This window comes from Mus musculus, chromosome 6, assembly GCF_000001635.26.
Source record: "Mus musculus strain C57BL/6J chromosome 6, GRCm38.p6 C57BL/6J".
NCBI lineage: Eukaryota > Metazoa > Chordata > Mammalia > Rodentia > Muridae > Mus > Mus musculus.
This window is the reverse complement of record NC_000072.6, coordinates 100,148,942-100,213,810: the sequence shown is the minus strand read 5'-3', so window position 1 is coordinate 100,213,810 and position 64,869 is coordinate 100,148,942. Positions and strand designations below refer to the sequence as shown.

The following is a 64,869-nucleotide window of genomic DNA, read 5'->3' as shown; positions in this document are numbered from 1 at the left end:
GTCTCGTGGTTTAAGCTCCCAAGGAAGAGCCGGACAGGCCTTGGCGCAGGAGAGCGGAGTGGGAAGGGAGAGACAGTGGAGTGGAGAGGAGGAGGGTTTCCCCCTCAGCTCCTCCCCCACAGGTCTCCTGGTGTGTGAAGAGTCCTTGTTGGCTTGGGACTGGTTTGTGTAGCTGACTGACTACCAGGGGAGATGCTCGAGAGGAGCGCTATGGTTGGGGTGGCTTTGTGTGCGGGACTGGACAGTGACTCTTCAAACAAGTGTGGTGTGGCTACAGACTTTGAATGCAGAAGGAAAGTAGCAAAGGCTTCAGGCAGGAATGGTGGCTCTGTCTGTGGTATGAGTTCCAGCACTCAAGGGTGAAGGGCACAACGAGTTCAAAGCTTGGGCTCTATGGAGTGTGACTTTACCTCAACACAACCAGACTTTGAGAGACTGGCTTTCTTCTGAGGAGATGGCAGAGGTAGTAGTGGAAAGGCTCTTGGTTGTGCAGTCTTGTCCCCCATCTCCCCTGCCAGCCATAACTCTTTCTTTCTAGCTTCTGGCCTCACGAGCCACGAGGGAAAACACCTTGCTATATAAACCAGGGACGGAAGGGAAGCCACACCTGAGCCTCCCAGCTGGGCCAGAGGCAGGGGACACAGGCTGCTATTAGGAATGAGGCACATGGGAGGAGCCACCGTGCTGCCTCCTGGCCCCAGCTTGCAGCCCTGTGGGCCTGTCTTTATTTGAAACATTCTTGGCGCCTGGCAGCCAAGGCACTTTCTAAGGGCGGCCGGGTGGGAGTCACAGCCGAGGCCCTTCATTCACAGGCCGGAGGGGGCTTTGTAAAAAGACAGTTGCTCTCCTGCTGAGCACAAACCCACCATTTCCGCTCTTCCAGCTCCTGAAGAGGAGGGCCTGGCCACTGTGTGAAATGTTCTTAGAGATCTCCTGCTGAGGTGACAGGGCTCAGAGCAGAAAGCAGCAGACTCCCCACTGCCCCCAGGATGACATCCAAAGGCCTGGTGCTACATGAAGAGGCCACCCTCAAGTCTTCTCTGCTTCTGTTCAGCCCCAGCTTCAGGCCAGGCCTTGGCCCCTGTGAGCGGGTCCAGTCACCTGTGAGCGGGTCCCCTAGCCTCAACTATGCCTTTCTGTGGTGCACACCCCCCACCACCATCTTTCAGCTGGTGCTTTCTAACCCCAGGATGGCCTTTCTCCAAGAAGCCTTCCCAGAATGCACCAGAATGCCGGGGGGGGGGGGGAGTGGGGGGAGGGGAACATAACCAAGAAGGATTAGAGTCTCCCTTGCCATCTGTGTTTTTGTTGTTGTTGTTTGTTTGTTTTGTTTGAAACAGGTTCTCATTATGTAGTTCTGGCTATCCTGAACTTACTATGTAGACCAGGCTGGCCTCAAACTCACAGAGCTCCACCTGCCTCTGCTTCCAGAGTTCTGGGATTAGATTCAAGGCGTGTGTCATCACACCTGGCTACCTGTGTTTCTATCATCAGGCTTCTAGACGGAACTACTATACCTCACTGTCGCCTCTTTGGCCCTATGCTGCCTCTCAGTTTAGAGGCTGGAAGTAATGTTTCAGCTGAACAACTGGTCTCTTGAGGTTGTGAGAGGGTCTGATGATTTCAGTGGGACCTTGGCTGGGACAAAGGGTGGGGGTGTTCGTCTGTGTTCACTTCTCTTTCCCTCTCTGTACCCTTTTTATAAGGACAGCCAGTGTCATACTGAATATGTGTCCAGCCTACGGACCTTATATTGATTTGATCCCCTCTCCAAAGATGCTTGTTCTGATAAGGTCTTGTGCTGGGGTACTGGGAGCTAAGACCTGGGCATGAACCTCGTGGAGGAACTCAATCCAATCTATGGTACTCACACTCTTGACCTTGTGGTACTTAAAATCACAGAACCTTTTGTTCCTTGTCTGTCATCTGAGGCTTGTGAAAGGGAGAGGGATTGCCAAGAGTTTGATCTGGGCTTGGCTGCCTCCCAGCTCTGTGACCCAGGGCAATCACTTGACCTCTCTGAAGCAGTTAGAGCTAGACTCCTTATTCATCTCTAGAAGGAGGTGGTGGTGAGAGTTAGAACTCTGGGCCCTGATTGGTAAGCCAGGAAAACGGGATTGCATGGCAAAAGTATCCAGACCCCATCTCGCTGTTTTCTAGACACATCTGGAAACTTCTAGAAATGTAATTGTAAATTGCTGGTATCATGCCTGTATGCCGGGAAGACCTAGACTCATAGATTGAGTCCAGGTCCTGATTCTGGCAGTCATAGGAAATCAGGTCATAGAATACAAACATCAGTCCTCTCTCCGTGACCCTAGTTCAGTGATGAAGAAGAGCCTGAGGGTCAGGGAGGTCCCAGTATGAGTCAGGGACAGGCAGCTGGCTTCTGTGACCAGCCCTGTTTCCTCTTAGCTCTTCATTCACTGGGGCTGTTCTGTCATAGAAGAAATAATGACAAGAGTCTCTTGACTGGGGGGCAGGTTCCTTCTTAGCTCTTCACCCTCTGGCAAGCGCTGCTTTGTGGCTTGAGTATAGGTCAAGAGTTAGCAGACTTAATTTCTGTAGTCCTGGCTTGGGATCTTGGCTCCACGAGGACTAACTGTTGTGTCTTCATGCAGAAGGACTTCATCCCCTTGAGGGTGCCGGTCTCTGTCTGGAAGAGGCAGCTGAAGAGGTCAGCAGTGCTGAAGTCGTGCCCATGAAGGCATTCGCCCATGAAGGCATTCGCATAGGACTGGGCCATGGTGAACCCTGCATAGAGGTATCCAGGGATTTTCATATCTACGGCCTTTTGACCCCTGAGACGAAGCTGGTGACTGCAGCTGGGCCCACAGGATTCTAGTCAGCATCTGCTGACTGAGAGACTTCTAGAGATGGAAGCTGAGGCTCATGGGAGCTACTTTTGCTCATCCAATGAGAACCTGGCCTTAGAAGGAAGGAATGGATAACAATGAGGTAGCCTTGATGTGTTAGACCAGGAGTCCTTGGAAGCGCCTGAGGTAAATGTGTGATAACAGTTTATTTGGGAAGAGCTCAGGAAATCTGGAAAGGGTGTGAGGGAGTGGAGGAGGGGCAGCAGGCACAACTCAGTTAAGAAGAGGAAGCAGGCTGGCTATTTAGGTTTTTTTTTTTTTTTTTTTTTTTTTTTTTTTAATGTTTGAATCACTTTGTCAGGAGGAAGAATAAATTTAACCAAATTGAAAAACAAAACAAAACAGATTTTTACAAAGAGGAAAGAATGATTTCTAGTGGTCAAGTCACAAAACAGTGTCCATACCTGTTGGTCACCAGTGACACTAGAGCACACAACACAAACCTGAATACTAAAATCTCCCAAGATGCAGAGGCTTGTTGGTCCCAGGCCAGCCTGGGCTATGAAAGCATCTCAAACAAACAAACAAACAACCCCAAACCCCCAAAATACAAGAAACACACACATGCACAGCAACGGAAGACAGACAGACAGACAGAGAAAGGAAGGAAGGGCAGAAGAAAGGAAGGATGGAAGGAAGGAAGGAAGGAAGGAAGGAAGGAAGGAAGGAAGGAAGGAAGGAAGGAAAGAAGGAAAGAAGGAAGGAAAAAAGGAAGGGAGGCAGGCATAAACAAAAGTCTCATAATGTGGAGAAAAGGCAAGCTCCCCTACAGAGCCCACATCCATGGAAGGGACTGTAGCAACCACTCCCATATCAGATGGAAACCCACAGAAATGTCGCCCTGAGACATGATGTGGGAACATTCATGGGTATCTAAGCTCTGCAAATGTCCAGCTATAGCACACTGGGGAGCTGTGTATACTTGAGGCAGAAATTACTCCCCTGGGACCTGGGAATCTCTAGAGAGTTAAGAACGTCCCTGGGCCTGTTTCCTCCTAATCTGCAATACAACCTTCAGCTTGGTGTCCAGATGTCACTAGGAGAGTCTCTGGAAGCCTTGTAGAGCTGAGGGGAAGTTCTATGGCACCTGTGGTGGCACAGCAATGGGTAAGAGGTTCAGGACATAAGAGTCTCGAAGCCAGGCTGTGGCTACAGCAGGTTGGATGCCCCAGGTTATAGCAGGAGAAGCCGAAGTCTTCTGGGGGCCAAGACCTCAGGTATGGGAGGCAGAGGAGGCTGGCCATGTGTGCCTTCTGCTACACTTAGAGCACCTGGTAGACTCAGGGGAGGGGTGGTGCAGCAGGCCAGGGACCACCAGCTCAGCTGCAGAAACCACTGCCCCAGTCACTAGGCTTACAGTTAGCATCTCCTCTGCATCGTAAGTACCAAGACCACATTTGGTGCTTCTCCAGGTGGTCCTGGCAGCAGGGACCACGTGGGCCTTGCACTCAGCATAGCAGCCTACCCTGAACTGCTTCTCTGGCTCTTGTTGCTGATCCTTGCTACAGTTCTTATCCTGGGGACTCAAAGACACAGGAGATCCTTCGTGCACTGGTTAGTTGTATGTCAACTTGACACAAGCCAGAATTATCGGAAAGGAGGGAACCTCAATTGAGAAAATGTCTCCATAAGATCCCGCTAGAAGGTATTTTCTTAACTAGTGATTGATGGAGGGAGGGCCCAGCCCATTGTGGGTGGTGCCATCCCTGGGCTGGTTGGTTCTGGATTTTATACAGGCTGAGCAAGCCATGGGGAAGCCAGCTAGTAAGCAGCACCCATCCAGGGGCCTCTGCATCAGCTTCTGCCTCAGTATTTCTGGTCTGTTTGATTCCCTGACCTGACTTCCTCCAATGATGAATATGGAAGTGCAAGACAAATGAACCCTTTCCTCCCCAACTTGCTTGTCTGTCATAGAGTTTCACTGCAGTAACAGAAACCCAAACTAAGACAGTGGGCAATCACCAGCTATTTGTATCTTGGCTCATCTGTTTTGTTGTCTGTGGTTATTTAACTATTTAACCTCAGCTCCTACGTGGGAAAGCTAGAGGCTGCTCCTGGGAGCGGTGCCTCTGTAGTCTCCATGTGGCTGCCACAAAACTGCAGAGAGAAGGTTCCAGGCACTTGCCTAGGAAGCCACTGGATACAGAGGAACAGCAAAGGTTCGGCGACAAAGCCGAGGTGCCATGGAACTCACTTGGGTCCCCTGACTCCAGGCTCTTCCAAAGTCGACCATGATTCTCAGGCCCATCAGCTGGGATCCCCGTGCACCCCCTCTGTGGTCCAGGAGACCCCCTGGCACACTGCTAGGCTTCTCTGTGGCAATGGCATGTCTAGGCTGAGCTAGTTCGATTCTGCAGATGAGGAACTGGCTAGGAAGATGTGGGCAGGTCTGGGAGCAGCTGGTTTCCGGGATGCTCTTCCAGTGTTTAGGTTCCAGGTCAGCTGCTTGATCTTCTATGTCTCCCTGCGTCCCCGATGGAGAAGGAAAGGTAAGTCATCCTAGTCTGTGGGACATGGGGACACAGTGCCTGCCCAGCCAACAGAAGGATCTGAGCCGTTTTCTGGTGGTGACTTTGAATACGTCTCCAAGTTCATATAATGTTCCTGATACTAATCCTTGCTGAGGTAATGGATCAGCTATGGATGGGATCGTTCAGTAAAATGTGGGCTCAGAGAGTATTTCCTGTGCCAGCCTATACTCTGGGGGCTTTTCCCTAGTTCTTAGATGATTCTGGCATGCATGCTATCGGCTGAGATGTTGGGGGCCACTCAGCTACCTTGGCATTGGGGTCTTAGTGAGGGGATCTCTCTAGAGATCCCAGGTGGTGATCAGTTGTGGGAAGGATTGTGGAAGAAGGAGAAATCTTGTATGCTCCATGCAATAGGGTGGTAGGGCCCTAGGAGACACCCTCTAGGAACTTAAACAAGGATAAATGATTGGAAATAGGAGATGCTAGGAGATGCTAAGTGGCATTAGCCCTGGGTATGGCCCCCACAACACTGTCATAGGGATTAGGGGTTAAAGGTCATCTTCAGGTGTCTAGTGAATAACAGGACAAAAACCATACTAAAACCAACCAACCAAATATCAACACGCACGCGCACACACACACACACAGAGAGAGAGAGAGAGAGAGAGAGAGAGAGAGAGAGAGAGAGCAACCATATCTGCTGTGTGTGTCGCTTAAAGGAACTAGTAGCACAGGAAGAGGCTCTCTGTAGCAGGAGGGAAAGGACTGATCTCCTAGGCAGACAGCCGGAGATTGAGCCCCGAGTCCCCTTTGAGCTTGCTAACAATAAGCTCAAAACACTTCTTCCTTTTGCGGTGCTGAGTATGGAGCCCTTAACATGCTAAAAAAAAGCACTCTACTGCTCAACTGGATTCTCAGCCCTTTTAGCACATTAAAGAGGTCTTGGCTACTTCCCCAAGCTGGCCTCAAACTCACTACCTGGCCTTGACCCTGGGGACCCCCTGCTTCGTCGCCGTGATTACCTGGGACCACAGCTGTGCACCACTCCACTTGGCATACGGATGTCTTTATTTTCTGTGGGCCTCAGTCTCCTCACCTGTAGGAATGGAGCGATGAGTGTTTTGATGTTCTAGGAGTCTCATGGACAGATGAAGGTGAAGTACCTAGTATTGCTCTGGCTTGCAAGGCCAGCAGTATCGGGTAACAGAGTCCTCAATCCCTACTGACCCTACTCCCAAGGCACAGATCCCAGCGGTGCCGGGTCCCAGCTGTGGCCACCCCTGTGCTGCTCAGCCCGAGCCAGATCTGAGATCCAGAAAGTGGCAGGCTCCAGGCTCCTGCAGTGCCTTCTCCCTGCCCCATCCCCCCCGGCTTTTTAATGAGTTTTGTATTTTCATCAAATCATTCTTCCTACAACACAGGGCTGGGGGGAGGCTAAAAATAGCTCCCCTCATCACGTGACAGCTCCAAATGCGGAGGCTCCCAGCAAAGGTACAAGTGCGACGCCCTGTTTCCTAGGAAATGAGAGTCATCGTGATGCCTGGGCTGCCGCTGCCACCAACGCAGCCAGGGCTGCTCACAGGCACATTGTTTCCTGCGACAGCCCCCACTGTGACAGGCTCGGGGTGGGGGAGGAAGGGCAGGCCACCACCTCAGAGTTGACAGGACCATAGCCTAGTGCCCTGGGGTCCAGGAGCCACTGCTCCCTTTCAGAAGTGAGGGGTCAGGAAGGTGACAGCTGTCTTCTCTGTGAATGGTCTGGCCCTGTCCCTCCTCCCACGACAAGCAGGACAGTGTCCCCCTGAACTCCTTGAAATAAGTTATTATGATTTGTGAATGACTTTAATATGTTGGCAGGCAGGCAGGCTTCCCATTCCTGCCCAAACCTTCACAACCTCCACCTACCTCCCAGACTGGAAGGTGACTCCCTGTCACCTACAGAGCTGGTTCTCACAGGCTGCATCCCAGTCACAGAGTCTCATCTATCAGGGCTGTGGCTGGGTTGAGGAATTTGCATGTCTAGGCTGTTCTCATGTAATTCAGGGCTCCTAGGAAGAGAATGAGACTCTAGATGCTGTCTGCCATCTTTCTCAGGACCTCTATCTTCCCACCCTTTCCTCTCGCCTTTCCTTGCAGCAGCTGTAGTTAACTTTACATCTTGGGCTCTGCAGGAGACTGCCAGCCTCTCTGCCTTGCCCTGGTTCTTGCTGCCTGGACTGCCCTCCCTCCAGTGCCCACTTAGCTCGCTCTTAACTCTGACCAGTCGTTCATCAGAGGCTCTCTGCCTCTCCGCAGTTTTGGATGGTAGGTGCTGTCAATGCCCCAGTTCATAGATGAGGAAACAGACACTTGATGGAAAGTCACAACCCACTGTCACAGGAGTGGATTTAAGGTGGCTTGGATTTCAAGCCCCCTTGTTGACTACCTCGGGATGCATTTTCTAAAGTTTCACTTACCTCCGCACTTCCCAACTCCCAGAACAGTGGCCCGTTAACAGATACATTGTTTCGTTTAGATTCTCTGTGGCTTAAAGACTTTGTCCAAGTCACCACCTGCACCCTAAGTGTTGGAAACCAGGGTCTGCCATTAGTAAGAGCGCAATAAGCATCAGATTTCTGTCTAATTGACCCAACAGTGGCTGCGCCATTACTTGTCGGGAGAACAAAATAAATGGCTGCTACCAGGTCACTGTCAAGTGAACACATTGACACGGGTGGACAAATAAGACCCTACATTCTCTGCACATGTTGGCTGGTTGAGTTAATGAGTTGACAGCTATTATCAGTACATGTTGTCTGCATAAATTAACGCATGTGGGAATGGCCTAAGTAAGTACTCATTCAGCATTGAATAGAATACCTGACTGATAGAGAATAGAGATGGTAGAGAAGGGAGTGCATAGATTTGGGAGCAAGAGAGGTTGGGGTGGTGAGGTGGAGGTGATGTGGGGGGCCGAGAGATGGAGGAATAGGTACAGCTGAGGTGGGGGATGGGTGAATGGATGACTTGATGAGGGCAGGGGAAATAGTTGGTTAGGTTAATAGATCAAGGAATCAATCAGGGCAGTGGAAGGAAGGAAATGCTTAGATCAGTGGTTCTCAACGTTCCTAATGCTGCAGCCCTTTAATACAGTTCTTCATGTTGTGATGACCCCCAAACATAAAATTATTTTCATTGCTGCTTCATATCTGTAACGATGCAACTGTTATGGCTCATGATGGAAACTCTTTTTGGAGATAGAGGTTTGCCAAAGAGGTCACAACCCATAGATTGAAAACTACTGTAGGTTTAGATGGGCAGGCGGGTAGATGGGCATATAGATGGGGGATGAAGGAGAGGTGGATAAATGGATGGATGGTGGATTGATAGATAGGTAGGCGAATGGATAGATGGAGGGATGATACAGAGGAGGTGGAGGAGGAACAGATGGTTACAGGAATGGATTTTGTAGGTAAGTAGAGAGGGATGGAGCCTGGGGAGTTGGGGAGGTCACACTAGGTGGGAGGTAGACCTTGACATTGTCACCATGGGACACTGTGATGTCGTTTCTGCCAGATGGATGATGAGTGTTTTTCTCAGGCCCCTGGGGCAGGCTGTGTCTACAGCTGGCAAGGTAGCCTGGGTGCACTCTAGGCCACCAGCTCTGACTTTCAAAGCCAGGTGGATGATACCGCTGAACATCAGGAGGGGCGTGGAACTGTTTTAAATGTCAAGATGTCACCCAGCTGCAAGGCTGGGGCTCAATGGCTGTCATGTTCCTGGAGCACTTGTTGTAATGATTAATTATTTTCCCTCTCCTGACGCGGTGCCTTGCGAGGAGAGCCAGGGAACTTGGCTGGAAGCCCGAGCCTGGTGAGCCACAATTGAATTCACTAACAAGCCAGAAGTAAATTAACCCTGACCCACCAGGTGTGTGAGGTGTGCACGGAAACCTGCAGACTGGGCTCCTAGCCCCAGCCAGGTGCTGCTTGGTTCAGAGACCCTGCCAGGGCTACAGGGCACCTGCAGAGAGTCCACAAAAGGAAGCCAAGCCCGGGAGGATGCCTGCAGTTGGGGAAGGCCAGGTGGTTGGTTTGAGAGTTTCTTGACATTGATCACTCATTTTTAAAAGTATTCACTGTGTGTGGAACATTCTAGAAAAGCTTCACTTCAATTCTCTCGTGGCATCCTTTCAACAGCCTTTAAATGAAAAAAATTATATATAATATACATATGTATATATAATACACACATATCATATACATGCATATAATACATATGTTATATATAATACATACATATCTTAGTATTAGAGTGTATATGTGGCTATGAACCACAGCAGGCACATGGCGCTCAGAGGACTCATGTCACTGCTCTGCAGCAACCTTCTGAGGCAGGCTGCTCTCCTCACATCCTCATTTGGCAGATGACACTGAGGGACAGAAATCGTTGTAGACATTGTAAACCATGTCTGTGATTAAGTGGTGACATGTGACCCCTGAGACCAGATTAGAATGGAGACAAAGCTTCCACCTGGCTCTGGCTGTCTTTGGGGTATGTCTTTCAGAGTCCTGGCAGGAAAGGGTCAGGCTGTCTCCAGGACATCATGTGTGAAAGTCACAGAGAGAGAGCAAGTGCCCTGGAAGCCAGAACTATCTCAGCGGTCTGCCTCTGCAAGCTGCTTCTGTCCCCAGCCCCTTGCCTGCTGCCTAAGACAGCATGAATGAGGGAGGAAGAATGACCCAGCTGAGGCCAGCCAGGCCTCAGAGTTCCAGTGACAATGATAGATAATGGTCCCTGAGAAGGGATGGGGCTTTGTTTTGCATCTATGTTTGGAACAATGGCACAATCAGCAGCCTTGGATTCAGCAGAGAAAGCGGAACAGACTGGCTGGGAGCCCTGCCCTCACCATCTTGCTGACTGAATCTTCCCACCCAAGGGCCAGCATTGTGTTAGACTCCACCTGTTGGGACACAGTAAGGTCGCTGTCTTCTCTGGTTTGCACATACCCATGCTGTGCAGGGACTAGCGACCTGATTCTCAGTCTGCACTGCTTTTGTGTGACAACACTTTTCCTGGGGAGACACACCACTTCTTGGCTAGAACAAAAGAGTTTTATTGGGGTTACTTACAGGAGCAGAAATGACTCAAGGACCATGCCAGCACGAGTGACAGCTCACAAAGCTAAAAACCTAGACGAGCACACTGCACAGCCTGCAGGCAGCTCAACAGGTAGGAGAGTCCTTCCCTCAGTTGATCTAGACCTCTCCCAGGTGTCTGGGCTGGTTTCTGCTTCCTCCAGGAAGCTGGTCTGGTCTGAAAGCCTGCTTTGCAGCTCAGCTCTTCTGCATCAGAGGGGAACTCTCTCAGCTTTTATTGCTCACTCTGGCGGGAAGGGGGCTAGTGAATCTGGTCAGTTTTAGGGACTTCCTGAAGCTATTTAGAATGATTTACCTTCCTGCTCAAGGAATGTTCTGTAGAATGAAATGTTTTAATCTCAGAAGAAACTGTTACACAACAACTATAGAAACTCTTTCAGAAACACATGGAGATCCTTCCTGGCCTCCTTTGAGAGCCCTTCTATTGTCAAGGGATTCCTGGCTGCCTGTTGCTCTCCTGTGCATGACTTCATCTGATCTATTTCTCTCTTTTTCCCTCTCCTTCTCGTTCTCTCTCCCTCTACTTCCTCCTTACCCTTTCCATTTCTCCTTCTCTCCCTCTCTCCCTCTTTCCCTCTCCTTCTCTCTCCCTCTTCCTCTCTTCCTGTCCCTCTTCTTCTCCCCTCCTCCTCCTGAGACAGGGTTTATTGGTATAACAAAACAAACCCTTGGCTGTCCTGGACAGCTTTGTAGACCAGGCTGGCCTTGAAACTCACAGAGATCTGCCTGCCTCTGCCTCCTGAGTGCTGGAATTAAAGATGTGCACCACTATGCTCGGCCCTGTGCCATCTCTTATGAAATGACATAGGTCAGGGTCCCTTCCTGGAAGTAAACTTTCCATGCTGGACTTTCCAGCTAAGATAGGTGCTTCTGTTCTTTATAAATTTCCCAGCCTCAGACATTCCATCACAACCACAGAACAGAATCCAGACAGCACCTTAGCTAATGCTACTTGATCCCTGCAGCTCAGCTGGAAACCCAGGGCTCCAGTGCTCATGCTAGCTAATGCTAAGGCAGCGTCTTTCTTACAGGCACAAAGCCAGAGGTAGGTGTGTCTTCCTGGCTCTGTGTCCCTTCTCTGGCCTCCACACCCTGGTGGGGGCCAGCCCTGTTCCAAGAGCTCTCCCTGATTCATTCCAGCCCCTTCTGTTTCTTTTAAATACAATAGCCCAAGTTTGCCCAACTAAATGGAACTGGGGCTGTTTCTCCCCACTACCTCTGCTCTTCCAGTGACAGCCTGTTTTATTAGGCCCAGTGGAAACAGAGCCCTTTCCACAGTGGGCAGCAAGGCCCACAAGTGAAACCTTGCAGCCTCACCCGACCCATATGCATCTTGTTCCCTGGCTTCAGTCTGCTCCCGTTTTCTTAGCTCCAGCCTCCAAACTCCTGGAACCTACCAGGCATGTCCCACTTTAGGGCTTCTCCTTCTGCTTTTCGTGTTGCTATCTGCATGCCCTCTGTCGAATGCCCTTCAGGACAGACAGGACAGCCCCCAGCTTGTGATAGTCATCCTGCCTCGGCCTCCCCGAATGCTGAGGTTGCAGGTTTGAGTCACCACACTTGGTTCTCATATTTCACCTCATTTTGCTGTTTGTTTGTTTGGTTGGTTGGTTTTTGGCCACAGTTCATGTGCACCTTGTCACCGAGTCCTGCCCTTCACTACGTATTTAGTACAGCACCTGCCTCCTCTTCTGCTGTCAGACTCCCCTTTCCATTTTTTTCCGTAGCACTTACTGTGTGCAGTCTAACACTGCAATCTCCCTGTCCATCAAAAATAATAGCAAAACACCCATCTATTACTTGTCTATTGTGTTTACTGGAGTAAACACATTTCATTACGTGTTCATTAGAGGATAGCTTTGAGCAGTCTTGGGCAGTCTGTTCTCTCCTTTTAAGTGCGTTCCAGGAATCAAACTCATGCTGTCAGGTTTAACAGCAAGCACCTTTATCCATCTGAGCCATCTAGCTGGTTCCCTTGTAGTTTTATTTTTCTCTTTCTTTTTCTTTTTCTTTTTTCTTTTTTCTTTTTTCTTTTCTTTCTTTCTTTCTTTCTTTCTTTCTTTCTTTCTTTCTTTCTTTCTTTCTTTTTTTTTTTTTGAGACAAGGTCTTGATATGAGCAGGCTGGCCTTAAACTCTGAGTCCACTCACCTCGGCCTTCTGAATGCTAGAATGATCAGCTATGCTACCACGCTCTGCTTCACCTGGTTCCAGCCTGCCCCTTGGAAGCAGAATGTGAACCCCAAAGGATGAAGCTGTTTACTGTTTGCTCACTGTCCTGGGAGAGCACTCTATACATGGCACATACGCAGTAAATATCTTTTGGAATGATGGATGTGATGTTAGGATGCTGTGGCCAGGCTCCCTGTGAGGCAAACTGTCACAGGTGTGAGCAGTATGCCCAGCAGAGAGAGGCATAAACATGCTTAGGGCAACTTGGCCTATGGCCAGAATATGGTGGGGAAAAGGATGCTGGAGTCGGGATTGGAGATGCTTTGAGGAGCTTGTAGCAGGACCAGAAGTCAGATAGAAGGGGATGCTATAGGTGTCAGGCATGGTCCAGAGTGGGGAGCCCTGAAGGAGTAGAAGAGAGAGAAGGAAAGCCAGACTTCCCCTCCCATAATCAGGCTGCTCACATAGGGAGCAGGAGGCCTGCCACCAAACAAGGCGCCTGGGTCCCCAGCAAGAACAGAAGTAGCCTCTCAGAGCTCCTGAATGGATGAGGGCAGCCAGGGGTATGTTGAAGATCTTGGCATTCTGAGACAGTCGACTGCAAGTTTGTGTCAGCTCTGAATTCAGCCTTGGGTACCACCTATGGAAGGAAGCAAAGAGGGAGAGGGAGGAGGTAGATGGCTGTGGGGAGGGGCTGTGCTGGGGAATTCTCAGGAGGGAGGGAGCTGAACAGCTGAGTGTCAGGGGAAGGTATGACTCTGAGACTGGGAACCAGCTCTCTGGGGTCACTCTGCGTTCTAGCAGAGCTTTCAGTCACAGTAAGGGCAGCAGTCGGGCCACTTGTAGCTGGGGGCCATTTTGCCTCTACCTAAAATCCCACCTGCTATGGACTGAAGATTTGGTTGGCTTCTGTGTCTACCTGCGGACATCCTAGGGGCTGGTTTAAAAGATAGAAATTGAAGGTAGTTAGGGTGGAAGCCTTGGGATGGATTAGTGTCTGTCTGTCTCTCTAGCTGAGACAGGGTCTCATGTAGCCCAGGCTAGCCCCAATCTTTATAACCAAGGATGTCCTTGGTGTTTTGATCCTTCTACCTCTACTTCCAGAGTGCTGGAACCACAACTGGTTTAGTTGGTGAAACACTCCCAGCTATGGATTAGCATATTTCTAAAAGAAAGCCTGGATCCTTCCTGTCCCTCCTGTCATGGGAAGACCTGACAGAAAGATACTTTCTATGAACCAAGACTTGGGTCACTAGACTCCAGATTCTTAGGGTTCTGGGTCCTGGGCTCCTCAGTGGCTAGAGCTGTCACCAGCTAGTTCCTGTTGTACAAAGGCTGTCAGGTGCCTTGTGTTTTGTAGCTGCACCCCACACAGACTAAGAGACCCCTTTGCTTAGAGGGGACAGTGGAGGGAGGCACAGAAGGTCTTCAGAACAGGGCTGCCCCAGAAGGCATTGGCTGGAACTGCTGGGCCCTAATTCCTAATCTCCTAATTCTCTGGGAGGGATGTGTGTGTGCATGTGCGTGTGTGTGTGTGTGTGTGTGTGTGTGTGTGTGTGTGTGTGAGTGTGTTGGGGCGGGGTGGGGGGGCTTGGAATTGTGATATCTAGGAACCTCCTGGGAATTTATGAATCACCAAGGCTCTGAAATGGAACATCAGCTATTCAGAACAGTGGGAGTCAGGCTCAGAGCCTCAGGCCCAGGATCTAGGACAAGAGCAGAGATATGAGAGCAGAAGTAACAACTGCTGGTGGGACTTCCCATGTGGATATCCTTGTCTCCATCTGCGTGACCCAGTATACTGAGAGTGAGCTGTGTGTGCGCGCGCGCGCGCGCGCGTGTGTGTGTGAGCATGTGTGTGTGTGTGTGTGTGAGAGAGAGAGAGAGAGAGAGAGAGAGACTGTGTACTAGGCAGTCACTGCTACTGAAGATAGAACAGCAATTCTATTTAAATGGGTGTCTGGTGCTAGCCACTTCTGTGCTGTGCCTTCTGGCATTTAAGCATATTGGGAGTCTTACTGTCTCAGCTAATGGAGGCCTTGTGCCTTTTTAACTGCTGTTCACTATTCCACTGCGTATGTGTGGTATGGACTATCCAATCATTCCAGGGCATGGATATTATTCCTTTCCTCATGGGATTTCAACATGCAAAACACACTTGGAATATTCTTGTATAGACCTCTGCACATGTGCAACACACATAGTACAGAGCATAGACCACACCGTGACCCATTTTCCCTTCCTCTTCTCCTGTAATTTCCGTAGCAGGAGTGTAGCTCCTGTTCCACTGCTGTGGGCTTAGCCACATGAGCTACTGAGAGGATGAGGCTACAGCCAATGGTAGCCAATTCTGAGCTCAGGCTATCAGAGACCTTGAAAGTCTCCAGGTGTCCCCCTGTCTTTCTGCGATCCCAGAAAGACAGTCTTGGGATCTGGACAGGTCTAGCCTGGAGCAGCACATCTGTGGCCACACTGTCAGGAGGCAAGGAAAGAGATATAGACAGTTTTCTCCGTAGAGGCTCTAAGGACTACAGGGTGACCACGCCTGACATGGGAATACACCATAGCGCAGCTCTGGAAGCTATTGTGGCATCATGTGCTCTGAGTTTTTCCAGGAGGAGACTGAAGCACGTGGACCAAAAAGCTATGAACGGTGAGTGACCTTTCTTAGAGCCCTGCTCTTGAGAAAAGGTGAACTGCTTTCAGCAGACACTGTCCATCCACGCAGAGCTCCAGTCAGCTAGTTAGTGTGAGTTAGTGTGACTCGAGTACACCTGCCTGGTTCCTGTGTGGGGAGGTGGTGTGGGCCCCTTAGGAAACAGAGCCTCAACAGGCATACGGTGCATGCATGCACGTGTAGGTAACCACTCACCTTTTTTTTTTTTTTTTTTTTACAAGGGGAGGAGCCTTATGCAAGGCTATTGTGTCCTTGGGGCTCCCCCCTGGGAAGGCCAGATGCAGAGCAAGCAGAATGATGAGCCCTTGTGAGGTCTGATCCCAGGAAAACACTGCCCCTTCCTGTGCTCTGGCTTCCCTCCCTCCACTAGATCTCCTATCTTGTGTGTGCTCCATGATGGGGCTTACCTCAGTGTGATATAATTGACACCCCTGGGGGGGGAGGCCTGACCAGAGCATGTGCTATCCTCTCAGTTCCTAGGAAGCGGGCTGAACAAATTCTTTCCTTTCAATGTTCCTAGCTCCAGAAATGTGTTTACAGCAGCAGGACTAATACAGGGTGTGGGTGGAGGCCTTAGGAGCGCCTGTATCAATGTGGCACCCATTTACCTCAGCCCTTCTCAGTAATGCAGCTTTGGGATTAAATATCCTCATGGCCACACTCAGGCAGGATAACCCCTTGCATCTCTCTGGCCACCAATCATTGATCTCTCTCTCTGTCTATGCCAGTCCCTCAGTGGCCTTTCTAATCTCAGGATGCCACGGGTACTCGGGCCCTAGATGGGATCTCATCAGATGGAAGCCTGTGGAGTGAAGGATTTCCTTTCACATCAAATGTGACTGGTTTCCATTCATCCCTACTTGTGGCAGCCTTCCCACCTTGCCTCCTGCACTGATGGAAAGAGGAGATGCCCTAGGCTGGGTAGAGGGGTGCAGCCTGCCTCTTTCCCCAGCCTCACCCGTGAGTGTAGAGGGAGGAATAAAACTTGCTCCAGCACAAGGCCTGAGAAATTTGTCTTTTGTTGGGGGAAAGCCCAGATGGAATCCGGGCCTTGGAAATAGATCTCCTTGCTGGCTGTCCCTGCTGGCCTCTCAGCTCATCTGTCACTGTTAGCTCAGAGCTCATGATTCTGCTGGGCGGGAGAGCTTGCTGGGTTTGGCAGTGAACTGAGCTGAGAAGGATGTTCCCCCCAGAAGAAACTTACCGTGTCCACAGACATTTGCAATGGATGCTGATGCTGGAGTCAGGCCAGGGATGACTTGTATAGGGGCTGGAGCGGTGTGGGCCATCACGCTGGGCCACAATTGTAGACATCTGTGCATCATTCACAGAGAAGAGCTGAGGCCAAAAATGACTCCAACCCCCCTGACTGTCCTATGAGGAGCTGGTCCAGCCTCTGCTAGGAATCCTTCTATGTCAGTTAGTGAAGGTTAGCCTACTCTTTTTTTTTTTTTTTCTTTTCGATTGCTGCAACTGCACACAAGGCTTCTGTATTGAAGGGTATGGCCATTGATTGATCAGCAGGGATAAGAGATTGGTCATTTGTAGGTTGTTAGAAATGCTGCTTGCAAAACCCTACCAGTGAGTGTGAATGCTCTGGTCCTGCTGCTTTGGGAAGGAAGCAGAAGGCACTTTATCCCTATTTTGAACATGAGGAAGCTAAAGCACAGAGAGGTTAAGGGGCCTACCCTATATCACACAGCTAAGAAGCAGCATAGCTGAATGCAGACCCAGGCTTGTCCAATTCCGAGTCTGCCCTTGTAACCTCTGCCTCCCTTAGGGAATTGCAGAGGTAGAAAGGGCTGCAGAGACCTCCGGGAGTGTGTTAGAGGCAAGCTGTTAATGAGAGAACCAAAGAGCTGAAACTCCAGCACCTCAGACACGGAGGCAGGAGAACAGTGTGTTTGGGGCCATCCTGGGCTATACAGTAAGACACTGACTCAAAACAAAACAAGTAAAAAGACCTTAACTGACCCTCTATCCCTGAGTCTCTTAGAGTTTCAGATTGACACCAATCCTCCGTCCACATGCAGCTTTAAGGAACCACAGAGGGATGGCTTGTGCTGGTGAGGGATAGCTCACCCTCTGGGGCTCATTGCAAAGCCTTTGGCTTTTGGTTCTCTGCTTCCGCCTGACATAAGCAGATAATTATAGCTGCAGCGGGTCCTTCAGCTGGAGCAACAACAGCAAGCTGCCCCCTCCCCCTTCCCTCCCTCCTTCTGGCCCAGGCCTTGGCTCTACTGACCTCCCTCTGGGAAGCTTACTGTCAAGGCCGGTAGCCTGAGCTCGCTCAGGCCTCAGCTCTCAGCTCTCATTCTGCTGTGATGACAGCCCCTGCCTGGGGCCTCAGTGGATGCCGGTACCAATGGTGGTCTCCCCTCTCCCTCGTTTGAGTAGTCAGGCATGTAGGAAGGCCAGGCTAGGGGGCTCCCTCTGCCCTGTGGCTCCTGGCAGCCTGCCTCCAAAGGCTCCAGCCTTGGCTCTCCTGCATGCAGTGCTCTAGGCTGGGCCAACACTAATATTTACATTCAAAGGCAGGCTGTGGCTCAAGGCCACTTCCCGTCTCTGGCCCTGTGGCTCTCCTGTGCCAGGGAATGGATTTGCAGAGCAGGGTGTGGGGAGATGGCTTATATATGGTGAATGGGAGCCCCTAGGATGATAGGAAGTGAGCCCCACAGCCTCAAATAGAAAGACAGACAGACAGACAGACACCTAATGACAATGACAGCAGTGACTTAGAATGTGCTCACCTATGTCAGATGCTGGAGGATCACTCCACTGGGCTCTGAGGTTGGGTGTTTTAGAAAACAGAGGCAAAAAGAAGCAAGGTCATCCAGCCAGGAAGCGGCTGCTTGGGGTCGTAGACGAGCTGTAGGATTTCTAAAGGCAGAGGCCTGGGTGGTCATCTGGGAGCATGCTGAGTTCAAGGCATTAGGGACTGGTGGGGGTTGGATTGTGCTGGCCAGGGTCCCCCACTCCGTCCAAGGTTATTGTCGCCACAATCTGTTGTGAGCCCCTTGGGGCTAGCTTGTCTGGTTTTTGAGAGAAAAAAATCTTATCAAGTTTGTTTCTAGAGTTGGGGGTTAAGGGGGCTGTATGTATTTATACACCTACAGGTTTTTATTCCAAGTGTTCCAAAATTTGAGCGTTGGCAAGGTGTTCCTTTTCTAAAACAACACGGCAGGAGCCAAGTCAAACAGGCACTCTGGTGACAGTTCTGCTGGGACTACTGAGCCCAAGTGTTTGAGTTTACAGGGTTTCCTCCAGCCCGAGGAAGGGAGAGATGTCAGCCCACAGGCCACCAAGAGCAGGTACAGGCCCGGGTGGGTGCCCACTGCCATCCAGAAATGCAGAACCCTTGGCTTTCTCCAGCTAGGGTCCTGTCTGTGAAGTGGAATGCCTGCTGGGTCTGGAGACCCTGGTAATCCCTGTTCCAAAGACCACGAGCCCACTTTGAACCCTGAATGGCTGTTATCTGTTGCTGGGAGAAACTACAGAAGCACTGGGGAGTGGAAGTCCATTCCCTCCTCTTTGCTACCACTCCCTTTCCTTCCTCTCCTCTCTCCCCTCTCCTTCCTTCTCTCTCCCTTCCTCTCTTTCCTTTTCCTTCTCTTCTTTTTTTGGGGCAGGGTCTTACTGTTTGGCCAGAGCTGGCCTTGAACTCTAGAGTCAGGGAAGGGCTCCACTTCTCCCTGGACCTGGAGTCTAGGTCCTGCCTGACATCTGTGGTTGTCTGGTGATGGCTGAAGCCTGGTGAGGGTTGGCAGCTACAGCACCTGCATATGACCCCTCCCCCAATTATCTTATTTTTTTTAAATTTAGCTTTATATATTATTACTGTGTACATATGGCATTTATTTGTGTGGGTGTGAAAGGCAGCTCTAGGGAGTTGGTTCTTTCCTTCCCACTTGGGTTCTGAGAATTGAACTCGGGTCTTCAGGCATGTGCAATAAGTGGTTTTTGCCTGCTGGACCATCTCAAAGGCCCTCAAACCTTTCCCTGTCCTTTCCACCTTGCTTTTAGACAGTCTCCCTTGTAGCCAAGGCAGGCATGGACCTTGTTTTTCTCCTTCTGCAGCCTCCCTAGTGTTGTGTATTCAGTCTGGCTTGGCTGCCCGCAGTCCCTAGCTATAGCTTATCCTTCCTTGAAGCCTAGCATTGGGGTGCTACAAGCAAGCACCCCAAGAGGGAGGCAGAAGGAAGCTGAGCCTTCTGTTGACTTTATCAAGGTGATGATGAAGGTAAGCCAGACTCGGGTACCCAAAACATTGTCTGCCTTTGATGGCAGGTGGAGAGCGAGGAGTCAGTAAGAGCTGGTGGGTGGGGTGGGAGGATTTCTCTGAGCATCTTTGGGAAGTGTCACCCGCAAGGCTTTATTTTCCTTTCCCTGCATCTCTCCCCTCTGAGGCAGAGTTCCTGGAAAGGAGCTGTGACAACAAAGGCTGATTAACAGACCAGAGCAGCAGTGATGTAGAGAGGTTGGAATGTTACAAGTCCTGAGCCAAATTATCTTGGGGCATCTTTAGTCCTCCTAACAGCCGTTTATCATCCTCCTCTGTAGGTGACCTAAAGTCATTATGACCATAAAGTAAATCCTTAGGAATGCTTGAACAGACCTCTGGTTTCCACCGAGCAAAAGGGCTTGGCTGGCATCTGAGTCTACGGCAGTTTCTCCCCTGCTTTGCTATAAGCCGTGTTCCCACCGACGTCTTGGACAAATGTCTTGGTTTATGGCTTGCTTTGCTATGTTTTTATAAAAAGTCTATTAACTGCTGCATCACTGGAATGTAGCATTCAGGGAAGCCTGGATCTGTGTTTTGGGTCCATACCCACTTGTATTTGGCTATTTGGCTCCAGAATAAAACCTTTTTTTTTTTTTTTTTAATTTTGAGTTGAGCTGTTTCTTTCTATCATCTGTAGGTACCACAGATGATAGACCCTTCTTTGGGCAAGACCTAGGGGCTTGTTGGAGGTTGATTGAAAGAGTTGGAACCCAGGCTCCAACCCCATGTGCTGTGTGGAAGGCCTGATGCCCTTGAGACAGGTCAGGGCTCTCTGCTTTGCTTTGAAGCTTCCCCAGTAAGAGCCACTAGGCTACAGAAATGACAGAAATCCCTGTGGGGCTCCCAGGAATGCTGGGAACAAGGACAGCGAGCCTGCTCTGTGGCTACTCTTGTGCTGCTGGACATGTCTTGGCCAAGAGAAGAAGACACATCAGCGTTTGCCACGTCCTGTGAGGGGTCATGGGTGGCCCACCTTACAGGAGCTGAGGTCTGCAGCTGAACGGAGTAGTTCTCACACAAGGCAAGTTGTTGCAAAGTCTGGGCTAGACGGCAGGCCCAGCTGCAAGAGGAGGTCTGAGCTCCACTGAGTGTAAGCATAGCTTACCCAGGGACCCTCAGAGCTGCTGGCTGCAGCCCAGCCAGGAGGTCTAATGCACTCAGTTGCTTTACAGCCCACATACAGGGAGTTTTAAAAGCTCCACGGGGGTGTGCAGCCAAGCCCAAGACTCATGGCTTCAGGGTAAAGTTAGCTAAAGAGGAAGTCTTACTGAGGGGCTGGCTGAAATAAAGCCAATAGGCCTTGAAAGTAGGCAGTTGGCTTGTGTCACTACAGGAGGGAGGTTCCTGGCATCAGTCTGAAAGCTACAGGCTGCAAGTGTCTCCCCAGCTGAGACCAGGCTGTAGGCTAGTCCCTAGGTACGTGTCTTCTTGCCCATGGGGATTGCTGGCTGCCACTGCTCTCTCTAGTGAGGCTGTGGAACCACATTCTAAGTGAGGGGAAAACTGGCCTGGAGCCTTCCTACTTTTGGTAAGATTATTTCTAGATTATTCTTACTCTGAGTTGGCAAATATGGCTCCTTAATGCTGCCATTCAAAGCAGCTCAGACTCAAAGCCGGGCTAAGTTCCTGATGAGGAGCCTCTCAGCCAAGCCAGACCACCACTCTGTCACACTGACAAAGTGACTTGCAATAGCTGCAGAGGTTCACCCTCAGAGGGGAGGAGGAGAGACTCAAGGGTGGGAGGACTCATTTGGTACTAGGCTGGGAGAGGGCTTAGAGCACAAGCTCGACTATTTGAGTTCAAATCCCCAGTAGATTCATAAAGCTAGGTACAGTGGTGTGCACCTATTCAAGCGTCCTCTGGTGAAGTGGTGGGTGCAAACAGGAGAACACCTGGAAGCTATAGGCCAGCTAGCCTCAAGAACACAGTGGCAGACAGCAAAGATGTCTCAAGCAAGATGGAATACAAGAACCAACACCTGAAACCTCAGGTGACATCCACATATGCATTGCCATGAATATATGTATGTACACACACAAATACCACCACCACCACCACCATACCACCACCACCATATGTATGTTACACACATACATACACACCACCACCACCAACATACCACCACTGTAAGACTATGGAGAGCTTTAATTTACCAGAGACACCCCCTCACCCCTGCCCCCACAATGACCCCACGCAGCCCGTTCAGCGAGTTTTTATACTGTTTTCAGAGTAGCAGCCATTAGGCACAATGTCATTGGCAGAACAGTTTGACTTTTAAACTGATTGGTCTTTAGGGAATGAGGTGCAAGGACTTCCCTTGTCTGGAGGTGACCAACTGTTAGTTGCGGAATGTGCTCTGGGCCTCCCCCACCCATAGGTGGCGGATGGTCCGGTCCCAGGTGGTCTGAGGAATGAAATTAGTCTCTGCCCTTTGGAGGGGAGGGGTGCCTATGTGTTCTATGACCTTTCTCTTCCAGGAGGAGAGGGGTATGGTGGAATTTTCCAAAGTTCCCGAGCTGACCTCTTCAGTACCACCACCATCACCATCACTACCACCTAGCTATTACCACCCAGGTAATGCTGGGCTTTGGTCTCTCTCACCATCTCCTTTGGCAGTTTGATGTCTTGGGATATGTGCTAGTCAGTTCTATTTTCCTATAGCAAAAGGCCAGAGGTTATATTAACTCCAAAGGGGGGCGGGGAATGAATACTGTAGTTTGGGAGTTTGGTCAGCTATACTCTGGCCCTGTGGTGCGGCTGTATGCCATTACTGGAGTGTGCATCTAAGGAAGCCACTCATCGTGTGGCAGTCAGGAAATGAAAGCGGAAGAGGAGGGTCAGACTTCCCAATACCCACTTCAAGCTTTCTCTTAAAGGCTCCAGCCGCGCCCAGTGGTACCAAGCTGGCAACTGAGCCTTGACTAATTGGGACTTTGGGAACATTACATCTCAATATTATGGCAGGACATGAGGCGGGGGGGGGGGCACGTCATGCTTACTCCTGATTGCCAGCTTGATCCGATGTAAAACCACCTAGAAGACACTTGCTGGGCACGTCTGTGAGGTTTCCCTGAGAGGGAAGATTCACCCAGGATATGGGTGGGCAGCACCATCCCAAGGGCTGGGGCCCAAGACTGAATAAAGAGGAAGAAGCAGGCTCGGTAGTGCATTCATCTCTCTCTGCTTCTGACTGACTGTGGGAGCAGTGCAGGCAGCTGCCTCAAGCTCCCGCTGCCACGCCTCTCTAATGAGATGGACTGTACACACTTGACCTACGAGCCAAAATGAACCCTTCCTGCCTTCCTTACATTGTAGGCATTTTGTCACAGCATTAAGAACGGTGACACATGCATCTCTTTATATAAAGGTTAAAAGCAGCTGGCACAGATCTGCAGTGTAGAGGTTGAGGTGAGCGTACCCTTTAGTGGGTGAGAGGTTATCCTTTCTACTGAGAGGGAGACACACGAGGCAGAGCCTATGTCTTGCCTGTGGCTATTTCTCCACTAGTGTCTTGTTGCCTGAGAGACTATTCCCACGTGATAACACATCCCCACAGGTGAATTTCAATTTCCCGTGATACTGTCATCCTCACGAGTGCTGATGTAACTCGGAGTGTGGGTGTGGGGTGGGACGGGACGTGACTTTTGAAGTGTGATCAGATGTGTTTGTGCTCCTGGTGTGTGGGGTTTTTTGGCCCTTCCTCCCTTCTGATTCCTGTACACACTGCTGAGCTCATCGCCTGGGGAGGGCATGACTAAGCAGAGACTCTGAGAGCAAGGTGTGTCAGTTCTCAGGTTCGGAAGCCTGACCTGGGACCTGGGGGCTAGGAGAGGGATGTGGGGCGAGGGTGGTATCGGTAGGAGGATGGACAGCTTAAATTATGGGCAAGGGAAGCTGAAGAGGTTAGCTTCAGGTGTGGGTGTGGGAAGGAACTATCTGGATGGAGGAGGCTGAGGGAGGGAGTACAATGACAGAAAGATGTCCTGGTGAGTGTTCAGCAGCCAGTCCCTCCTTGAAGGTACCAGGGGGTCACCAACCAGGGAACTCCTTCACACCTGAAGACTCCACACTGCTACCTGCACGGCAGCAAGACCCTGTGGCTGGCTAGGGAGACCCTTTGGGGGCATGGTTAGCATACTCATCAAAGGATGAACTTTCACCAGTGTCCCATATGGACAATACCCTTTGCAGTATCTGAAGCTCCTCGGATACAAAATGTATGTTGGTTCCCTAGACACCTGTATGTGGTGGTATCGATGGAGAAGGCAGAGCCTCCAATCTAGCTGGAACCTGCCCTGTTGCTCCCTGAGGTGGAGGTTACAGACTGGACCAGACCAGACCATGTATGTGCTCTCTGGAGCTTTTCTGTCTCAGCACCGCCCCCCCCCCCCCATAGCATGCTGGGAAAATGGGCTTCCAGGTCCTGTGAGGCTGGAGACCCAGCTCCGAATTCACCTGTGCCCTCTGTCTTGGGTGAGCCCAGCAGCGTGTGAGCCAATGTCATAAGAGTCCTCCTTCCCCTGCTCTCTCAGCCCTGCCAACCCTCGGGAGAGTTTCCTCCCAGCCAGCTGTCCATAGGGTGGGGTGTCCCAGCTGTCATTGTCCATAGCTCATGCCACAGGAAACAGATGGGACAAACACAAATAAATGGTGAGGATTTCAAAGGGTCGGGAAGCTCAGAATCACGTTGTCAGGCCCATGGCTGAGGGCTTCCTGGGGATAGGTCTGAGAACATGGAAGCCACAGCTGTGTGAGCTCCTGGGATGTGGGGGTGGGGCTGGGCAGGTCTAGGCAGGGAATAAATTGTAGACTCTGTAGGTCTCACGTGGGGATTTCGATGAATTCAGAGAATAGGATGAGACTCAAATGCCCTCAGTGTTGCCTAGGATACAGGGGTATGAAGCAAGTCCCGTCTGGGAGGTTAGATAGGGCACCCAAGAACACACTGCTATCTGGAGACCAGAGACAGACCCAGGCTTCTGAGATAGCCTCCTACACACCACAGCCTGGCCAGAGTCCTTCTCCCACCCCACAACCTCAAAAAAATAGAAAAGGCATAGTAAGGAACAGTGTGTGGCTTTAAGAGCTCTCCAGCTGTCCACATGGCTTGAGATAAGATGGATATTTAAGACTTACCCTAGGAGTCTCAGCCATAGGGACAACTGGTGGAGATCACACAGATATGCTCTGGGCTGAATGAACCCACTCAGGGTTTACAAGATACACTTGAGGCAGTATCTCAAGCATGTTTACTAAAACATGTACATGGATTTGATTCCATTCTTGCTGGAAAGGCACAGGAAGGACTTTGCTCCCTCCCTAACATTTGGCAATATCTGAGAGATATTACTCACTAACTAATAACTGTATGAATCCTGAGTCTACCATGCCTACAACTAAACTACCTAGAACCCATAGCTGGAAGATTGCTAAGGGACATTCTGGGTCTCTCCCAAGCCTTGGCTTTAGAGAGCAGGGAGGAAGTCCTTTAAGAAAGTCCTGTAGTTACATCCTGATCCCTAGAACCATGGATCAGGAGGGGCTTGTGGAAAGCCAAGGGCTTGTATCCCCATTTGGCCACTTCTTCTTCTGTGGATCTACTGTTGTATGGGAACCTCATGGAGAATGGCATCAGTCCTCTGATGATCTTGGAGGCAAGCAATGTCTCAGCCATTTTGTAGAGAGAAGATTGAGGTTTGGGGAGTTGACTTTGTCTTTGCTTTGGGGCCAGGCTAAGAAAGGAAGAGTCCATGAACTTGGTACATATGACTGAAGAGTCGATACCACCAAAGAGCTGACAAACCTAGGAGGCCGCTTCTTTGACAATCTTTGATTTAAAAACTTGTAAAAATTCTAGCCCCAACATCTATGACTCAAGCAGCCCAGGTACACAGGCCCCCGGAGACCCAGTGGTCAGCACCTACTTCTGATTGGGGCAGGGGAGCACACTTCCCCACCAGCTCTCCTGGCTTCTGACTTATGCCCCATTCAGGAGGCCTGAGGAGTAGTTGCTTGCTGGGCTAAGCCAGGATGCGGTGGTGGGCGAGCTCTGCCCGGCAGACAACCTAACCTGTCTGGCTGAGCTCCCAGCTATCCAGCCTGTTCTTATTTACAGCCGCCAACTTATATAGCCTTCCCCCTCCTGCTTAGTTCAACCCTGACTGCTTTCAGGCAAGCCTCCGTGTGAGGTGATGCTTTCTGATAAGCTGAGGCCCAAAGAAGATAGGACTTGTCTTAATCTCATGGCCGGAAGCCCTGGCTTAGCAGGGCTTCTGATCCAGACACCAGAACCAATACTCTGACCCACTCTGCTGCTTGCACACAAGTAAGCTTTAAAAACCATGTAGGCAGGAGCTCCAAATTCCACCCCCACACCCCCGTGGCTCCTGTAGACAAAACCCCAAAGTTCTCCAACTACAAGAACACAGCCTCTCATCTGCTTTTCCTGCCCGCTGGCTCTGCTACAGCCCTGGTGTCTCTTTTCTGTTTCTCCCAGCCTTTATTGAGATATAATTCATTTATCTTAAGCCTTCCTATTTGAAGCCTACAGTGGAGTGATTTTAACATCTGGGTGGACTTGTGCGGTGATTATTACCATCCCATCAGAGATCGTCTTTGTCCTTCAAGAGACCGAGTCACCATTTGCAGTCACCACCAGCCCCCTGCACTAGGCAAGCACTGAGCTACTGCCTGTTTCTATAGACTTGCTGTTCTGGGCATCTGTACACCTGCAAGCTGTGGTCTTCTGTGTGTGACTGCTTCTTTGATATTTCAAGATAATATTTGGTTGTATGGACGTCATGGGTGGGTTTCTTTTGCCTTGATTCTACTTTGGGATTGTCATGGATAATGCTGCTGGAACTGTTAGTGCTTCCTCAGTGGCGGGGGGGGGGGCTTTCTTGTGAGGTTCCTTGACAACACTGAGCATGCTTCTCTCACAGAAGCCTTTGCAGATGGGGGGGGGGCAACCACCCCATCATGGAAGCTTCTTGTTTGCTTACCAAAGTCCGCATCACACCTCCACCTGTGTTGCCCCCTAAGCATCCCTTGCTAGGCATTCTCACCTCTTCTCAGCTTTAGCTCTGAGAGAGGGAGGGGCTGATCTCACGCTGTAGCCTAGGCTAACCTGGAATTTACTACACAGCCCAGACTATTCTGGAACTTGCAGCAATCGACTTCACTGACCTTGTCATTCCTGAGATGATTACGCACTTGCGTGAGCATGCATGTTTTTCCCTTTAATTCATGAGCGGGACATAGCACGGGAGCTGTGCTCTCCTGGGTCTTGCTCTTCCGGACCTTCTGGCTACATACCTAAGGTCCTCAATTAGCACCCAGGGTGCAATCCAGCGACTGAAAGAGAGAACTCGTGACTTGAGTGAAGCTGCTTCCGATGATTCCAGACCTCTTCCTCCCGTGTCACCATACGGCTTCTGGGTTTCACCCCCATTCTTATCCACAGGTGTGTGGGGATCAAGCAACAGCCCCGCAGGGCATCGTGGCATGAAGCAAAGCTTCCTGGCTCCTATGAGTGTGTGCCTGGGCTGGAAAGGTTACTGGAGTGGTTAGGGTCTGAGCTTGAGCCCTGGAGCTCTTAGAAGCTAGGCTGGCTACCTTCTTCAATAGGCCAATTAATAAGAAATAGAGAAAGCAGAAAAAGATTTTTTCTCCCACTGTGGTCATATCAGGAAGAAAAACAAAGAGGTCCAATTATTCAACAGTTCCATCTTCAGGGTTCTGACATGAGGTTTAAATAGAGTGAGGTACGCATGGCTGATCACAGTGGTTGTCCCCCGACTCCCACCCTATCCCCCACTGCAATACACATTGATCCATCCTTGTCTGGGTTCTGGTGTCCCCTGTAAGGTGGTCTGACAAGCTATCGGAAATCACAGGCACCCCCTCTGGCTGGCAGCAGGCCCAGCCTATTCCTTCTTCCAGCATGAGGTGGTGGTGGTGGTGGTGGTGGTGGTGGTGGGAGTTGCAATTCCTTGGAGGCCGTTGTTTCAGTAGTCTGATAGCCAAAGGAAGGGTATGAGCTTGGCATCAAAATGCGCCCCCCCCCCACCAGAACAGTTCTAGGAGCTGTTTTGATCTCCTTCGTGCCCAGTTGTATTCTCTTTGCCTCTGTCTTACTATCTGTGCAGTGGGAGAGTTAGATGGTCCTCCTTCCTGGGAGGTTATGAGCCTCACCAGCATGAGCAGGTGAGGATCACGTCAATGCCAGCTTTAATGTCCTCGCTCTGTGTCCTCCCAGAGCTGACAAGTGAGGGGCCAGAGCTGAGAGCTGGACAGGATGGAGTCCAGAGTCACCATAGCCCCTGAGTGGGCTTGGGGAGGGCATGAGGACACCCCATTTGTCTAGCAACTTCCTCTCAAGAGAGACTCAGATAAGAGGTCCAGCCTGCTTCCTTCCTGTCTTCTGGGATCCCAGCTTGTTTCTGTAGCCTCCTCCTCTGTCCTCCTCCTCTTCTCAGGCTTAATTGGGCAGCTGTGGAGGCTCCACAGGCACTTAACCTTCTCTGAGGCCTCTGGGGAGAGAATTAGCGCTAATCCTGTGCTGCCTCCCTGCCTGGCTCAGGAAGTGTCAGAGGGCAGAGCCAGGCCACTGCCTCCCAAGGAGACAGAATCCATGCTCCTATGTCCTGTAGCAATAGGGGACAAAACCCAGCCAGTCACCTTCCTCCTGCCTCCTTCACCCTCTGAGCCCAGCCCTGTCTGAAGAAAAATGCAGTGGGTACCAGAACAGAATTGTTTTTCTAGTGAAGACATCAGAAAAAAGCTAGGGATATGGCTGGGTGGTAAAGTGCTTGCCATGTAAGCATGAAGACCTGAGTTCAGATCTTAGCACCCAGAGGATGAGTTAGACACAAATCTGTGATCTCATCACTAGGGAGGCAGAGACAAGGGAATCCCTAGAGCTTACTGACCAGCGAGCCTAGCCCTACCCATGAGCTCCAGGTTCAGAGAGAGAGAGAGAGAGAGAGAGAGAGACCCTTTCTCCCAAACCTAAGTTGAAGAATGACTGAGGAAGACAGGACCTCAGACTCCGGCCTTTGCACACGCGCTCACCCCCACATGCACTGCTGCATTCACAAAGGTAGAGGGTATGCTACAGACCCACTCCCGTAGCCCTCAAACGGGCAAGCTTTTAATAACATGCTGTTTAACCCAGCATATCTCAATATGATCTTTCGATATATTATTAATATGCATAGGTACGTGTGCGTGCGCGTGCGTGTGCGTGTGCGTGTGTGTGTGTGTGTGTGTGTGTGTGTGTGTGTGTATGTGTACCATGTGGAGACAGAGGAGGACAATGAGAATCACATCCTGTCTTTTTTCTTTGAGGCAGAGACTGTCACTGAACCTGAGGTTCTCCAGTGACCCACGAGCTCCTGGAATCTGCCCATCTCAGTCATCCAGATTCTGGGGCTACAGAAAAACCCATCTATGCCAGCTCTTTATGTGGATGCTGGGGATTTGAACTCAGGTTCTTGTTATTGCATAGCAAGTGTCCTTACCGAGCCATCTCACCAGCCGAGTTTTCAGCAAGATAACCTTAACATTCTTCATTGTATACCAAACTTCTAAATTTGACTTATGTCCTGTAGGTTGACTGAAAAATCTCTGCTTGTACACTCTTGGATCTGTGCTTATCTCTCATAAAGTTGAAATAATTTTTTAAAAAGTATCCGTCATCCCAGAGTGACAAGTTTTCCATAGTGGTACCAAGCATCAGTGTTTCGGGTTAATTTTAAATTAATTACAGTGAGATATTCTGAGTGTCTCAGCTCATCAGTTATACTCATTAAGGTTTAGGAGGCCTCATGGAGCTAGTTGGTACTGTATGCGACAAGGCAGTGCAGGCCATAGTCTAGAGTTCCAATAGCTGTTCCTCAGCTGGTCTCCCCAGAAAAGTGTGAGGTAGGAACTCAGCCTCCAGTCTGCTGTGTGACTGTAACTGTCTTGGTATCTCTGAACCTTTTCTTTCCCAGCTGTGAAATCCTTTCATTCAAATGCAGTAAGTTCTTCCCACTGCCCCTGGTTTGACCTAGGTTCTTGGAGTTCATTGTGCAGGATCCACTGTGTCCCTTACATGGTCCCATTCTGAGTTGAGACAACAGCATGACAATGACAATCATGGCACTAATGTTTGTGGAACCCTGATTACGTGGCAGGTATTGCTGGGAGTCCTGATACCAGCTAACACCTTTGGATACCAGATACTTTCAGGGGTGGCACCGGGCTCTCCCGTGGGAAAATCTGACTGCACAGAGAACCTGAATCCTTTGCCTGAGGTTACTCAGCTTGGTGGCAGATGGATTTGAACTTGGGCTTCCCTGATGTCATACAGAGTCTTGCATCACCCCTTGATCCTGTGAGGACTGGAATCTATGGGGTGGGAGGGTGGGAAGAGAAAGGAACAAATGCAGAGGGGCTTCATGGTAGAGAAGGACCTTCCTTCCAGTATCTCCCACGGCTGTGTTAGGGGCTATCTCTGCTCCAGATTTGGGGTGGAGGGAGGCCTGCAGTAAGGTATAATGGACAATGTGGCCCAGCTCAGATCTGCCCCGCAGTGTGGACAAGTCTGGTCACAGTTGCTGGCACAGCTAAGCCTGTTCAGCCAGTGTGTCACGTGGGCTGGGAACAGCAGCTGAGCTGAGACCCAGGACCTGGGCCAGGGACCACAGCCAGCAAGGCATCAGGCTTCAGCTTTGAGTCATGATTCCACCTCTATTTATGTGCTTTCCCAGTTGGGGCCATGTCTTACCCTTCCTCTGACCCCTTTGTTCTGTCTCCTATTCTGTCTTCTTCCCTTCTTCCACACCACCCACCTACCCACTTGGTATTTGCTAACCTTGACAAGTTCTGAGGATACCAAAAGATGCTCCAGTAATTAGAAAATATTATGGTTTTGTTGTTGTTGTTTTGTTCTTGTTTTTTGTTTGTTTGTTAGTTTTTGAGCCAGTTTCATGTAGCCCAGGCTGGCCACAAACTTGCTATATAGCCAAGGACGACCTTGAACTCCTGATCCTCATACCCCCACCTTATAAGAGCTGGGGTTAAAGATGTGAGCCACTGTGCTCCCTGTATGCAGTCCTGGGGATTGAACCCAGAGCTGTGTTCATGCTGGGCAAGAACGATGTCCACTGAGCTACACTCCCATTATGGTCTGTTTAGATGGACCCATGAATAAACCTGCAGTTTCAGACTACAGAGGAGACATGAACTCTTTAAGAGTAGTACTAGGTTTGGACCATATTAGATGTGTGCCATAGATGGAACCTCTAGAGACCAAGTTTGTAGACAAACAGTATGGTGGACAGATGTTCACGCCTCTGGTATACACAGGGATCCAGGTCCATGGATAAAGTATGTAGTTCTGGGACTCGTCCAGCTTTCGATCTGGCTCAGTTAGAGTAATGCTTGCTCAGAGTCTTTCTCACTGCTCGGTCCATCCTCTGCTCTATAGAAAACAAGCAACCATGGGAGTGGCTCAGGTGCTGTGGCTTACAAGTGCCATGTCCTCCACAGGCTGAGCCATGTGCTCCTCTGCTAGTGGTACCATTTCCAAAGGTTGTGGAACTCGTAGGAAGCAGAGCTGGTTGTGGCAGTTGGTCATAGGGTGCCAGCCTGGGGTGTTATATCCTATTTTCAACCCAAGCTCTCCCTGAATCCTGGTTAGCTGAGATTTGAGGAGTCCCACCTCAAACTTCCACAGTACCACACCTTCCCCTCCATCATGGACTATACACACACACTCAAACCACGAGTCCAAATAAACCTTCTCTCTCTCTCTCTCTTTTTTAAACCTTCTCTCTCTTAAGTCACTTCTGTTAGGTGTTTTGTCACAGTGACAGGAGACCAACTACCTGCTGCAGTGATAATGACATAGGTCAAGGATGAACAGGGGTAGTCTTCCCACCTGCCTCCCACCCCATCTCCCCTCCATCCCATCACCCCTTTACTTCCTTCTCAGCTGTTTACTGACAATCTGGTATGTCCCTCAGGGCTCTTGAGTGCAGTGTAGGTGACCTCGTTCACTGAAGCAAAGACGCTTTGTGGTAAGGAGTAGGAAGGGTAGGCAGGGTGCTGAGAGCCCAGAGGAGGGTCCTGCCATGCAGACTGCTGGGGCTAGGAATGGACAGGGTGGGAAAGGAGTGCAGCGTTGGGGGAAGCCATCTGGATGAAGAAGGGAGGAAAAATGGTCCAGGAAGAGGTAACTTATTGTACAAAGGCACAGAGACAGAAGGGCTGAGATTCCTGCACACTTACCTACACTGTGGACCCATAGCCGTTCCTTCTTGTAGGAGTCTGCCTGGGGAATCCCAAAGAGCTGAGTGGGAAGGACAAGTAGATCAGATGACCGAAGGGTCTGACAAGTTATTCGGGGAGGTTGGATGTCACTGGGGAATCCCTGGGAAGCCTTTGAGCAGTTAAGAGCCCCAGAGTTTGAGCGTTGGCTTAAGCTTTAGAATGATCATGTTGCCTTCATCGTTAGTAATGGAGTGAGGGAAAGAAGACTGGGAGGCGATGGGAAGGAAGGACAGTGGGAAGGCAAGGGCAAGCTGGCTGTGGCCTGCCAGGAGGAACTGGTAAGTGAAATGGGGACATGGATAGAAGTCAAAGCCATCAAGGCTAATGACTGGGGAGAAAGAAAAGCCAGCTTTGCAGTGAGCAACTGCACAGGTTGGTAGGAGCGGGGAGAAGAAAGATGGGATGTCTGGGTTTGATGAAGTGCCCGGGATCTGAGTGGAATCTCACAACGGTAGTTTGGTAGTGTGACAAGCTGAAGCTGCAGGTCTAGAAAGGGAGCTACTGGAGAGCTGCCTATGAAGTGAGGGAATACGAGGGCCGAAGAGCCATTCAGTTCTGAACAGAGTCCTTGTCTCTTGCACTTGTCTGTGGTGGTGAGAATTTCAGACATTCCAGTCCCCACTGGGATGCCATTTTCCTGTCCGTAAAGGATTGAGCTTCCTTCTCTGATTCAGAGTTCTCAATTAGACTTTCAGCATGGGCTGGGTGGGGCAGTGACAGACAGTTGCACCTCTTCAAGCACAGTAGTCCCGCTGTGATCTGTTTTGTCCTTTGTCCTTCCCATATGCTTCGAGTTAAAGCAAGGGACCTATGACTCAAAAGTGTGCTGAGGGGTGACTTCTGACCTTCTTGCTCCCTGCTCTGGCAGGAGGAAGGGACACGCCCTGTTGAGAAATTCCCAATGCCAGGAGCAACTTTCCAGCAGTTAGAGGAAATCAATGCAGACCCAGTAGCTAGGAAATCTTCTCAGCCACTGTACTCAGGAGGTCCTGAATGTTATCACCTTCTCTAATCCCCTGAGGGAGGACAAAGGACATTCACCTCTAACTGCACTTGGACTTGGTGAGAAGCTTGCTTGGGGTTGCATGGAAGACTTTTCTGGGTCTTGGTGAGGATCAAGGGCTGTGGTTGATTGGCAATGTCTCCTGTGGGCTGCAGAGAGGTGATAGCTGTGCACACTTCAAATTTTCTAGATTTAATCCAGTCTTTGGGGGAGGAGTTGTTTTGTTTCTCCATTTGTTTGTGACTATCTCTGACTGACTCTGTGTAGGCCTGGCTGTTCTGGAACTTGCTCTGTAGATCACACTGGCCTTGAACTCACAGAAATCTAACCACCTCTTTCCTCACCACTGCCTGGCTCAATCTTTTTCTTAAGAACAACACAAACTCATCTCTTCTTCCCGGTCCCCATAGGCTCTAGTGTGCTTTGTCTTCTCTTCCTTTTGTTGCTGAGAACTTCAAAGGTCCCTCCTGGCCTACTTCCCAGTAGGCTGGTCACTTTAGGAAATGAATAGGCTGTACTCTGAAAGAAGCCAGATCGCTCAGTAAGTTCTAATCTTCCAGAATTAGAAGGTTAGTCATGGCGATCAGAACCAGGGAAGTGGTAGGTTTTTGCTGAGACCCCAGAACGGGGACCTTGCTTCTCTGGGTCTCCAAGACTATATACCAAACAGGCAGTGATTGGGAGTTCTGAACCCACCTGCTGCATTGTGGGTTGTAGAGCCCAGTGGTACCAAGGAGATTGAAGGGAGACAAAGAACGGCAAGCCACTTCTTCCTAGGGAAGGAACTCCTCTGATGTCATCTCCACACAAAGATGCCCATCACAGGACAAAAGCTGGTGTCCCATGGAACAGTGGAAAAAGAAAAACTCAGAAACAGAGTATAGGTATAGGCTTTAGTCATAGGCATCTGTCCTACAGAGTGGACCAGGGGTGATGGTGAGGGATGAGGGGATGCCAACCAGGTGGCCTGGATCATGGGCAGCTCCAAGGTTTCTTCTACAGTGGATCCAGGCCAGGGAATGGCCTGCGTGTGGGCTCAGGTAGCTGTTTTCACTAACCTAACTGGGAAGGGCTGAGTTTTCAGCAACCCAAGCTAGGACTACATGGTGATTGTTAGTAGGGGCCACTCACTCCTTTGACAGATGGGTGATGGGAGACCTGGCACAGGAGCGCTGCAGGGTCCAGATGGCACTCCTTTACCTTTGGAGCTCTGTTTCTTTTGGGGGCTGGGCTGGACACACCCTAACACCTGCTCCTTTGTCTTTGCTTATGAGTGTGCAAGAGCCACAACACCTAGATGTGGAGCTGTGTCTAGATCTGGAGATGTGACAGATGCCACCTGGACCAGGTGGCAGGATGCTTGGGAGCTGACTAGTTGAGCCTATCCCAGGGAGTTAGTGAGGATTAAACTAACATATGATATGATATTAATGATAGATAACTGTTACTTATAATTATTGGCTTGTCTACATGTGTGTATGGATTTTTTTTTTTTAATGCAGTATTAAGAACAGGGACCCAGAAGTTCTTGCAATTTTGGAAGTGTGGGGTCTGGAGATATTATATTTTTTCTGAGGTTCTTAAATTTGAGGTTGCATTAGCATTACTTAAAAAAGGCTTGTTAAAACATGGATTTGGGGTCTTCTCCCCAGAAATCTGAGTTTTCAGCAGGGCTGAGTACCTCTCACAAGCTTTCAGATCAGCAGCTCCAAGTGGCAGTAGCTTTGAACTTTGTCCTGTGCACACACTTGACCTCAACTATGAGACCTATTTCACTCTGGTCCACCGAGGCAAGAGCTGGCCTCATCTGTTGTAATCAGACCATAGCACTTGACAAGGAGGAACGGTGACCCTGCTCATGAGGATACTGATAACCGTCCTGCAGCCAGGGCTGGGAAAATATCTGTTGAAGTGAGGGCAGAAGCAGGCTTTTAGAGCATCTCTGTCAGGAGACTTCTGGCAGCAGCCTCAAGCCAGGAACCCTCTCTTCCAGCTGCTCAGAGTTCTGAGCAGGTGGTCCCTCTCCTTACCACAGCATCTGCCCTACAGCCCAGGGCTCCTCTGGCCTCTGGCCTTGCCTCAACAGTGCTCTTGGTGTGCATTTTTCTGTGTTGATAAATATTCTTACACAACACTGCTCGCTGGGCTGCATAGTTCTCCCTTGTATGGCTATAAGTGAGAGGACAATGTAAGCCAGGAGGACAGGAAGGGGGATTTAGTCCAAGGGGACAGAGTGCCTTGGTAACTGTAATGAGGGATGCAGGATGCTGAGACCATTCTGGAAAGATCTTTCCTATAATTTCTGCTCCGACATGCCTGGGAAAGATGTGTTCTTCCTTGGGCTGGATTATTTCTGTTATGTATAAGAAAAAGGGTTCTGTTTTGTTTTAAATTGTTTGTCAGGATCTTATGTCCACAAACTCAATATGTAGCCAAGGGTCACCTTGATCTTCTGATTCTCCTGCCTCTACCTCCGGAGCTCTGGCATCAAGGCATGTGCCACTACACCTGATTCATGTAGCCATGGAGATAGAACTCTGTGAGCATGCAAGGCAGGCACTGAGCTGAGTCCCCATCCTGTCCCTTGGGGTTTTGCGTTCTCTCCGTTCACATGGCTTACAATGCTCTCTCCGGTCTCTAGGCACAGATTTTGCCATGTTGCAGGCCTGGCTTCTTGGTCTCTAGTGGCCTGGGTTAATTGCCTTTCTTATTGCTGCCACAGACTATCCAAGGGAAGCCAAGTCCATGATGATGGGGAAGAAATGGCAGCCAGGTTGGTGAAGAGGATTGGGTTGTGGTAATGATCTTGGCAGATTAGACCAGGAATTGTATGTCAACTTCAAGGCCCACCATCAGAGTTCCATTCCATCTAACCAGACCACAGTCTCAAAGGTTCTGCAACCTCCCCAAACAGCACCATCCTAGAGTGTTCAAGTATAGAAACCTGTGGAAGACGCTTTACATGCAAACCATAACAAAGTCCCCTACAGGGACTCTGATTGGCCTCTCTAAGACTATGTGTTATGTCTGTACAACAAAAGAGAAGGACTTCACTCCAATTTGGCTGCCAGACACTAGGGTAGTGAGAAGCTGCTGTCAAAGTAGGCCTTGGTAACTCCCAGTGATCTTATCCTACATGCCTTCCATTTGTCCCTACATCTCTCCACTTAAATCTGATTTCACTTTCAAGCTCGTGAATCTATTTGGTTTCCTCGGACTTTTCTGGCCTCAGACCAGGGATTTGACCGACTTAACCCCATCTCTCATCCATTAGGGATAATAGCCCACGGCCCCATCACAGGTTTGTCTGCTGTCTCAGAACATTTAATCCTGACAGCGGGATTTCAGGGAGGTAGGTTTCACCCAACGAGGTTTATTGCGTACCAGCAAGTTCGTTCATGATCCGAAATGCAGCTGAAAAAATAAATATAATTAAAAAGCTAACTCAGGCCAGCACTCTCTGATACCATTTTACACGGGCGCATAATGAATGCTAAGCTCCATGCATCAGTGCCAAAAAGCAAAATAAATTCTTGGAGTCGATCTGTTTCCTGCCTGCAATACATTTGGTTGTTCCAAACAAATATATTTGTGAATACAACACAATTAGGAAGACTGAGGCAGTCAGAACATTGCCTGTCCAGAAAGACAGAACGTGGCTTCCATGCACCCTGCTGGCTGGAGCCAGGGTCTGAGTGTGTTGTGACCGAGTCAATTGTGGCTCTAGGCATCCTTGCATTCCCTGCCAAGACATGCTTTCTCATCTCTTCTACTAATTCAGAGTTCAGCCTACTGCTTTTCTTCCTTCTCTGCATTACTCATAGCCCTCAAGGCTCTTAAACTATAGGCTCGTTTGCATGCCCCTCCCCAAAGCTGGTAACAACCATAGACATGTATAGGCTTTAGAAAGAGGGCCTGTTGGATTGGGACTAGTGGCTCTGATAATAAGAGTGAATACACACACACACACACACACACACACACACACACACATACACACACATGCGCGCTCGCACAAACAGACACACATGTACACACACAAGCACATACACGCACACACAGACACACAAGCACACACACATGCACACACACATGCACACACACATGCGCACACACACCCCAAGCTTTTTGACATTGTGATTTTCTTTGCTGCTTGCAAAAAGTCCTGGGATAGTTCCCTTTTATAGACAAAACTGAGGCTCTGAAAAGGCTTACCTATAGCTAGGGGTTTATTGCTGAAAAGGGACCAAAGTAGCTCTTATAAAAGAAACATTTAATTGGCAGCATCCAGGCAGACATGGTGCTGGAGGGACCAAAAGTTCTACATCTTGATCCGAAGGCAGCAGAAGGGGACCGTGTTCCACAGTCGGTAGAGCTTGAGCATCGGAGCCCTCAAAGTCTGTCCCACAGTGGCGCACTTCCTCCAACAAGGCCACACCTCCTAATAGTGCCACTCCCTATGGACCAAGCATTCAAACACGTGAGTCTATGGTGGCCGTACCTATTCAAATCACCACACCCTCCCACCTCAGTTAATCTAAATTTGGAATCCCCTTACAGACATGCCTAGAGTGTGTTTCCATGTTGTGGTGGTTTGAATAAGCTTGGCCCATGGGAAATGACACTAATAGGAGGTGTAGCCTTGTTGGAGGAAGTGTATCCACGTATAAACACGCTTTTAGGTCCTATGCTCAGGCTCTGCCCAGTGTGGAAGAAATCCTTTTCCTAGCTGCCCATGAGACAGTCTCCTTCTGGCTGCCTTCAGATCAAGATGTAGAACTCTTGGCTCCTCCAACAACAAATGTGCCTGCACACTGTCGTGCTTCCCACTATGATGATAATGGACTGAACCTGTAAGCCAGCCACAATTAAATGTTGTCTTTTATCAGAGTTGCCTCGGTCATGGTGTCTCTTCACAGCAGTAAAACCCTAAGACACATGGTGATTCTAAGTCCCTTTACATTGACAAGGCTAACTATCACAGTGTCCTTCCTCAGCATGTGGTAGAGGCGTGAGATGCAAAAGTTACCTAGGGCTTATCAGGGTTCTTTCAGAATCGGGTGAGTCTTCAGCTTCACAAGTCTAGAGATGATCAGAAAAATGGGAGGTCACATACAGCAAACATTATCAAAATGGGAAATGGGCCAGAAGAAGGTGGCTTGGCCATGAGCATCTGCCAATATAGACAGTGCATCTGGGACAGGTGCTAGACATAAAGGCCCCTTTGATGATCGCTGACCCAAGCTGAGTAGTGCCCGACTTTAAGAGTGATGGGGTGAGGGTGGTAGGGTGGTTGGGGTGCAGTGAGTCCATCTACCTCCTGTTAACCAAGCCCAAACAGAATGGGGGTGGAAGAGGCTTGTAAACCTCAGGGACTCCTTAGCAGAATCAACAGCACCAAGTTTGAGGTGCTGTGGAGAGCACGGGTTGTTTGTGTCAGACACATGGGCTCCCCAGCAACAGGCCCCACTGATCATTTGGTAATGTCACAACACTGTTGAGTGTCTTGAGAGTCCACATAGAGAGCACCTGGCCTACCGGTGCTAGTAAAAATGGAAACTAACCCAGGGGAGGTACTGCTACCCAAGGCACACCTGGACCTCAGGGCCCTGGGGTTGGCCTGGGGCATATCTTCTCTGTACAGCAGAGGCTGTGTGTTCTGGCTGGGCATTTCAGGATCCACAGGACCTTTGAACACCTTGATGCCCAGACATCTATTCATCTATGTTCAAATCTATTCTGTCAACGTGTGTCTCTGGGGAGATCAGGGACCCGGGATATTTCAAAGCTCCCCAGACAGCTCATCTGAGTGGAGACAGAGTGCCTCATACCCTTCGTCTTTTGAGTCAGCCACTGTAAGAAGGCTCCATTTGCAGTGTTTCTGGGTGTGTGGCAGCAGTCCATGGACCATGAGGGTTCCCCTCTCTATTTCCACTCATAGCTCTGATGCTGAGACCCCAGAGCTTCTTAGACTATCATGTCTTATTTTATGCCACAAGAAAGAATGGATTTTGGATTGGGAATGTAGCTTAGTTAGTAGACTGCCCACCTAGCCTCCTGAAGCCCTGGGTTCAGGCCCCAGAAATGGGATGTGATGGTGTAGGTTGTAATCACAGTGCCCAGGAAATGGAGGCAGGAAGATTAAAAGTTTAAAATCATCCTGGCTAAAGAGAAAGTTGAAGTCCAGCTTGGGCTACATGAAACCCTGGCTCAAAACCAAAGCAAAACAAAACCCTAACAACAGTAAGAGAGTTTTGAACTATAGTTGTCAAGATATTAGAAAGAAAGGCCACATACTTTGTGACAGCATTGGATATTATTAAGATCTAGCAGTGAGTCCGATAGCTCTTGGTGTTGGCAGGGGTGATGGGCAGGCAAGATATATGTGGCCCCTATAGAAAAACATAAGTGATTTCCGTTAGGGACAGAGTTGCAAGTGCTGCCAAGCTCCCCTGTGCTGTGTTGTTTGTTCTTAGGAACATGCTGAGGTTGGGCCAGAGGTTAGTGGAAATGATTGGGGCAAAGTTTTTTTTTCTGCTGAACTGTGCCTCCAGAGTCTACCCAGAGACTCTTTGGGTTCTGTGACCTCAGACTACAGACTGTTGGGTGGAGGATAGGGACTGTGAACAAGGAATAGCCTCGATGCTGCGGAAGAAGTCAGAACTCCACCTGTGTTCTTTCTTCATCACAAGACTTTGCCTGGGTCCCGATGGCTGAGACCCCATGAAAATGTCCTAGGGCTTGGTGTCTACAGAGAAGGGACCTACACTCAGAGGGTAGTGCGGCAAGATCTCTTGGCTGTGTGGCATAACCTCTTGGTATCTCTCTTAGTTTATAAACATGTCCTAGGCTGAGGGCATGGCTCAGTTGGTAAAGGCTTTGTTGCCCAAGCTTGAGGATCTGCGTTTGATCTGCAGCACCCGTGTAAAAAGCTGGGTGCAGCAGTCTGCATCTGTAATCCCAGCACTGGTGAGCCGAACACAGGTGGGTTGCTGGAGCTCACTGGCTGGCCATCCTTGCGGAGTTGATGAGCTCCAGGGTCAACGCAAGGCCTTAAAGAATACGGTAGCAGAGCTGGAGAGATGGTTCAGCAGTGAAGAGCATTGGCTGCTCTTCCAAAAGACTTGGGTTTGGTTCCCAGCCCCAACATGGCTGCTCCAGGCTATCTGATGCTGTCTTCTGGCCTCCTCTGGTACTACATGCATGTGGTGCATGGATGTATACAAAGATAACCACATCCATACACATAACATAAAAATAAATAGGAACCTTTTAAAATAATAAGCTGGAGCTCACTAGAGGAAGCCATGTGATGTCAACACACACATGAGCATATACACACATACCTACATATACATACATACACACCTATGCACACACGTACTAGGTAAAGGGGGAAAAATGGTCTCCCATTGTTCACCTCAAGGGTTTCTGTGATAATGGATAACAGATACCTAGCATGGTGACAGTGAACTTGCTAATTATGCCTGCTGCCTTTTGAACCTTATACAGGCCTCAGTTTTCACAGCAATAAAATAGACTAATGGCCCCTTGAGCTGTGCTGTGCTGTGCTGTGCTGTGCTGTGCTGTGCTGTGCTGTGCTGTGCTGTGCTGTGGGATTCAGAGTCTGAATAATAACTATGTCCTTTATGGGCCTGGTCAGAGAGTTATAAGCACTGACCATCATCTGAGGCCTCTGGCATCCTGGGGACTCCAAACACAGCGGCTTTGGACCCTGCTTCTTCAGCTGGATCCCCTCATTGGCTTTCCTGGCTGGACTGTGCAGTCATCTTAGGATGACTTCTCAGATAGCCTGGTGTGTTCCTGCAGGGAGGGCCCTGGCCAGGTGTGTGTGGCCGGGTGGGGAGGACATAAGTGGGAATCTGAGGAGGGGGTGTAAAGCTACTTCAGTGGGGCCCCTCAGTGGGACTGGGCTCTTGGGATCCTGCTTGGGACTTTGGCCTCTCCTGACTCCTGATTCTGACCCCAGTATGACCATGGGACATCTGAAGTACTGGCTAGACCAGACCTTTGCAGGCCAGGACTTGAGCTCAGAAGAGAAGTTAGCTGGGACATTAGTGACACATCAGGTTGACAGTGTCACCCTTAGTCCTGTGTCTACCATCTGTCTCTGTCTTTCTGTCTGTCTCAGAGGATGGACCTGTGCCTTGCTTTCATCCCTCTCTCCCAGTCTCTTGTCTGCACACCTCCTACCTGGGTATTTAGTGACTTCTTCCCTAGTTCCCTCTTCTCTCCTCACGTCTGTCCCTTCTCTCTGCCAAGCTGTCACCATCTTCCTCGTGTTCTGTTCCCGTCTTTGTCTTCTCTAGTCTATATCTGTATTCCCTCCCCAAGTCTCCCTACCCCCTCCTCACCCCGCACCTGGTTGGCACAGCTCTTTGGTTACAGTGAATCCTGGAGTCTCCATCCCATCGCTAGGAGATATCTCCTCGAAGGAGCAGGTGGATCAGAGTCTGTAGTGCACGTGTGACTTCTGAGTGTCTGTCTAGATTACTTTAACAACAGTGTCTAGTCTGATGCCGGCATTCAGTAAACCCTTAGATCATGCACGGGGAATTGAGGTCTAGGGATGTGGTTCAGTTGGTAGCCTGCTTGCCTGGCATGAATGAAGTCCGGTACCACACACGTGCAGCTTGGTGGTGCACACCTGTAACCCTAGCACTCAGGAGGTAAAAACAGAAAGATCACAGATTCAAGGTCAACTTCAGCTACACCAGGAGTCTGCAGCTAGCCTGGACTATAAGATAGTGTCTTAAAACAAAACAAAATAAAAACAACAGCAGCAAAACAACCACTCCCCCCCAAACCAAGCCAACCAACCAAACAAAGCAAAACAACAAAAACCCAACCAAATAAAACCAAACCAAACCAAAGAGGCAATCAAAAGAGAAAAAGCACAAATTACTTTCTATCAGGTGAGATTAACTCAAATTAACTCATCCCCTTTGGCAATTGGTATCTGTGTAGAACGGATATTAAAGTGCATGTCCCCTCGAATGCAGGAACCACACGTTGTTCTTTGGACTTTATTTGGCTCTGTAATTATAATCCTCCCACAGTCATTACCACCTGCTCCCTCAGAACTTCTCGAATATTTCATATTCCAGAATGTGCCATTGCAGTTAGTTCCTCAATTTTTTTCTTGGACACCCCAGTTTCTCCAGGGAGCCTGGCTCTCTTCACCAGGCTGGGCAATAAATAGATCTTAGCCGTAAGCCAGGTCCCAATCCTTTCTTCCCTCTTGCCCTTCTCCTCACAGCTTTCTTGTGGGAGGGGGACACTTCCTTCCCTGTCTCTGAGATGCTCCCCAAACCTGTCCTTTAAGCCCTAGGACTTCCGAGGTTTGCTGGGAAGTGCTCTACTGCTCCACTCCATCTCTAGCTTTAGGCAGGAAAAAGTTGATTCCGTGGGAGACTGAAAAGACCACACAAAATGCAGGCGGAGAAGGGCCACCTGGGAAGCCACTCCCAGGCAGGAGTTGGCAGGGCCTGGCTGCAGCAGAAAGCGGCACAATCTTTTCCTGCCCTTTAACTTCCACGTTTGAGGTTTGGTTCTTAGCCAAGATGAGCCCCAGGCAGAGAAACGCTACCTGTTGAGACCCGTGGCTGTGCCTGATCTCGCCCCCTGCAAAGGGTGAGATGAATTAAGGAGGCTCGTGTAGGTGTGCTGCTTGCATTCTGTTGCAGAGCGGGACTCAGAGTTCCCATTCAAGCCCAGTTGCGATGAGATTCCCTTCTGGGCTGGCTGGTACTTCCTTGGGTTTCCTAACAGGCCTTTGTGGGTTGGCTTGAATGTCTGCCATGCCAGGGAGGCCGAGCATTCCTCCTGCGTGTGGCTGCCTTGCCTAGCGGGGCTGGGAGGAGGAAGTCTGTTGGCAGCGTCCCTTTGTGAGGGCGGAAAGCCTATGGAAACGGCTGCTCTCAATCGGAGCATCTACCCCGGAGCCTCCGCAGCCCGCAGAGGAGGGCTGAGATAAAGCCTCCCCGTGCAGCAGGAGGCAATTAGGAACCGCTGCTTTTACCAAAGCTGGTATAGTTGCCTGTGGCGTGAGAGATAGGGAGCCGAGGGTAAGGTGGTAATGTGCAGGGGCAGAGAGCAATGGTTTGGCAAGGACAACAGACAGAAAAGACTCTCTGACTGTGGCTTAGAAGTCTCCAGAGCTTCATGTAGCGTCGTGCGATGTCTTAGGGTTCAGGACTATTAGGCATGACCATGTGGACAGAGATAACAAACGTTACTGTTTGTGCAGTTGCTAAGTCCCTTCCGTGTATTATTACAGTTAATCTTCATGATAGGTGTGTATGGAGGTCTGTCCCAATTCCCAGTGTTCAGATGAGGAAACAGAGACTTGCAAGGGGTCAGGGAAGAGCCAAGGCTTTCCAGTAGATGTGGAATTTGAAAATGGTCCCTTGAGCCAATATGATCAATGTCATTAGGTTGTAGCCCAAGGCTGGCTTTGAACTCACTATGAAGGGACCCACACACATGGGGGTGCTCCTTCCTGAAGCCTAGATTAGGCACAAACCACACTCATTTTATAAAGTGGGGAAAAAAAGTAAAGGGGCTGATCTCTGACTCAGGCAGAAAACGGCAGCAAATGACCTTGCATGCATGATCTTTTGAGAGGAAAAAGGTGAGATCTGTGTTAGAATGGGGTAGGACATCGTGGTGTGTCTTGATTAGGTATTTTAATTGGGGCAGCCAAAAGGGGCTTTTAATTGCTGGATTTCAATACTTTGATAGCTAAACCTTGGTAGTCAGTCTCATGAATGAGTCTGGCAGAGGAAAATGTCCAAATAAGGGAATAGCCCTTGTTGGCTAGCTTTAGGGATGCAATCTATGGTTTACAAGGGAGAAGAGAGGGGGAAGGGCAAGGCTTGCCAATGCCATGTTTGCCATGCTCAGACCTGTGAGAGCCCTTCACTCTAAGTAGCAGAGAGTGACCTAGAACATCTGATCCTCCTGCCTCCAACCTCTGAATGCTAAGATTACAGATGCACACCACCACACCCAGTCACGTGATTCTGAGGACTGAACCCAGGGATTTGTGCATGATAAACATTTTACCACTGAGCTTCACCTCCACTTGTGTGATGTCCTTATTAGTGGGAACATCTAGACATAAGCAGTCTTGAATAGAGTTGATGACAGGTAGAGTCGTATCCCTACAAGCCAAGGATTATAATGGGCGCCGAACCGCAGCAGAGCTGGAGTAAGGTAGACTCTGGTTGGTGCAGGCAGAAGGATCCAGGTCTTGCCAAATGGCCTCTGGTTCAGCAAAGCAGCTTCTGCCATAGGAAGCTTTCTGTTCTGAGTTCCAGCAGTCCTAGAGTGTGAGGAAGTAGCCTGGAGTGGCAGGTGTTGTCAGCTCTGCTTCAATTCTTAGGCTGCCCTGCTTGCTGTACACAGCGTGGCTTTTGCTGCTATCCTGGGGTCTTTGTGCTTTCAGATTATTTGAACACAGAAGTGAGCCCAGTTTTGATAGAGTAGGCTGCAGTGAGCACCAAGATGAACATCCTGGGGTTGGAGAAGTGGTGCGGTGGCTGTGAGCTTTTACGGCTCTTTCAGAAGACCTTCGTCTGGCTTCCAGCATCCTCATTGAGCACTTACAATTGCCTTTAACTCTAGCCTAGGGGATCTGATACCCTTTTCTGGTCACCAAGGGCAACAGTACTTATGTTCACCCCCCCCCCCCACCTACACACAATTAAAAATAAAAATAATTTTTTTTTAGATTTATTTATTGGTTATATGTAAGTACACTGTAGCTGTCTTCAGACACTCCAGAAGATCTCATTATGGATGGTTGTGAGCCACCATGTGGTTGCTGGGATTTGAACTCCGAACCTTCGGAAGAGCAGTCGGGTGCTCTTACCCATTGAGCCATCTCGCCAGCCCCAACAATTTTTTAAAGAATGAACAAATGTCTCCGAAAGCTGCCCTCAGCCAGTGGGAATGAGACTTTGTGGGTGATTTCCCAGGTCCTTGTCCTTCAGGCTTCAGCCCCATGTGCCACAGTGACAACCCATTAATTATGGACTGGCTATTAACCTCCTGTCGTTCCATTTCCCTCTTGACTCAGCCTGGTATCACCTGCTATGTATCAACAATGCTAATCTAAGGTCCAGTCTCCAGCTTGACTATGGAGGAGACCCAAGAGAAAGAGGGGCGTGGGATGGTTCTTAGTCAAACTCACCAACCTTATAATTTAAGACCAAATGCCAGCATCTTTGAGCAAAATGGACCCGTAGGGAAACCTCAAACAGAGGGTCGTTTGGAAGATTAGGAAGACATCAAGTACAGATCCAGAGCTGAGGACATAGCTTGGTTGATTAAAATGCCTGCCACACATATGAGGGTCTTGAGTTTATATCCACAGCACGATGGAAAAGCCAGGTGTGGCAGCTCACATCTGTGAGCCCCAGTGCTGGGGACATTCAGGTAGGGGACAGAGGCAGGAGGGTCCTTAGACCTCCTGGTGAGCCAGCCTAGCTGATTTGGTGAGCTCTAGGTTAAGGGAGAGACCATGTCTCACAAACAAAGCTGAGGAATGATTGAGGAAGACACTTACTGCTGAGCTCTGGCTTCTACACACACACACACACACACACACACACACACACACACACACAGCTTGATAGTGAAGGCTGCACTGTCCTGCTGGGGGGCCACTTGAGGCAGGGTTCATGGAAGCTGGAAGCTGGACTCTTAAAAGACAACACAGATCAGGGTGGTGGTAAGGAAAGGTTAGGCTATTCTTGGGAGTCCTTCAGCCCGCATTGAGCTGGCATGGCAGACAGAGAGACAGAAAAAAGGTCGAGTCTTCATGAGGTGTGTGGGGGAGGGGGAGCAGCTGATGCCATGCTCAGGCTGAACTCAGTGTCTAAACCAAGACCAGGATTATGTGGAACAGACACATTGGGTAGTCCATTACCAAGCTACAGAACGAGACAATCCTCCATCTTGAACTTAATTTAGTTTGGTCATCTGTGGATTGCTGTAGCTCAGGAATTCTCTCCTTGCAGGAGGACTAGCTGAACTCATTGAGTGGGCTTTGGTTATTCCAGCCGATGACAGGGAACTATGACAGTCCCTGTCATCCCTGCCATATGTGGCTGCCTGTGTTGCTTCTGAGTGACCCATCTATCCCTTCAGGGGTTCTATGAGCAAGCTGATCCCTGACATATCCCTTTAGGGGTTCTATGAGCAAGCTGATCCCTGACATTCTTTTCTGCTTAAGCAAGCCTGAATTTCTGCTGTCTGTCTTGCGAGCCTGTCTGAGGAAGGCTTCAGTGATTTATGGGTCTCCGCAATCAGCAGTGATTATTCAGCACTTGCTGTGCAGCTGGTCACACCCACAGCCACATTCTGTGGGCACCCGAGGCCAGCTCTGGACATCTGACTCCAAAGCTGAGATTTTCACCTTCCCTAAGACATGTCAAGTCTTCGATGTCCCCATGACGGTGGTGGTGGATGACAGCTGCTGCTTTAGTTTTTGAGACAAGGTCTATGCATTTCAGACTAAGTATGGTGTTAAACATCTGGTCTTCCTGCCTCTATATCTTATATACTGGGATTAGAGGCACAAGCCACTACTCTGCAGTGTGTATACAGGGTTGGAAACAGAACCTAGGGCACTGGGTATGCTAGGCAAACATCTATTAGCTGATCTATATCCCCAACCCATGCAATTGTATTTTATGTAAAAGTGTCTCGATGAAAGCTCCCCTCTGTTCTTCCCACTCCCCTCTGTTCTTCCCCCTCTTCCCTAATGATGGATATCTCCAGATAAAGGAGAAACATGACCAGGTTCTCAGCTCAGTGTATTGTATGCAAGGAAGGGACAGGGAAGCTGGGAAGCAAGTCTTCATTTTCCCCACATTTCTCTGTGTACAGACTATATCAAAGCAGGTTGTGCTCTGGTTGGGACTCTCCCCCGCAGAGCGCACCCACAACAGGCACTTCTTCTATGCTGTGAGCTCCTTCTGAGGATGGCAGAACAATAACCACACTGAAGAAGATGCCTGCTTCTAATACCCTAGCAAGGCCCTCCAAAGCTTGCAAAGGACCCAGAACAAGAAACACTGATCTAATAATATATGCTGAATGTTTACTGTTTGCCAGACCTCATGCCCAAGTGCTTTCTCCCATTAGTGCAGATCAGATGTTATTGTTGAGGTTCAAGTGCTAAGGAGAGCATGTGTCAGGGCCTCATAGTAGAGTTGGCCCCATAGAATCATGTCTGAGGGGTCAGGCTGGGAGCATAAGCCCAGTGTCTTGCTCTTAAGCAGGCTTCTGAGAGAGTTCCCAGGACGGCCTACCTCAAATCTCACACTGATTTTAACTCTGTCTCAAGTGTTACATGAGGGAACATGTGCCTACGGTGAGTCAATATGGAAGCTCTTAGTCCATGATGGAGCCAGGGAAACCGTCTACAACTCACTGCTGCCTCCCCTACCTCCATCCCTGGAGAGAAGAGGGAAGGATGGGTGTCTGAGGGACTGATAACTGAACAGAGCTGGTCCTGGCTCCAGCTCCTCTGAGCTACCCTTGGCTTGCCTTGGACCTGCCCTCCTACCTGGATGGGACTCTTCCTGGTGGTGTATAACTTGGCCCCAGACTGGTTGGGTTCTAGGTTGATTCTGCACCTCTAGTAAGTCTTAGTCAGAGGCTGAGACACACCCTCATTCTCTTTTAATTACTAAGGACATAAGTGACTGCTTGGGAATACATCACTCAGAGTACATGGTGGCAAAGATTGAATATTAGAGGAAGTCTTTTAATTAATTTTTAATGTGTTCTTTAGAACAATTCTTCATACCTAACCACATGCTGAAACAGAGTACTTAAAAGAAAAATTAACGTTTGAGGTCTCAGGGGTTGGTTGGTCCAGATAACCTTATTTTCGTTACCTCTGAGCTCCATATCAGATGGTACCCCACTTGTGGCTTGGAAGTGAGATGGCAAGGGTGTTTCATCTGGGGACAGCTCCCATGTGTATGTGGTTGTTCTGGTGTACGCATTTATTCCTTGGAGTTCCAGCTTGGGTGGTAAAGCATTTGCTCACCCTACCTAAAAAGCATTGCTCCCCTTCCCCTTTCCTAGCAGACATCAATAGATGCTCACAGCACCTTTCCCACACCGACTCCACACGTCTTTCCAAGATGTTATCAATATAACTTTCCAGGCAACCCACCCTCAAAGCTACCTCATGGGATTAAAAATGGCTTTGAGATGAATCATGCTTTTCCTTCTTTAGAAGGCAAATTTAGATCACACACATGCATATGCACTCTGTGTGTTAGGGTTCCTTAAAGGAACGTAACCGATAGAATGAATGAATGGAATATTTATTATACCCCCCAAATTTCTAGAACATCTGCTGGGGAGCACTACTGCCTTAGGTTGGAAATAAGTATTAAGAGTTGTTTTAACCAAGGTGTAGTATCACACATCTGTAATCGCAGCACTCAGGAAGCTAAGGGAATTGGGGTTCGAGGTCAGCCTTGTCTTCCTAAGGAGGCCTTGTCTCAAACAAACAAAATGTTCTGAGTCTGAAAAATGTTGGTATCTGCTCCTGCTTCCCAGCCCCCTTCCCTCCCCCTCTACTCCACAAGAACTGGAGGATTTAAAAAGTATTGCTTTCAATTCATTCACAGTTTGATGGCTGGGAAAAGGGACAGAAGTGTTTACGAGGACAGCACTGAAGACCCCTTGTGCTAGCTGTCATCTGTAGGCCCAGCACTGATCATGGGCTCTCCCCACTCTCCCCTCTGCCACCTGCATCCTTCTTTTTTTTTTTTTTTTTTTTTAAATATTTATTTATTTATTATATGTAAGTACACTGTAGCTGTCTTCAGACACACCAGAAGAGGGAGTCAGATCTTGTTAGGGATGGTTGTGAGCCACCATGTGGTTGCTGGGATTTGAACTCTGGACCTTCAGAAGAGCAGTCGGGTGCTCTTACCCACTGAGCCATCTCACCAGCCCCCACCTGCATCCTTCTTAAGGCTTGTGGGATTCCTCATAGTATGGGCACTAAGTTTTGAAAGACAGGGAGTAGAAGATGTCTTTTTTTTTTTTTTTTAAGGTGAGCCCAGAGCTCTCAGTCATCATGTGTTCCATATTGTTTGAGCTAACAGAGGTACAGGCACAGCAAGGAAAGAGTGAAATAGACTCACTTCTCATTGGAAAGATAACCAAAAACCTTAATTGCACGGTTCCTTTGTGCTTCATTCTGAGATCAAGATAATTTTTAAAAATGCAAAGGGGGCAGACCTATATGAACACTCCTGTGTTGCAGTCGGTAGAACCAAGGCTCAGAGGTGCCTGTGTGACTTGCTCATAGCAGGTAGGTAGTTAACGAGCTGTCCACTTGAAACAGAGGGAGGTCATGGCAAGCTGTGACATTTCTTTGATTTTCTCAGCACTAGCATAGTGAGAGGCAGACCTCAAGGTCAGAGGGCACAGCTGGCACCAGGAGCCATCTTTGGAAGCTCAGCTTTGACATTTGCTGTCTGCTGCGTTTGCCTTGTCACTTCTGCTCATGGGTCTGTGCTGTCCTAGAGTCTCTTTCTGCTACTGATTCATTCACCACGTGGCTCCTGATCTTTACTGCAAGCCAGACTCTGTGCTGGGCTTCAGGACTACAGGGAGATGGTGATGGAGATGGCTCTGGTGTCAAGTCTCCAGGGAAGACAGTGAAGGTTGGCTGAGCTAAAGAAAGGCGATAGCTAGAAGAGCTATAGGAGGAGAATCCCACAGGAGGCTCTGGGCAGATGGGAGCTGATTTGCTACAGGGTTGGGACAGGTGTCCCTGAGGAAGCAACACTTCCCTGAGATCTAATGCGGAAGATGGATGTTGCAGGCAGACACCATACGCTGCAAGCAAAACCTCCCAGGAGCTCAGGACCAAGGTCACAGAGGAAGGAAGAGCCCCGTGGGGCAGGACCCAGCCCCAGAGGTCATTACCCTTCCAGTTTGTTCTTACCATGAGTCACTCTGAGAACAATGGCCAAGTATCACGTTTGGGAAAGATGGTTGAGCTGCCGCTTGAGAAGGGGTCGGAGGAGTTGGAATACACACAGGGGCCTTACTCTTACTGGGCAATGCAACCTTCCCGGTACTCTGTGTGGAGCTGCCCTACCCCAGTTCTGTGCTTGTTCATGTTCAGCGGGAAGCCATGCAGCTAGAATCCTGCTGCCCCCTCTAAGGCTTCTTCTAGGATGCTTCGGAGTCTAAGATGCAAGGTCAGGAGTAGGAGGAGCTGAGAGGTACCCCAGGGACAGATGCAACACGCTGCTCTCTTGCTGCCTCCAGAGAAGAGTGTTTCCTTAGGCGCAGGGCCCTAGCTCCCCCTCCTTTCCCTACAGTTCAGGCTCTGCCCAGCTGGCTTCTCTCTAGCCTCCTGTTGTGGGCAGGAAGGGAGGGGGCAGGGAAGCTGCCCTTCCTCCAGAGGGTACAACGGGGCTTGTCTGTTTCACTTCCCTGTGCATGGGCCGGAAGGGAGCTTCTGGCCACATGCTGCTGCCTAGGCTGCTGCCCTGTGATCTTGGTGCCGGGCAAGCCTTGTGAGTGGCCGGTCGCCAGCGTGTGAGGAATTACGAGGGCAGAAGGGAAAGCAGATGGCTATGTCCCCCTGGCGGAGGAGAGGTTTTGCAGTGTCTGGTGAGAGCCAGAGCAGGATGGGCTTGGTGGCCAGATGGGAACCTCAGCTCCAGCAGCTCCTGGCCAAGTGGCCTTGGCTAGATTGGCGCTGCTTGAGGCTTGTGCATCTGGGTGTGAGCTGGCTGCATTAGTCACTGCACAGGGTGCTAGAAATGCAGCATCTGCCTGGTCAGGCAGAGGGGTGCACTTTCAAAATGAGGGGAACCCTGGTTGGGGGGGCGGCAGACTGCACAGTGCACGGGATATTGGGGAGCATGTTTCTAAATGACCCTGTTGCCCATCCCTCTCAGACTCTCCTTGCAAGTCAGGGTGCTCTGAGCAGGTAGCAGGCCCGTAGGAAATGCAGGGAAGGGAATCTGGGCTCTGGCTGAATTCAGATGTCGCTCTCCCTTTTTACGTCTCCCTCTTCGCCCATGGCTTTCTCCCTACCTCTACCCCTTCTTCCCATCCTTCTAACCTATCCTTCCTCTACTTCTTACTGCCTCTGTGACCCACCCCAAGGTCCTGATGGAAAACATTCAATTTAGGGCTGGAGTAAAGGAACCTTATAAAGCAAATAGCGTGCTTCTGCATGCAGACGGGTAGAAGGGTTTGAAGGATATTAAGGGCCCCTTGCATTCTGGAGCATAGGCTGCAGGGCCGCCCCACCCCCACTTCAGAGCCCTACTCCCCCCAGCCCCCCCCCCTGCGCTTTTCTTCCTTCCCTCCCTCCCTGCTCTGTTCCCTTTTGACCTCAACCTCTCTCCTTTCCATCACTTTCTCCTCAGTCCCTGGGAAACCTGAGCCAGAGGTATAGGGGACCAAGGCAAGGGAGGGCTTTGCTGTGGGGTAGAGCTGGGAAGGTCAATCTAGGGAAACCAGGATGCTAGGGAACTTGGGGAAATAGCACAGGTGGCTTGGCTGCTCCTTGCATGTTCTATGAGTGAGCAGCTGTTGTGCCCAGAACCTGCTGGTCTGGAAGCTCTTGGAGACAGGTGAGCAGGGAGTTAAATGAGTTTTCTCTGTAGCGCAGTGATTCTGATTCCTATTCATTGTGAGGCACCTCCCCCTCCCCCAGCCTCACTGATAGCCTCAGGACATTTTTGTAAACTGGGGTGTTCATGGAGGTAACCTGTCTTGAAGGGTAGCTAGAGGGTTAAATGAATCTCCAAATGTCAAGAGCTCAGATTATGCCTAACACAGTGGTGGATACTGTGTGTTGGGCTCAGAGGTCTTAGATAGTGTGCTTAAGCGCTTGACCTTGTGCCCAGGGGTTTGAGGCAATAGAAATGAGGAGAAGTATGCCAGGCAACCAACACATAGTAGGAGCTGCAGAGAAACAGCACTCCCCTTTTCACACCCTTAGTCTGGTGACTTTTCAAAGCAGCCACAAGCCCCAGAGATGATCATCGAGCTTGCTTAAAGGGCCAGGGCCATGTATAGCGACAGCATTCAGTTACGTCTTTCTCGGCATGGCTGTAATGCACCAAGAGATGGCTATGGTGGGTTTGGGGAGAAATCGCTGTATCGGAGAGGGGAAAGGAACAAAGTCTTTCATTCCTACAGAACTAAAGGAAATGTTCCTAGCACTCTGGGGTCAAAGAGATGCCTTCTCTTTCCCCTCAGGCCTGCTCCACACTCTCCTCGTCCTGGTTGGAGGAACCCACTGCTGGACCTGCCATCACACTGGTAGCTGGTGTCAAGAGGGGCTTGCTGGTCTGCTGAGGACCGCTGATTGCTTGAGTGTGTATCCTCTCTGGGGCAAAAGAGCAAAGATTCTTCATTCATCTTAGAGATGCTGGGAAGGAAGTGGCGGGGTTGGGGAGCTGCTTCTGTGTGTTATTGTACTTTTGCCCAGCCTGCCTCCCTGTAGGAAGAGGTGGGCAGAATATCAGCTTCCAAAGAACCAAGGGATGAGAGATTGCTGGCTTGAAATTCTCTCTCTTGCCGGGCGCACGCCTTTAATCCCAGCACTCGGGAGGCAGAGGCAGATGGATTTCTGAGTTCGAGGCCAGCCTGGTCTACAAAGTGAGCTCAAGGACAGCCAGAGCTATAAAGAGAAACCCTGTCTCAAAAAACCAACCAACCAACCAAACAAACAAACAAAACAAACAAACAAAAAAAGAAATTCCCTCTCTGCTGGGTTCCCTCTTGGCTTCCGAGTTTGTCTGTTAAGAAAAAAAAAAAAAAAACTTGAACATAGTCAGAGAATGACCTCACATCCTTTGGATGCTGCCCTAGAATCCTGTAAGTGTCCTGCCTGATGGCATCTGAAGCTTTGGGCATGGGCTGCGTGCGCATGTTTTGTCAATAATGTTCTCTTGGAGCCCAGCCACACCCTTTCGTGTGCAGGGTGACTGGTACATCTGCCGTGGAGCTGAATGGTGGCAACAGGGACCATATGGCTCAGGAAGCAGACTGTGATTGACTGCTCCTCTGCCACACAGGCCTGCTGACCCCACACTGCGATCTGATTTACTGTTTACTTGGTGTTTGGGCCTGGGCTCGGGAACATGCCGTGCTAATTTTTGGAAGATTGATAACATGCAAATAATTTGGTCCTATCATCCACAAAGTGATTTCTGTCTAGTAATGACATCCTCAAAGAACGTGAGTTCATTGACCCGGAAGACATCCATCACAGCATCAAACCTCAGGACTCTTCCCTAGCACTGATTCTGCCAGTCGCCGTGTTTTATCTTTTCCTCCACGATCTTCGAATCCCACCCTGCTTGCTCCTACACTGATGGATTCAAGAAATCCTCCAATCACAGCCCTCAGAAGGCAGAGGCAGGAGGATCACTGAAAGTTTGAAGGCAGTCTGGTCTATAAAATCGAGTTCTAAAACAGCCCAGGATGTTTAGCCAGATCTGGTATTAAAAAGCAGAAACCAAACCAAACCAAACCAAACCAAACCAAACCAAACCAATGGAAACCTCAACGCACATTTTTGTTTTCATACAATTTATGCTCCTGTGTGTGTGTGTGTGTGTGTGTGTGTGTGTGTGTGAGAGAGAGAGAGAGAGAGAGAGAGAGAGAGAGAGAGATGCACATCCATCTGTGTGAATAGGAGTGCATGCTACTGTTTACACCTGGAAGTCACAGGACAACCTGGGTGTTGGTCCTTACCCTTAACCTGTTGACACAAGCTCTTCTTGTTTTTCTGCCGGGTTCCTCAGGCTAGTTGACCTTTGCACTTCTGAGGCCTCTCCCCTTTCCTCTTCCTATCTGCCCAGAGGAATGCTGGGATTTCACAATCGCTTGAGTGGGACGCCTGGATTTGATGTGGATTTGAACTAGGGACACAAACTCATGTTCTCACTCTTGCATAACAATTGCTATTATCCGCTGAATCACCTCCCTACTTTTGGAAAAGTATACTTTGACCCATATGTTGAAAATTGGGGTATGTGTGTGCAGTTGGAGGGTTAGCAGACAGTGCTGTGGGGACTCCCTTGGTGGTCCCAAAGCTGAACTCTAAGGATACGCAGTCAGGGTCTCTAATTTCTCTACCAACCTGAGCTGCTCTGTGCCTAAACCTACTTCCTGTTTTGTGACTTCAAATGTAAAATTCCTTAGTGTCAAGGAAGAAAAAGCAGTTTGTTGTAAAGGAAAACTGCTTGTCCCACAGCCTAGGAACTATGGGGAAGGAAGTTTCCTGGGAGGCATGGAGCAGGCAGGTCTGCTAGGCTCAGAGGGATACTGGGGTCTGTACATTCCTGGACGGAGGCTGTGACAGGCCCTTGGGCTGTCTGTGGCTGGCTGGAATGCTGTGTTTCCACACTCCTTCAGAGCAGAGAGAGGTCTCTGGAGACCAGGCTGGAATACCAACACTTCCCCCAGGCTTTAACAAGTCAGGGGGGAAAGTGCCTTTCCTTCCTAATTTTGTTTCTTAAACAAATCTAAGCAGTTACACAAAGAGTCTGTGGCCTCTGATTATTGGCAATTTCTCATGAGAACATTCCAGAAACCTGCGGGACTTTGTGTATGCCAGAGGACTGTGCAGAGCCCACTGAGGACTTGGAGAGCGGTGTCCAAGACTCTGGTGACTGCTTAGGGCAGAAATGGGGAAACAGAAAACAGTTTCCAGTTCACAGTGTTCTGTTTCCCCCATTAATCTGGGGTCTGATTCATCTGTTTTCAACTTTATCTTATTGCCACTAAGACTCCCTAGCAATAAGATACAGATCTCCTCCCTAGCGGCTCTGGGGATGGTATCTCTGGACTCAGTGTAGCCTCAGCCTACGCGGGCAGAGTCAGCGTGTATTCTACCCCACTCTTCTCTGGGGCTTCTTGAGACCAGGGCCTGTGTGAAGTGGATTAGAGGATCTGAGATTCAGAGCCGTGGTTGTTTGTATTTTCATGGGCTACATGGGCGAGACAGTCTGCTGTATCAGTTCTCTGGTCTTTTTTGATTAGCTTTCAGAAAAATAAGTTTTGTTGAAGTTATAAAATAGATAACCCTCCCATATGCACACCAAGACAGTGTCATGGTGTAACTCAGTCTCAGGCTGACCTCAGCATAATTAACCTGCTAAAAAGAATAAAATTATTAATAGTAGCAATTATTATTGTTTATTATAACACAGCATTACTGTTGTGTGTGTATAATGGGTGAGTGTGGGCTTACACAGGCTGGGGCTACTGTGGAGGGCAGAGGATAATTCCGTGGAGTCATTTCTCTCCACCTTTATGTAGTTCTGGGGATCAAAGATCATTTATTACCCGCTGACCGCCTCACCTGCCTCTAATCATTCAAAAAAAAAAAAAAAAAAGCGTGTAGCTCACTGAACCCTGTGCATCCATGACCTGAGAAATCATCAGCTCTCTCTGATTCTACGACATTTATGAGTCTTCCATTAAAGTTATCTTTCTCATCACCGAGACACAATGTCTACAAGAAGCAACCTGGGTGAGTTAGAGGTGCGTTTCGGCTGCTGGTTTTAGAGGAAGGCTGTGCTGTGTGACAGGAGAAACTTGTGGTGCGTTTTTGGTAGGCAAGGGCGCAGAGAGATTGTGTTGGTGCAGAGGTGAATCTCGCCCTATAGCCTACCTCCCAGGGAGTCTACGGCCACCTGAATTTTCACCCCACACTAGCCTGGTATGTGTGTGTGTGTGTGTGTGTGGGTCATTTCACATCAAACCCCAACAAATCCCAAAGTCAACTCCCGTTGTTTTTTTCTTGGTTTTTCGAGACAGGGTTTCTCTGTAGACCAGGCCAGCCCCGAACTCAGAACCGCCTGCCTCTGCCTCCCAAGTGCTGGGATTAAAGGCGTGCGCCACCACTGCCCAGCCGAGGTCAACTTCCATTAAGCAGCTACTCCTTCCCTTTACCTACCATCTGCAGACCCTGGTACCTGCTCATCTACTTTTTGTCTCTGAGGATTTATCAGTTCTCAGTATTTCATCGAAGTTCAATCATACAGTGTGTGACTTTTTGTGTCATCAGTGTGTGTGTGTGTGTGTGTGTGTGTGTGTGTCTGTGGCTGAGGATGAAACTCAGGGCATTGTACACAGAGGTGCTCTACCATTGAGCTACATCCCCAGCCCCAGAGACTATTCTGGGCCTCCATCCTTGTTGGATCAGTGCTCTGTTTCTGTACTCGGCTGTATGGATAGGCACCATCTGCTCGTCACTGTCATCTTGATGGGTGTTTGGGTTGTTTCCAAACACCAGCTCCTCTGGGCAGTGTGCCAGACAGGCCCTCTGGCTCCCAGCCTCGTTCCCTGGCCGCCTTGACACTTAATGCTCGTGCAGTGATGCACACATCCAAAAACCTCCCCTGGGTGTTTCTGGGCATCCCTAGGGTGTCTTACCTAACTGGTGCCGACTTCAGGCACTTGGCCACAGCTTCCCCTTCTGATGGCCTCTGTGGTCAGACAGCCCTTTGTCCTAGCCCCTGAGCTTGTCCTGCGATGGAGCTTCTGAGTGGAGGATTATGGGATAGGACCTGGTGATGGATACTCTGTCATCACATTTCTTTCCTCCTTATTCTGCAGGACTTCTCGCATGCCTTGGTGGCTTTTTCTCGAAAAGAATCTTCAGGTCTCAGAGGATGTAAGAAGGGTGCTTCCTTCTTACATTCCTGAATTCCCAGAACTTCTGGTTTTAGTTCTGAAATCGGTCTATCCAATCTACACTAGGACCAATGGTCATCCTAGAAACAAGCCTGCTTTAGAGATGTCCCTCACCCTGTAGAATCCAGTGTCTCACTTAACACACTCTTCCTCCCAGTTTAGATTTAGCTGGGTGAGCCTCAATCTTCTGTATGTTCCTCGGCTCCCAGTCCAGATCTTCTGTGTCTGTGCTTTGCTGCACCGTAAATCTCTGGAGGTAGAAATGTGGGCGGGGCCTGTGGATCTAGATTCTCCGTGTTTATGAATGAAGATGCACATATGTGTTTGTGTGTGGGGGCTGCAGGACAACCTCAAGTGTCCTTTCTCAGATACCACCCACCTTGTAGAAAAGTATTTATTTAATTGTATGTGCCGAGAGGGATGGGGCATGCGCAGGCCATGGTGTGTGTGTTTCCAGAGGACAGTCTATGGGAGTCGGTTCTCTTCTTCCACTGGGTCGGTCCTGTGGATTGAACTCAGTAAATTCAGTTCATCAGACTAGACAGCAGGTGCCATCACCCGCCGAGTCACACCTCACTGGGCCCACTCTGTAGAGACAAGGATAACTCGTTGGTCTGAAACTCAGAAATACACTAGGCTGGCTGGCTGGCCATGCAGTCCCAAGAATGAGCCTCTTCCCACCTCCTCAGTGGAGTCACAAGCCTGTGTTAGTGCTCTAGGCACCCCCTCCCTCTCCCCTCCCCTCTCCCCCCTCCCCCTCCTCCTCCCTCTCTCTCCAGGAACAAGGCCTTACTGTGTAGTCCTGGCTGGAACTCACTATGCAGACTGCGCTGGCCTCCAACTCACAGATATCTGCCTGCCTCTGCCTCCCGAGCTCTAGGATTCCAGGTGAGTACTATTATGCCTGGCAGCCACTAGATTCTTAGTAAACCAATGCTCCTTTTGGCTCAACCCAGCGTGTTCCCAGAGCGGCCTGCACCTCGACTCTTGATGCCTTTAGGGGCTTTGGGGGGACACAGCTCACTTTCCTTCTGTTGTCTCTTCCCTTAGGTTGAGCGCAGCTTCTGCCGCTCCAGCGCCCTTCCATCTGCATCTCAGCCTCGTGGGAGCCTGTAGACAGGGATCTGCACGTATTCATACCCGCGCGGCATCTCTCGGTTGCCTGAGCATTTTCCTCCCTCTCCCTTGCTCGTGGCAGACTTATTTATGACTTTGTTTTCCAGTCCTTTGTGCTCGTGCCAGCGGTTCTGAGGAAGGAGCAGAGAAAAGTGTGTGTTTTATCTACCAGGCCTCACAGGAAGTCCCATTTCCTCAACAAGTAAGACAGGCGTGCAGTCAGGCCAACTCGGGTTCCCGTCCTGGCGTGGCTTCTCCCAGATGAGTGACCTTGGGCACACAGAGAGACCAGATGGACCTCCGGGAGCCCGAACAAGCAGGCTTTTACCACGGCCCGGCATCTTAGCCTGTTTCCTTCGATGCCTTGTCTCCCCTCCTACTCTTCAGGGTCTGAGAGTCCGTTCAGCAGTGGAACGGAAGTGGATCCCCCCACAGCCTTAACTTGGTCATCTCTCCTGGGCTTCCTTCCCTCCCTGCCAGGGGCTGTTCAAGACCCCCATTTTCCTCAAGTGTCAGAATTCAGCTGGGAATGCCAGCTGTTGACACTCCTACTCTTACAGGGTTTTTCTTTACCCAGTTCAAAGGCATCTTCCCCCAGGAAGCCTTTCCTGAACTTGGCTTACACAGAAATCCCCTGCCCCCACCCTTCTGGCTCTGGGCAAGACCCTTGAGCTCAACTGTTAGGCTTACTAGGTGTTGCTCAACTCTTACCACTTAGAAGCTGGGCTCCACTGGGCAGGTTACTGCCATACTCTGAACCTCAGTTTCTTCATGAATGAAATGGGGCCTCAAAACAGCACCCACCAATTCTTCGTGAAGCTGTGTGTGTTTTTGTTTGTTTGTTTGTTTTTCTTTTGGTTTTTGAGACAGGGTTTCTCTGTATAGTCCTGGCTGTCCTGGAACTCACGCTGTACACCAGGCTGGCCTTGAACTCAGAAATCTGCCTGGCTCTGCTTCCCAAGTGCTGGGATTAAAGGCGTGCGCCACCACTGCCTGTCGTGAAGCTGTTTTATGGGAGAAACAACACATCTTTGGAACATACAGAGGTGTGTATGTGTTTGTATGTGTGCACACACATGTGTAGGGTACTCCGTAAAAGTTTTTGTTCCTTTTTTAAAAATAGACTTATTTTACTTTTATGTGTATGAATGCTTTGCCTATGTGGTGTATGTGCACTGCACGTATGCCTATTGGATCCCTTGGAACTGGGGTTATAGATGGTTGTGAGCCACCATAAGGGTGCTGGGAATTGAACCCTGGTCTTCTGCAAGAGTGGTAAGTGCTCTTAACTGCTGAGCCATTTCTCCAGCCCCCAGGTTTGTTGTTCCTAGGTCACTGGGATGGCTTAGCATGTAAAAATGTCTCCCACCTGATGACCAGAATTATTCTATCCCCAGGACTCACAGGTAGGAGAAAACTGAATCCCAGGAGGTGTCCTGAGATCACACACACACACACACACACACACACACAGAGAGAGAGAGAGAGAGAGAGAGAGAGAGAGAGAGAGAGAGAGAGAGAGAGAGAGCTGGTATGTATTGATTGAACCACCAGAATGTAAGGAGGGTCAGACTCATCTTCTTTGCAGATTTTGCACTTCTACCTCTAAGGCCTAGAAAGTGGTAACACTGCCTTAAAAACTCTAGCCAGCCCCACGTGGGGGTGTTGCTCAGTCCTCTGAGAACAGGATCACCTTTGAGTTGCTGTTTTGGAGGCAGTTGGGAAGCAGATTCCTGCTGAGCCTTGCAGAAATGGAAGTGTGAAAGGGCCTGAACTTCTGATGTGTGCCTGTGTGTGTGTTGTGTATGTGTGTATATTTGTATTTACAGTGCATATATGTGTATGTAAGATTTGTGTGTATAATATGTGTATGCATATGTAGTATATATATTTGTGTGTGTATAATGTGTACACACATGTGTATTGATGTTTATTTAGTGTATATGTGTGTGTAGTATTTGAGTGAATAGAGTATATGTGTGTGTAGTATTTGTATGTTTACATGTGTACAGTATATAAGAGTGTGCATATATGTATAAACATATATATTTATGTAATATGTATGTATTATGTGTAGTATTTGTATGTGTATATATATTTATGTAGTGTGTATGCATGTGTAGTGTTTGTGTGTGCATATGTTTCTGTAGTATGTGTTATGGTTAGTGTTTGTGTGTCCTCTGCTCTGCACATTTATTTCCCTCTTATCACAGAGTGAGGCAGACCCCCGCAGCTTTGCCCCTCTGGCTTCTAATCCTGACTTTGCATTAGGGTAAACCAGGAACAATCTTAAACATACTTATGCCAGAGTCGTGCCTTGAATCAGGGCAACTGAAATTCAAACACCCCAAACAAGAAGAGAAACATCTTCTTAAGCCAACTTCCAGTGTTTTCCAAATACACCCACACTAGGAATTTCTGGGTGACATCTTGGGAAGAGCCCAACTATGTTAGCATCTCCAGGGAAGCTGATGTGTTAACTGTTGCATGAGGTAGGGCTATGAACAAGCATCAGTCTTGTAAGTGGATTGAATCAGTTGGTTCTGGTTCTAGATAGTGGGCTCCAAGATGGCAAAGGACTGTGGTTAATGCCAATGAGCAAGCAGGGCATTGGGCATCTAGGTGTGGCTGGAGCTCCTGACTGGGTCTAGGCAGCTGATTTTTCCAAGGACATATCCTTCTCTTTGCATCCTGTTGAGCCCTGAGAAGATGGAGGGGACAACAAAGACTGGGTTTGAGTCCCTGGAAGGTGACTCACTCTTCCAGGGAGCAGTTTCCTGTTGCTATGATTTGTTTTTCTTCTGAAACGAGAAAATGAGTCCTCAGCTGCCCAGTGTGATTTCTGATATTAGTTAGCTGGGAAATGTTCTCATCTCTTTGTGTCACTACCAAGAAATACCCAACATGGGCTATTCTGAAAAGAAAGAATTCTATTTAGGGGAAGTTGGAGGCTGGGACTGTGTAATTCAGTTGGTAGCGTGTTTGCCTAGAGTGTATGAAGTCCTAGGCTTGACCCCAGGACTGCATAAACCAGATGTGTCCATAAGTAATTGTAATACCTGTACTTGGGTGGTGGAGGCAGATCTCTTCTATATAGCAAGTCTGAAGCTAGCCTGGGGGTCATGAGACCTTACCTCAAGATAGATAGATGATAGATAGATAGATGGATAGATAGATAGATAGATAGATAGATAGATAGATAGATAGATAGAAAATAGATAAAAATTTAAAGTTTGACAGTTTATACTCTACAAAGGAAGGCTGTGCTTTGGCTATAGGGCTTCATGGCTCAGATGGAAAAGGCAGAACAAGTTAGTGAATAACCAAGAGATTCCAACTCTGAGGTGGGGAGGAGAGAAAGAGGGAGGGAGAAAAAGAAAGAGGAAGGAAGAGAGAAAGAGAAAAGAGAGAAAGCCAGGATAGGTTCAGGTTTTGATACTAACCATCCTTTCTAGGAACTCCCTCCTGGGGACCAGTGTTGCTTAAGAAGACCTCCTGACTCCAGGACATCCCCTACCAGGCCCCATCTTCCAATATCACCACCCTCAGGACCAAGTCATAATGGACTCCCAGGGACACCTAAGCCATATTCCAGTGTATCAAAATGCTATAACAAAACAAAACAAAAACAAAACAAACCCCAGGTTGGGTGGTTGAAAGAGAACTTCAGTTCTCATCCTTCAAAAACAAGGTGTCAACAGAGTTGGTTTCTTCTGAGACCTGTCTCCTTGACTTGCTGACTACACGTGAGGGTAGTGGCTGGGTGCTGTTGAGCTAGACAATGGACACTATGCCACTGGGGTGGAGAAATGACTCTGAATCTGACTCTCCTGTGGGCATCCATCACGCTGGATTCCTACATAGCTCTACCTTCCTGCCTTTAGCTGTTTTCCTTTTAGCTGCATCTGATGTTTTCTAAGTCAGCATTCTTAAGGCTGGCCTCTCCTGAGAGGAGAGTGCATCTAGGGTGGGTCTGGGAGGAGGTTAGAGTGTGAGTAGCAGCCTGGGCTGGCCTTGACTTTTAGCCTTCCTCCCGCTCCTGTCAGCACATCCAGGCCTCTCTCTATGGAGAATTCTAACTCTGCAGTGCATAATCTTAGCTCTTTTCTTTTTCCTTGTTCCTTTTTCTTTCTGAGACAGGATTTCTCTGTGTAGCCTTGTCTGTCCTGGAGCTCACTCTGTACACCTGACTGGCCTCAAACTCAGAGATCTGCCTGGCTCTACCTCCAGAGTGCTGGGATTAATAGAGTGTGCCACCACTGCTTGGCATAATCTCATAGGTTTCTTGTGGGCCCTTGCCAGAGAGGAGAAACCAAGACTCAGAGTTTGTCTCTTATCTGTGCTTTCTCCCTCTTTCTAGTCTACACTGACATACATTTCCTATTGATTAGAACTCCCTCCCCTGGTTGCTTGTGTGTGTGTGTGTGTGTGTGTGTGTGTAGAGCCTTTTTATTTTTTCACCCTGATTCTAATGCAATCTGAGGACTGAGCAGAGTTCATTGTCTGCGGGGGTAGCTGGGACTCAACTTCCCTGTAAGCTTTAGCCTTGTCATCTGCAATATGGGGCAATTGTAGCATCTACCTGATCGTATATGTTAGTTAAGTGAGAGAGTGTGTACAGCGCTTAGAATGGTATCTAGCAAACACACCCATAAATACAAGGATCAAATACGGACAAGCAAAATGACTTAGTCCAGGGGCCCTTCGAATTTGCTAGATCCACTGTAGTTGCTTCTCTGGAAACATCCCATTGGCTTCCTTCTCTTGCTTGCCTTTTACCTAGTAATGAGAACAGAAACAAATTAGATACCAACTCATGATGGGGTGGGACAGAGGAGTGGTGACTCAAGCTCCTCCACTAGGTAGCATCCTGTGCTCTCAAGAAAGTGCAACATCTGCTCCAGGAGGCTAAAGAGTCATGTGGGTCCCGGTGCTTCTGGTCCTACTGGTCCAGGGCCTCCCTTTGAGAAACATGAGACTGGATGGCGGCCAGTGAGGAAGAGGATGATGTCATCCTGCGCCCCGTGGTTGGCCTCTGAATGGGGCCTTCTTTTCTTCAGGACAGAAACTGGATGGGAATAGTGTGGGTTCCTCTAAGTGACCACAAGATGTCATAATGTCATTACATGAATTTCCCCACAAAGTTTTAAGTCCAGGTGTCAAATCACACCCCTTAAAGCCAGAATTGGAAAGCTAGGATTATCTAATCAGGGACCAGTCGGGACCAAAGTTCTCTCTCCCAGACCCAAAACAGATACCAGGCTGATGGGAGAGTCTTGGAGATGGCTAACTCCTTCCCCTCGAGTCCCTCAGAGAGTCAGTTGGTCTCTGAGGACTGAGATGTGACCCATGCGGGGCTGACCTGTCTAGAAACACGCAGTTGAATGTTCTGAAGTAGTGTGCAGAGGGGCGCCCTTCCCCAGCATAGATCCTCATGAGCAAGTCGCTGGGGGAGTCACCTCATGTCTCATCTTATTTGAAGAAGCTCAAGAAGCCCCTATACTGTCACTGTCACTGCTAACACTTGTACACCCACTCATTTCATGCCCATTTCATGAAGATGACTACAACCTGTTGGGCCCCATGGAACTCAGGCAGCAGGGGCTGTGTGGTTCACACTGGAAGTAAAGACCCTGAATTAAGCTTACTGAGGAAAGACACCCTTGACTGGGATGTTTGCTCTTCTTCCTTCAAATCCAGCAGAGAAATGGGGTTATTTCTGTCCTAATGAAGGCTTTAGGGATGTTCATCTCCATATTGGAGATACCCATATTTATTGAATGAGAGAAAGCTATAGGGAATTGCTGTTGTCAGAGGTGGTTGGGCGTGGTTGCATTTGGTGCCGTTAAATGTTTCCACCTTGAGCAAGGGTTAAGGTGGCCTCACTGTAGCCCAGGCTGGCTCAAATTTCATGGTCCTCTTGTTTCTTCTGCCTTGTGAAATACTGGTGACAGGCATGTGTCACCATGCCCAGCTTCCATCCTGATAGTGATTAAGTTCTGTTGGAACTTGACAGCCTTCCCCATCAGTGTGCTATCTCTGGTCGCTTTCACGCCAGTGACATTGCTGAGGACTGACCCAGAGGCCTTCTCATTTGGAAAGTGAAATAATTGTTTCTCTAGCCTTTTATAGAAAAAAATTGCTAATACCTGTATGAGAAGTAAGAAGCGTCCTAAACCCAGGAGGAGGTGGGGGCATCTTACTATTTTTCTGTCCCCTACCTGTAGAACTGCAGTCAGTAAATAGCAGGCGCTTACTACATGCTGAATGTAGAGAGTAGCCACTCACCTTCTTCCCGGAGGAAGCTGACCCCGATTCTCCATCTGTTTCTTTGCCCATTGGCTTCTGCACTTGGCTCTCTGCAGACCTTTGGCAGGCAAGCTCTGGCTCCTGCCAGCCAAGACAGCTTCCTTTTTCTGTTAAGGAAAAAAAAATGCTCTAAGAAGTCTCCAAGGGGCTTTGGCTATCAATCAGCTAGCTCTTAGGACAGTGTGCGCAGGAGGAGGTAGAAATGAGGCAAACATGTGGATTATATTTCCATCAAAATACATACAGGCTTTGAGATGAAGTGGAAATGTGCTTTGCAGGGTCACCATACTGCCTGGCCACTTCCAAAACTCTGTAAGGAAAGCAGGAGAGGTTTGCTAAACCTCCAAGGCAATGTGGTATTAACCTTCCCTCACTACACTATGCATCAAACACAGCGTAGAGGGGGAAGCCCACACATCCCAGAGCTTTTTTGAATCTAACATGGAGTGATTGGCAGGTGCATATGGCCATGTGAGAGTATATTTGTTGAGTTTTGCAGCTAGTGGCAAAACAGAGGCAATATGTACTGGGCGGGGATAGTGTTCTCATTTCCCTTCTCATAGATGACTGATGTCTTTTTTAAAAAAAAGTTAAACAAAAGAACTGCACTAAGAACACACTATACATGTTCATTGTCAAGAAAATAAGAGAGAGAAAGAAATAACCCCTGACCTAGCGTCATTCTGCAGAGATGAGATAGCCAAACAGCGAGCATATGCCAAGACATCTGAGCAGAGCCAGGAGCAGGGGTGTGTGTGTGTGT

General features: G+C 49.3%; 3 long non-coding RNA genes across 6 annotated transcripts; 1 reads left to right on the top strand and 2 right to left on the bottom strand.

Annotated features, from left to right (window-relative positions):
• Positions 1 to 4,669: 4,669 nt before the first annotated feature.
• On the bottom strand, positions 4,670 to 8,483 carry Gm38867. The gene is made up of 3 exons (XR_869314.1): positions 7,253 to 8,483; positions 6,370 to 6,443; positions 4,670 to 5,340 (listed from the first exon to the last, which is right to left on the bottom strand). It is a non-coding gene; the product is annotated as a predicted gene, 38867 (long non-coding RNA).
• A 4,099-nt stretch (positions 8,484 to 12,582) lies between these two features.
• Positions 12,583 to 17,808, bottom strand: Gm33554. 2 transcript variants are annotated; one of them, XR_377919.2, is made up of 3 exons: positions 17,578 to 17,808; positions 16,537 to 16,646; positions 12,583 to 13,295 (listed from the first exon to the last, which is right to left on the bottom strand). It is a non-coding gene; the product is annotated as a predicted gene, 33554 (long non-coding RNA). The 2 variants fall into 2 exon arrangements; XR_377920.2 differs by having other exon boundaries at positions 17,597 to 17,808.
• Positions 17,809 to 32,078: 14,270 nt separating this feature from the next.
• Positions 32,079 to 58,677, top strand: Gm33448. Of its 3 annotated transcripts, none has more exons than XR_377918.3 (3): positions 32,079 to 32,211; positions 52,230 to 52,346; positions 57,732 to 58,677. It is a non-coding gene; the product is annotated as a predicted gene, 33448 (long non-coding RNA). The 3 variants fall into 3 exon arrangements; XR_377916.3 differs by lacking the exon at positions 32,079 to 32,211 and adding an exon at positions 32,837 to 32,995; XR_001785341.1 differs by lacking the exon at positions 32,079 to 32,211 and adding an exon at positions 50,487 to 50,624.
• The last annotated feature ends 6,192 nt before the right edge of the window (positions 58,678 to 64,869 follow it).